The sequence below is a fragment of the Lepisma saccharinum genome, chromosome 16 (assembly GCF_977018435.1).
Source record: "Lepisma saccharinum chromosome 16, izLepSacc3.1, whole genome shotgun sequence".
In the NCBI taxonomy this organism is placed as follows: Eukaryota; Metazoa; Arthropoda; class Insecta; order Zygentoma; family Lepismatidae; genus Lepisma; species Lepisma saccharinum.
Window position 1 is genome coordinate 54,220,611 of NC_139244.1, and position 72,089 is coordinate 54,292,699.

Here is a 72,089-nt window from a genome sequence, read left to right on the forward strand (position 1 = left end):
GATTTTATGATTTCATCCCTCCACTGCATTATTTGTCGGGTGCCTCCTGTTGAAGCAGTTCCACATATATTTTGGCACTGAGGAGTTTTCTAGAAATTAAAACACAAATGAAAGTTCTACATACTGAAAGGGTGAAATGACCTTGGAGAGATTTACAAAGCAGAAGACCATGATGAGTCAATAAGGTTGGCTATTGTTGCTAGTCAAACCAGCTGTCTCTATGAGTCACTGCCTTCTTTAACTTTGAAAGCAGGTTTTTCAGTTCCATGTGTTCGCAATTAGAACATGGAATTATTTCTTACTTTTATGTGTTCGCAATTAAGACGATTTAGGCATTGTTCGCATTTAAGAATGTTCGCAATTGGGACACAACCGAAGCATTTGGACCAACCTCTGCAAAAACCTCCTTCACGCCCGGACATTTATGCGTGCGCAGACTAATTTATTCGGGGGTGAATTCATTGGAAGTCTCGTATGATATAAAGTGGATTTTACTCTGGATTATTCGCTAAGCGGGGTGGCGGTGATTGTCATAACCAGTGCACGGATTTATATGTAGTGAAAATGTGCTAAGTATGTAAATACATATTTAGTAATTTTTTTTACCAAAATATGAAGTTAAATATGGACTTAAATTGTAAAAAAATACCTTCTTAATAATATAAGACACTACACGAGCTACATAAAATACAGTATCGGCATTGTAGCTATTGCCGTGCTGTCTTGAGGAGAAACCGGAAGCAAATCCCGTACGTGTGCCACAAAATTGTTGCTTCTCGCGCTGCTGTCGTGACTGACTGTCTTGAGAGAAACCAGAAGCGAATCCCATACGTGTGCCACAAAATCGTTGCTTCTCGCGCTGCTGTCGTGACCGTCTTGAGGAGAAACCAGTAGCGAATCCCGTACGTGTGCCACAAAATCGTTGTTTCTCGCGCTGCTGTCGTGACCGTCTTGAAGAGAAACCAGTAATGAATCCCGTACGTGTGCCACAAAATGGTTGCTTCTGGCGCTGCTGTCGTGACCGTCTTGAGGAGAAACCAGTAGCGAATCCCGTACGTGTGCCACAAAATCGTTGCTTCCCGCGCTGCTGTCCTGACCGTCTTGAGGAAAAACCAGTAGCGAATCCCGTACGTGTGCCTTAAAATCGTTGCTTCTAGCGCTGCTGTCGTGACCGTCTTGAGGAGAAACCAGTAGCGAATCCCGTACGTGTGCCACAAAATCGTTGCTTCTGGCGCTGCTGTCGTGACCGTCTTGAGGAGAAACCAGAAGCGAATCCCGTACGTGTGCCACAAAATCGTTGCTTCTCGCGCTGCTGTCGTGACCGTCTTGAGGAGAAACCAGAAGCGAATCCCGTACGTGTGCCACAAAATGGTTGCTTCTCGCGCTGCTGTCCTGACCGTCTTGAGAGAAACTAGAAGCGAATCCCGTATGTGGGCTTAAAAGTCGTTGCTTCCGGCGCTGCTGTCGTGACCTTCTTGAGAAGAAACCAGAAGCGAATCCTGTACATGTGCCACAAAATCGTTGCTTCTGGCGCTGCTGTCGTGACCGTCTTCAGGAGAAACCAGAAGCGAATCCCGTACGAGTGACACAAAATCGTTGCTTCGCGCCGCTGCTGTTCTGACCATCTTCAGAAAAACCAGAGGCGAATCCCGTACGTGTTCTTAAAAATCGTTGCTTCTGGCGCTGCTGCCGTGACCGACTTGAGGAGAAACCAGTAGCGAATCCCGTACGTGTGCCACAAAATCGTTGCTTCTCGCGCTGCTGTCGTGACTGTCTTGAGGAGAAACCAGTAGCGAATCCCGTACGTGTGCCACAAAATGGTTGCTTCTGGCGCTGCTGTCGTGACTGTCTTGAGGAGAAACCAGTAGCGAATCCCGTACGTGTGCCACAAAATCGTTGCTTCTCGCGCTGTTGTCGTGACCGTCTTGAGGAGAAACCAGTAGCGAATCCCGTACGTGTACCACAGAATCGTTGCTTCTCGCGCTGCTGTGGTGACCGTCTTGAGGAGAAACCAGAAGCGAATCCCGTACGTGTGCCACAAAATCGTTGCTTCTGGCGCTGCTGTCGTGACCGTCTTGAGGATAAACCAGAAGCGAATCCCGTACGTGTGCCTAAAAATCGTTGGTTCTTGCGCTGCTGTCGTGACCGTCCTGAGGAAAAACCAGAAGCGAATCCCGTACGTGTGCCACAAAATGGTTGCTTCTCGCGCTGCTGTCCTGACCGTCTTGAGAGAAACCAGAAGCGAATCCCGTATGTGTGCATAAAAATCGTTGCTTCTGGCGCTGCTGTCGTGACCGTCTTGAGGAGAAACCAGAAGCTATTCCCGTACGTGTGCCACAAAATCGTTGCTTCTGGCGCTGCTGTCGTGACTGTCTTGAGAGAAGCCAGAAGCGAATCCCGTACGTGTGACACAAAATCGTTGCTTCTCGCGCTGCTGTCCTGACCATCTTGAGAAAAACCAGAGGCCAATCCCGTACGTGTGCTACAAAATCGTTGCTTCTCGCGCTGCTGTGGTGACCGTCTTGAGGAGAAACCAGAAGCGAATCCCGTACGTGTGCCTAAAAATCGTTGCTTCTGGCGCTGCTGTCGTGACCGTCTTGAGGAGAAACCAGTAGCGAATCCCGTACGTGTGCCACAAAATCGTTGTTTCTCGCGCTGCTGTCGTGACCGTCTTGAAGAGAAACCAGTAATGAATCCCGTACGTGTGCCACAAAATGGTTGCTTCTGGCGCTGCTGTCGTGACCGTCTTGAGGAGAAACCAGTAGCGAATCCCGTACGTGTGCCACAAAATCGTTGCTTCTCGCGCTGCTGTCCTGACCGTCTTGAGGAAAAACCAGTAGCGAATCCCGTACGTGTGCCTTAAAATCGTTGCTTCTAGCGCTGCTGTCGTGACCGTCTTGAGGAGAAACCAGTAGCGAATCCCGTACGTGTGCCACAAAATCGTTGCTTCTGGCGCTTCTGTCGTGACCGTCTTGAGGAGAAACCAGAAGCGAATCCCGTACGTGTGCCACAAAATCGTTGCTTCTCGCGCTGCTGTCGTGACCGTCTTGAGGAGAAACCAGAAGCGAATCCCGTACGTGTGCCACAAAATGGTTGCTTCTCGCGCTGCTGTCCTGACCGTCTTGAGAGAAACTAGAAGCGAATCCCGTATGTGGGCTTAAAAGTCGTTGCTTCCGGCGCTGCTGTCGTGACCTTCTTGAGAAGAAACCAGAAGCGAATCCTGTACATGTGCCACAAAATCGTTGCTTCTGGCGCTGCTGTCGTGACCGTCTTCAGGAGAAACCAGAAGCGAATCCCGTACGAGTGACACAAAATCGTTGCTTCGCGCCGCTGCTGTTCTGACCATCTTCAGAAAAACCAGAGGCGAATCCCGTACGTGTTCTTAAAAATCGTTGCTTCTGGCGCTGCTGCCGTGACCGACTTGAGGAGAAACCAGTAGCGAATCCCGTACGTGTGCCACAAAATCGTTGCTTCTCGCGCTGCTGTCGTGACTGTCTTGAGGAGAAACCAGTAGCGAATCCCGTACGTGTGCCACAAAATCGTTGGTTCTGGCGCTGCTGTCGTGACTGTCTTGAGGAGAAACCAGTAGCGAATCCCGTACGTGTGCCACAAAATCGTTGCTTCTCGCGCTGTTGTCGTGACCGTCTTGAGGAGAAACCAGTAGCGAATCCCGTACGTGTACCACAGAATCGTTGCTTCTCGCGCTGCTGTGGTGACCGTCTTGAGGAGAAACCAGAAGCGAATCCCGTACGTGTGCCACAAAATCGTTGCTTCTGGCGCTGCTGTCGTGACCGTCTTGAGGAGAAACCAGAAGCGAATCCCGTACGTGTGCCTAAAAATCGTTGGTTCTTGCGCTGCTGTCGTGACCGTCCTGAGGAAAAACCAGAAGCGAATCCCGTACGTGTGCCACAAAATGGTTGCTTCTCGCGCTGCTGTCCTGACCGTCTTGAGAGAAACCAGAAGCGAATCCCGTATGTGTGCATAAAAATCGTTGCTTCTGGCGCTGCTGTCGTGACCGTCTTGAGGAGAAACCAGAAGCGAATCCCGTACGTGTGCCACAAAATCGTTGCTTCTGGCGCTGCTGTCGTGACTGTCTTGAGAGAAGCCAGAAGCGAATCCCGTACGTGTGACACAAAATCGTTGATTCTCGCGCTGCTGTCCTGACCATCTTGAGAAAAACCAGAGGCCAATCCCGTACGTGTGCTTAAAAATCGTTGCTTCTCGCGCTGCTGTCGTGACCGTCTTGAGAGAAACCAATATCGAATCCCGTACGTGTGCCACAAAATCGTTGCTCCTGGCGCTGCTGTCGTGTCTGACTTGAGAGAAACCAGAAGCGAATGCCGTACGTGTGCCTAAAAATCGTTGCTCTTGGCGCTGCTGTCGTGACTGTCTTGAGAGAAACCAGAAGCGAATCCCGTACGTGTGCCACAAAATCGCTGCTTCTGGCGCTGCTGTCGTGACCGTCTTGAGGGAAACCAATAGCGAATCCCGTACGTGTGCCACAAAATCGTTGCTCCTGGCGCTGCTATCGTGTCTGTCTTGAGAGAAACCAGAAGCGAATCCCGTACGTGTGCCTAAAAATCGTTGCTCTTGGCGCTGCTGTCGTGACTGTCTTGAGAGAAACCAGAAGCGAATCCCGTACGTGTGCCACAAAACCGTTGCTTCTGGCGCTGCTGTCGTGACTGTTTTGAGAGAAACCAGAAGCGAATCCCGTACGTGTGCCACAAAACCGTTGCTCCTGGCGCTGCTGTCGTGAATGTCTTGAGAGAAACCAGAAGCGAATCCCGTACGTGTGCCACAAAATCGTTGCTTCTTTCGCTGCTGTTGGGGCATGCAACTAGTAGGGAGGGTGGGGTTAGCAATGGGCTTCTCGACTTGGGACTATCTTCCAAATAACGTTTTCAACAACCAGGAGTCGAAGCTTGAGCCCTCATTCTCTATTGTTGACAACAATATTATATACGAAAAAGTTATTGGACTTTTTGATTGTATTACCATTTACTTGATATTGTATCACTTTTCCACCCCATTTTCTAAGCGATGCACCCTTTTTGTTTTTGCGCACATGAACAAATCGAGAAAAGTTGGGAAAGTGTAATTTATCACGGCATCCTGTGAAAATATTGATGCCAAATTAAATTAAATTAATATTCTTGTAAGTTTGCAAACAATTATGTATGAAAAATTTTTGCTGCTCGCTTCGCTATCCGTGTTTGACGTCTTGATAAGATGATTGTGAAGGAATATACTGTAGCTGAATTACGATTTGATTTGATTTGATTTGTTTTGTTATTTAGCGTCGCTTTTCTTCGACTGTGGGCTCATCACGACAATGACAATGAGGGCTGATGTGATGAAGGGACACGTACAAAAAACACTCATGTCCAGTTCGGAATTCGAACTCTTGATACCTGACGTCATAGTACCCTGTGCTAACCACTCAGCTACGAAGGTAGGCTTCTGCATTATCAGGCACGATCAATATTCTTGGTGTTCATAAATAACATGTTTTAAAAATATAGTCCTTATTGTTTGCATATTACTATACGAGGGTTGTTAGAATATTTCAGTAAATTTTAAGGAGATGCTGCCGCGGTTCGTTAGGTGAATAGATCATTTACCAACAGCCCAAGAAGTATTTCTTCAACAGGAAATCGGGCCGTCCCACAAATCGAGCTCCGCAATAGTTAATTTGCACGAATTTTTCTTCGAACTGATTCCCCATCGAGCCTATTCCCGTCCCGTGCGATTTCTTCCTGCAGGTGCAGCATTTTAATGATGTCCATGTTGTTCTATTAGAAATACTACTGTGTTGTCTATTCCCTATTCTGTAATAATTATACTAAATATACTTCACACCAACGCATTGTAAATAGCCCGATACAAAAGAAAAATAAATATTAAAAGTTGTGCATTTCTAACTTGTCGCAAGAAGAGAATTTTGCACTTGAGATACAATCCAGAAAATTTTGACTATGAAATACTCTAAGCATAGGAGGAGAATTTGTTGCAGGAGGCACCAAATTCTATATTCACTGTCTACGGCTCTGTGCATGAAACAATAATTGAATCAACAAACCAGCTGCAGTATCAATATTTGGTGTGTCCTACTGGTGTACGCAGGTTTTCGCGGAGGGGAGAGCTAATGATGTTGCAGCTCCTAAAATTTTTAGAAAATAAAATTTTATAATGAAAACAGTAAAGATCTTGCGAAAAGGCAAAATGAACCTCAATGACCATTTTTGTCCGAACAACTTTTAAAACGAAGTATTTTATACTGTATCTCATCTCCCCCCCCCCCTCAGAAAGCAGCTATGTAACTACCTTCACAATTCCAGCCCTCTCCAAAAAGGAAATTCCTGCGTATGCCAGTGGTGTGCCCAATTAGATTTTTCTATCTGATCATTAAGTTGTGGGCTTTTTAACATTTATTTGCCATACAAAAACACTGTTTATACATAATTTATTTTCTGTCATTTCAAATTATCCAACGAAGCAATGTGCTTACTAGCTTTCTGCCTGTGGAAAATTTACATTTTAAGATATAACTGTCGACCACTTGACAGGCTATTGCACTTAAATAAAAATCAGTTATTATTGATTTGTCAAAATATTTGGGGGGTTATGATGAATGAATTTGGGGGGGCTGTATCCATCGTCTTGAGGGGATGGGCACTCCTCCAGAATAGGAACAGATGGAAAGCTTGCGTTGATTCAGCCATTAACCTTCTGGTTTAACAAGGCTAGAGAGTTAATTAGTTAATTGAAATTTATTTTGGTATACCAAATATAACATACTGTTTCCCACGTGTTGCATATGATCACTATTTATTTCAATTACACTGGTCAACAAGGATTTTGTTAAATGAATAATTTTCACTGTCTCATGTTTTTTGGTATGTTGATTCTGAATATGGAGTCAGAATTTTTCAATCGAGCTCCATTTCTTTGTAACGGGTTTACAATTTTATTCTCCTTGTAGCCTATTTTTATCCTTAGGCTCTATTATATAAAGAAAAGTATAAACATTATGAGTTCCAAAACATTGGTGAAAGTGACTTGTTTTGCTCAAAAGTTTCTGCAGAAGGCAATTATTGTTGTCATGAATAAGGAAAAGTTGATAACAAAAATAAAATAATGGTTTGTCTCTATCAGAACAAATGCTAGCATTTATTTTAAATCAGGTTCTCGTACGTTTGAAACATAAATAAGTTTCTTGCAACGAATTTGTGCATATTTTGTTTTTACATGCATATCGTTTGTGCATATACATGCTAGAAATGCCTACTGAGTCTGCTATCCACCCAAACAATTTTTATTATAATATAAAGGTTTTCTCTGGATATGAGCCAGGTGATTACCGGATAGACTTTCGTGTTTTTGAGAGCTAACGTCACTCTCATCTTCAGGGATTGAAGGAGAAAATCTCTTCATCATTCGTCGCCAGGAAAGCTTCAAGATTTTTTTATGCATATATCTTGGTGAGTTAACTTAGAAATATCAAAAACCTTAACTCGATTGATTTGGAAATCATATGAACTTTTTTTCTGGCTGCAAAATAGGTGACTATGATAAATCTATGGCTCTTCTGCCGTGCTTCATGTGTGACTCTGTTAAGTGAGTGGCTGAAAGTTTTTGTCACCTTCCGTTCGGAGTGCCCATAGAGAGAACAGATGAACCACGCAAGGGATTGATTGCTAGTATTGTATTTCAAAAATCTCCTAAGTAACTGCGAAGACTAGGCACAACATTAAATATTATGATATTTCTTCACTTCCAATGTTTGAACAAGGTTGAGGCCGCAGCATGGAGAACCTGCCAGAAAGTTTTAAAGAATTTCCTTTCCTGGGAAATCATAAGGCAGATAATTACAAAGAACTTCTTAGTGAGGTTCTTGATAACTACAGAAATGTGGATGTAATATGTTCCTAAAAATCCATATCTTGATCTCACGTTTCGACTTCCCCCACCAACAATGGCCGTGTAAGTTAAGAACAAGAGAACGCTCCCATCAGGAAATATACACCATAACAAACCGTTGTCAAGGTAAATGTTAGCCGACTACTGCTGGACTCTGAATAGATATGTTCCTCAAGACAAATATGGCAGAAAATCATGAAGAAGTACAGTCATGTTCAAAAAATCTGACGCATGGATTTTTTCTAAGTCCAACGTCTTACGAAATTATGTTGGTAGCTCTGAAACAAGGAAGTGTTGTGAAATATACGATCCTCCAATCAGAGTGAAGTTCGATTCTGAGGAGCAGGAGGCGTGACTCACGGTCTTGTCCACAGGAAGTTCAACCAATGCAGCATTTCCAAATATGAGATAACGTCCCCATTGGTTAAATATTGTTTCAATAATGCGAATCGGCAGAAAGATTGCGCAAAAGTTTACTTTGTCGTTTTAATGCTTTTAATCGTTTCAAATTAGTATTAAATTATCCCAATTATAGTTCAAGAGCTTAATATAATGTATTCATGTATGTGTTTGACAATCATGTATATCACTCATTAGAACAATTTTCACATTGTTTTCACTACGTGAGATGACATTTTATTTACATTTACGATAAAATAGTGGTTTGGGTGTAATAACAGTTTTCATTTATTAATTTAGAGATGCATTTTTATTTGCATTATTATGCGACCTGACTGGAACTCGGAAAAGGACACACCGATTACAAGACGTCGATACATTACCACTTGGTCTGGCGAACGCCAATAATAATGAGGGGTTGTGGGAGTGGGAGAGGGGTGACGGAAAGTAGAAAATAAATAGTATTTTGGGGGGTATTTAATGTTATATTTATACACATACAAACCTAAGAAAATATTTATTTTGATACATGTGTGTGGGGGGTGGGGAAGGGGGAAAAGAGAGGGACAGAAAGATATTGGGAGAGATGGGACGAAGAGGTGATTGTGGAAAATGTTTTATTTGACGTTCAGTAATAAAAACAATCGAATCAATGATGATTATCTTATAAATACCATATTTAATGTAAATTTGTTTTAAAAATGGGGGCGGAGAGCTGTTTGTTTTACGTTCAGTGCAGGATAACAAGTGGAGACACATAGTGGTTCGTATCTCACTTTAAACCAGGGTTTCGGAGCGGAGCGGATCAACGCTCCGACTGTTGTCAACGCTCCGGAGCGAGGAGCGAGATTCTAAGAAATGGTTCGCTCCGCTCCGAAGCGGAGCGATGTCTTATCCCGCTCCGCTCCGGAGCGGAGCGCTACCTTGACACGCTCCGCTCCGGATCGGAGCAGAGGAAGTTGGAAAATTTCTCGCTCCGCTCCGGAGCGAGGAGCGAAATTTTAGGAAACGGTTCACTCCGCTCCGGAGCGGAGCGATACCTTGTGGCGCTCCCCTCCGGAGCGAGGAGCGATATTCTAAGAACTTGCCCACTCCGCTCCGGAGCGACTCCGGAGCGCTCCGACGTTGGATAATACGAGTGTATACAGAAAACTAACGATCAAAGGTTCCGAGTACATTAGTAATTTTGTTTGTGAAATTTGTACGGCATTTGAAAATCGCCCGTTATTGTTGTTATAAAACTGATTATTACTAAAGCTAACGCCACGGAAACAGTCCAGAAAAGATTACGTCACTCACCTACAGTGTTGCCAATAAGCAAGGAATAATCCTTACACAATACACCAGGGAAGGCACAATCAACCGCATACGTACTGTCCGTGACTGTACAACGCGCAATGTGTCAACTGTGAAGCGTAGAAGAAGTGTGGCAAACCTGGAGGGCCAGGGGTGTGGAGGAGGCAAGGGGAAGCTTCGATCTTCACTGGACTGTTTTCGTGAAGAGAGCGATATTATTATTATTATTATTATTACATTTTCATTATCACTTTTACTACTCTACTACTACTTCTGGGGACAATATATTTCAATAGCAGGTGTGCCACCTGTGGTTTTATAAGTTGAGAGAATGGAACCACTCTCATTTCCTGCCACCAGGGATCGCGACTGAAACTCATTTCGGTTCAACTTCTGGTTCGGGCTAAGCACTTCGGCATATCGGCCCGACGTTACAGTCCACGCCGCGGGAGAAGTGAGTTATTCCGGAATATTGGTTCGAGTAACACTGGCGAAATTACTGCAGAGAATCCATTCGACCTTCGAAAAGGCCAGAGGAAAGGCTAAGCAACTTGTACGAAGGAAGATAAAGGCAGACAGGTGTTCATGCAAAACACTCGCTGGTGCATGATTGTCATATCTAACTTTCTTTTACGCTGGTTATGTATGATACTTTGAATGTAGCGAAAGGGAAAAGTTTAAAGTAATTGGAAATTCAGGTTGCTAATTTTAACTTTTCGATTTTTGAATGTATGAAGTTGAAAATCGGAATCATGCTTATTAATGTTACCGTCGGCCAATAAGGAAACGTTTTAATTTGAAATACAGAGTTTTCATATCTAACTTTTTAAAAATTCTGACACTAGAAAGTTGAAAACCGGCTTAACCAAAAATGTAAGTTACCACAATTGGTTTACTTTTATGAAGGTATAAAGTCGAAAATCGGAATGCTGTTTGTATACAGCCGAACAGGGGAATTTAAATAGTATGAAATACAGGGTTGCCATATCGATTATTTTCCCCAATTTTAAAGGCAGGAAGTTGAAATAGGTATTTAATGGTTACATACGTATACTACTGCAAAAATTACAAAATGTCTGGTTGCCATATCTAACATTTCAAGTTTGTAAGCAGAAACCTGGAAATAGGCATGGTGGTTATAAGAAAATTGAAAAAATTTTGGAAAGACGACGAATGGAATGTTGCTATATTTAACTTTCTGAGTCTAGAAAGCCAGAAAACGTATACGTATAAAATTAATATTTTTTGTATTGAGTACGTTGTACACAGCAAACTGAAAGCAAGTTTTCAGTAATGAACAATGTGTAGTCAGCAGATAAGTCGAAACAAGATGTATAAACCTTAATAACCGTGATAAACACAAAATGTAATATTATCTACTTGGATAGGGTCATGTCCTGAATTTTATGGTTTCATTTTGAAAAACAGGGCTGCGAGCAATACGTGCCTTCCTCACTGATGGCATTTGATTTGATTTTTGTAACTTAGCTTTGAATTTTAGCTAATCGCGACGATGATAATGAGAGAATTGATAAATGTGTACTGAAAAAAAAGTAGCGCCCTGTACCCCGATAACATAGTGGTAACAACGTCTCCTTGTAATGAAGGGGCACTGGGATCGATACCCGGTGGAGGGACATAGTGGCTCGAATCCCACTTTAGGTAGGATTTAAACTGTAGGTCTATTCTCGATAGCGTATTGTTGAGTCTTAAATCCACCAAAAGTTCATAACAAAAGGCATTGTTTCAACGTATGTTGAATGTATAATTGCAATGTATATTGTGATAAATTAATCCTTAAGCAAATATACATTTGTAATTCTGTTTAACAATAAGAGATGTCACTTTCCTTTAAATCTATTCACAAAATCATAAAAATACAACTCGGAAATTCATTTCCAAATGAACAACCTCTAATGCATATCTTTTACGTATGTGTGTGTGTGCCCGACCCTGTGGCCGAGTGGTTAGCACATCGCGCTGCGACGCCAAGGGTCCCGGGTTCGTATCCCGGTCGGGTATGGTTGTTTGTGAATGTCCATTTTCATCCATTTCATCATTTCATCACTCATCCCCATCTTCGCAAATTAGCCAAGAGGCACAAAACGCGAAGTAAAATAAACTAAATCAATCAATCAATCAATGTGTGTGTGTTTGTGTGTGTGTGTGTGTGTGTGTGTTTTTTCTGAAATCTGGCAAAGTTCTAATAATGTATTCACTTCATAAATGTCTATTACATAACAGAAAGCATCATTGGGTATTCAATATCAGACGAATAATGAATTCCATGGGAATATTTCAGCGAGTTCGTGGATTTGAGTTCAGCTCTCAACGACAAATGGTGTTGGTTTGACCCGCGTTAATGTCATTGGTGTGTTTCCTTTGTGTTTGTTTCTCTATCACAGTATAATTCTTTTCCATAGTTTCGGGGTCCTATTTTTTTACCGACTTATCGAGGATTTGTTTAAAATTACGGATCATGAGAAATGTACGATTAAAGGCAAGGTAAAGTCCGGAAAAAACAAATGGAAACTTATACTTAGTTGAAAGAACAATTGGTTATTGTTGATTACAATTATAGAAATAACTTGATCGAAATACTTGGTTTTCTTTTACATACATATTTGTAATTCATTTTGTGCACCATTCCATTCCTACTTGAATATGTAGACTATAAATAAAAACTCGGCATGGTTTCCTTCAATTCATTATTACAATATAGATCTTCCATGATTCTCTTGGCTTATGATGCATAGAATTAACAATTACGGATTTTTTTCGTTCTTTTTTGTTCTTTTATATTGATTTAACAAATCTAGTCACCTTATTATTCTATTAAACGATACTGGTTGGAATGATTTCTCCATTCGCATGGACGTCCGGAAATGGAGGGGGCCACGCCACCCGGAAATTAAAGGTAATCAAGAAATACATATTTCACGCATATAATTTCATTTCAGTCACAGTAATATATGTTAATTATTGCAAGGGCGTTGCAGGAACATGATAACTTCAAACTGTAGAATATTTTTAATGGGAGTAATACTATTTTGGGGAAATTCTGCCTCATTCTGCCCCCCTCCCTTGGACAAATATCTTGCTTGTCCCTTCCTGGAAAAAAATCCTGAAGACGTCCATGTATCAGCGGCGTTAAAAATTTCATTAAATGTCCATACATCACCGTTGACAAGCACACATAATATGCATGTAATGATACAAGAGAACACAGCTTTTAAAGGCTTCTTTTTATGACAGTGAAGAGAAGAATAACACGTGCAAGTAATACTTTTAAAAGAGAACAATCTAGCCAGAATTGTTGTAGCATAATTCTAATACAACTGGCAACACTGGATCTGTCTGGCAAAGGCGATGTCTCTACCATGTACGGATAAGTCGAACGCAACGTACAGCGCAGCGAACGAAGTTCTCAACCCCGAAAGCACACACAAACAAGCTATGTGCCAGTTTCACTCTCCTTCCCTCTTGAAACGGGCACACGACCTATGCGCTAGCCGATTGCACTGAGTCACCTGCAAGGAATACGGAATACGGCACAAAACGAAGCTGTCTGTTGTATGGGGGAGGTGGGTCGGAAAAATCCGTAAAGCAGAAAAAATTGATTGCTCGAAATTATTTGTAACCCATTCAACACATAACATTCAAACTCTTATATCTAAGAGTCACAATACAAAATTTGAAATACCCCACGGATCCCTGACGTCATAGGGTGCTGTGCTGTAGAGCGACCACAAACAAAAAAGCTTCGGTCAAAAGTCCCCGCGCACCTCCTCCTTCACCCGTTCAACTAGGGCCATAAGGAAGCATGATTCACTCTGTCCCTCCCCTCCAAGCGGGGGCGATCATACAGACAAACAACTAGAGCAGGCCTCCCGCACTGGTGCAAAAATCCGAATAAGGTTAATTTCGGAATTCATTTGTTCGTGCATGAATTAACCAGCTACCAGTTGGCACCACCATCGATGCTAAATCCTAATTTTCTCATTAAAAATTTAGTTTATGTATCTATTAATCAATGATGATCACTTGTACGTGATTTTGTATTTTATTAAATGCCTTTCCCTTCTTAAACATGTATAAGAAAAATCGTATTTTTAAAGTCACTAGTTCTACATGACGTAATCTGTGACGTAACATCGTTCCATATGATCTGTGGTGATGGATGTACGCTAAGTCGCTAACTATATTAAGACGGATGTAGAAAAACAAAAACAATGGCTTATTGTGCAGCCTTTTATTGTAACAACTGTCACAAGAGGAATCCAGAGCTGTCTTTTTTTCGTGTTCCATCAAATCCTGAAAGGTTAGTTATTTATGAATTCTGCTCGCTCTTTCTGTAAAAATCATTTCCATAAAGTTAGTTTCCACGGAGAATAATTCCTAGCATGTCTTCGTATTCTGTATTTTGCTTCATTTAAGTAAAAGGCCATGTGTTAAGAAAAACGTCTAAATGGGTAAAGGTTCGATTTTGTAACTTAATGCTATTTATAAGTCACACAGGAGGATAGGAAGCCAACGAGAATAGTGGGAATGAGTTGAAGTTCAGAAAAACTCATTTGTGCATGTTGTAAAAGTTGCAAGTTATCGCGCTCCTATTCGCTACTGCATGAAGTTTATTTCTTCTAGCATATAAAACTCTGTCAACATGTACAGGAGATGAAAAAATGTGTGTAAATATTAAAGCGATGAAACCAAAGGTAACGGTTCCTATCGTTCTATGATTTTTAAAAAAAATCTCTTAGCAGGAATACTAATTATCGTAGAATTTTAGCAATCATTGTCACACGAAATTTGAACCTTCCTTTAAGTAATTAGCACTCTTTCGATTTTTAAAAAATAATTTATTTATGTTCAAAAAAACAACTTAAAAATTACCTTAGGCAGGCTTGCGTGCATGTATTTTCCTTTGACAAGCGACTGTAAGTATCGTAGACTAGTGGGAATTAATGTAGAAGTAAATCGGATCCTTTGTAGAAAGAATTTAGGGAATTTATTTATAATACTAAGAGAACCAAACCTGGCCTGCCTAACCTAACTACGAAAGCATACATTGAACCAAATCATAAGTAATCGCTAAAGCTCCGCAGTATGTGTTAACAGAAGTAATTCGAAATCGAACCATGTTAAATTTGCATTCGTATCATGATGAAATTACAATAAAACAAAAAAAACGTGGGCCAAACTTGGCATACTTAAAACGTACAGATTGGTACATCCCTAAGCACATAGAAACATCAAACCACTGAAACTTACTCACATAAGGATGAAGTGTGATGTAAATAAAGTTCTGCAAAGAAAACAAAGTAACTATTCGGAAAACTTCAATATGTATTATAGAGATGAGAATACAATTAATGTACAAAATTCATGTGTGGCATGAAATATTGGAATTGCACAATCAGTACCTTGTTCCCTGATTGAGGTATGAAGTAGCCATGAATGTAAATGCACACCAGATGATATTGTTTCCCTTTGTACATTAATTTCAATTAAGTGTCTTTACACACACATTCAAATTTGAAATAGACATGCAATTCATATTTACAAGTCAAAAGTAATCACTAATTTTGGAAACTAAATGAATCTAACCAACCTACATGTGCAGTATATGAGAGTTTCCCTCTATTTTACCAACATTTACATATGTGTTACTGTAAAGAACAATCCTTTCTCACTGGTGCCACAGGAGGAAGATTTTGTGTTTGAAATCTCATTTTAATCTATGTGCTTTAGTCACTTGAATTAGTGTAATAATTATGGATGTTACTCGTATTATTAATAATAATATATTTTGTTGATTGGATCATCTAATTATTCCTGTAGTTAATATTAGTGCTGTAATAGCTCCTGTTGCTGGTCATGGGCTTTGATCTACTAGATGGTATTGGTGATTTTCATTTGTTGACATATTTTCTGGCCTGGTATATTATTCAGAAATATGTTGAGTCATAACATTTTTCTTGAAAGCACTCCCGGGAGTAGATTCCATGATCCATTCAATGACAAAATTGCATTGTTAGCCAGTTGTAGGTTAGGCAGCAAGCCTCAGTGAATCTTTCTAAAAAATAATGTGGTAAAACTTTGCTTCATATGTTAGCAAGTTTAGTTCAATATCTATAATATTTTTTTTATTTGCATTGCCACACACTGTATGGTACCATAAGAATTAGTTACGATGAGAAATAATGTGAATAGTGATTAAAAATAAATCAATTGAATGTTGACAAGCACATAAGATTTTCCGCAATAGTTGAAGGAGCTATCACAGAATGGACCCTTATACATTTGACACCACTCTTGTACTTTATTCAACAGATACAGATAGTGATCTAATGCATATTCATTTAAGCAACTTTTCTTTGTGATGACAAGCTTTGACCTTAGCTCACAAACAACTCTAGCACCATGGAATTTATCTTTTTTGAGTGACATAAAATGCAGAGTGCTTTGTCTTGCATAGTTATGTGTTTCTAAAATAATTTCTCATCTTTTATTTTTATCGTAGAGCTGAGGTATGGTTGGAAAAAATATGGAGAAAGGACTTGAGGCACAAAGTATACCAGAATTACAGAGTTTGTGGAGAACATTTTTCGGACAAGATGTTTATGAATTGTAATATAAATAAGTTAGTGCATGAAGCATACCCAGATGTAGAACCAAGTAAGTATATTGCATTTCGTATGGAATAACATTGTCATCAGTTATGGCTCATGCATAAGAAATGGTATTTTCTATTTTCTGCATTAAAAAAAATATGTATGCTTTAGAGATGAATTTTGCTTAAAGTACATAACACCTAACAACACAATACATTTCTTGAGGATGTTAGAAACAAATGTATTTAATGTTTCACTAAATATTCCAAGCAGGGTGGATAAAAAAAATGATAAATCAGATTTTATTTTTGGTAAAAAAACACACTTAGAATTGATTGTATAGTTTTTGCATCATATATATATAGAGATTTTTTGTTATCGAAAAGTTTTTCAGCTGAACAGTCCTGTAAAATATTTGAACAGTTTGGTTAAAGGAAATAAAATGCACACATTTTTCTGTTTGAGACTGTACATATGTGAACCTACTATGGAAATGTTTGTTGAGGGTGTTAATGATAAAAAAAATTGCTATTTTTGCCTATAAAAATTACTGTATTTTAAATCAAGAGAAATGTAAGTGTGATTACAGTTTACATATTACATTTCCTATCGTATGAGCTTCACACCATCAACACAATTAAATTGTTACAAAGTTAATGTACTTTCACCAAAAGTGATTTAAATGAGTGATTTGTTTCTAAAAAAGTCACCTGATTTAAATTGAGATTCAAATCAGTCCACATTGATTCCAAGTATTCCCATCAACTAATGAGGTACATCACAATTGAAGGGATACAATTGATTGAACAGAATTGATATTATTTTGAAGTGACAGTGGCTTTGTTCCTTTTAGTTTACAGTAAATGTTGTTGTTGTCAGGAACTTTATTTCTTATGCCCTTCATGTTACTTAACTCTACTTCCTTTTCCTTAAATGAGGGTTACATTTGTTTCATTATTATAGGAAATAATCACAAATGGGATATTTTATTATGTTTCACAGTAGCGTAATTTTCAAATAACACTGACGTCATGAAAGAAAGTGAGGTTATATTCTGGACAGAGTTTACTCACTTCTGAATTAGTATGGACATTCCAAAAGTATTTATATAACTACAGCTTAACTCTCTCATGCCTCAATACTATTTCATGTAAGATTCATGTGTACAAAAGAGCTTGTCTAAGGAACAATTGAAGGCATATCACATGTTCAGTTTTGGAAGTGGCATGCACATGGAATCATGTTGGTATTGTTACAGAATATATATAAGTTTTGTATTTTTCATCAGTAAGTAAACAGCTGACACTTTCCATTGACAAAATATGAATCATTGTCATAATAGATGTGTATATTTTTATATAAATTACCCAATTACAGGCAAGGAAAAACTACCATCAACATTGCTTCTGCACTTCAGACCAGAGGTTGGTGAACCAAGTGGCAGTAACAGGGAAACCAACACACAGCTCATGGGGTCAGAATTGAAGGAAACTGAAGCAACAGTTGATAGTGAAAAGAGTTCAAGTGATTGTCCAGTTGCAAGTGAGGAAATGGATATAGCAGCTTCACCCTGTGCAATGGAAATAACTGCAGTTGACCCATGTTCGACTCCTAAAAGGCCAACTGCAGTTGACCCATGTTCGACTCCTAAAAGGCCAACTGCAGTTGACCCATGTTCGACTCCTAAAAGGCCAACTACTTCTGGCAGGAGTAAGCCTACTCCTCGTACACAAGCAAGACTAAACAACATGAGAAGTACCATGTCAAAGCTGCGTTCCCAGTTGTTTAGAGCAAGAAAGAAAGTTAGGAAGGTATCGGAACATCTTGTCCGAATTGAATATGAAAGGACTGTTGAAGGTATGTTGAAGAAATGTGCTGCACATCTTCCATATCACATCTTGAAATTTTTTGAGATCCAGGTGAAGCAAACGCAGAGGAAGAAAGGTGGACGTAGGTGGCCATCATGGATGAAAGAATTTGCCACAAATTTATATTTTTCAGGACCTCGTTCCTATAGACTTATTCAAAAGTACTTCTGCCTACCATCTGAAGCAACACTTAGAAGATGGATGAAGTCTATTCCAATAGGACCAGGAATAAATGTTACATAACATCTTCTGTGTATGTATTATCCATACTCAGCATCTTTTAGAAAATTATAGTACATTTTTATGAACAATCACATTTTATTTGATGATTTATGATTTGTTTTTTTAAATACATAATATATAAGAAATTTAAAACATGAAATACTCAGATGTTATATGGGTACTACTTTCATTTACTGTATTTTATTCGCTATTTTAGCTTGTTATTGTCTTACTTTTGGAATATATTTCAATACTTTTTTTACATGTAAAAACTTTTCAAATTTTGAAGAAAATTAATATTTGCAGCTGTAAGTTACTTTCAGATTATTTAAAATTTACTTTTATACTTTTACTTGCCTATTAAGCTCTTCTAATTTAAGTCTGTAGGACCTTGAAGAGATTAACATACCTTATGCAAAATATATTAATTACTAGTGATTCAATAAATATATATATACCTGAATAACAATGTGTTTGTTTATTTTCCCTTACATTTGTTATTAGCAATAGAATATAATGTTTTACATTTCCACAGTATAAGTACTAAATCATTAGGAGTAATGTACTGACTCTGAAACTGTTCTCTTCTTCTGGAGTATTTCAACATGTAAATTCATTCTTGAAGTATAACATGTCACCATAGTGAGTGTCCGACCAAGAAACCTATCAGTATGACTATCAATGGTTTGCCTAATGGAATTTCATTAACAATATTATGATAATATTCAATACAGTGGAAATTAATTGATGTAGGATTTTAAGGATTCCTTATAGTCTTTTACTCTATATTCCATATGTTTAATGCTAACAATATAATTTATATATATAATTGGAAGTAAGATGCTTGAAATAAATTTTGGGACTTGTAGGCATAATGACTATATTGGGCCATTCAATGTATGTGAGGAAGAATCCTCTTATCTAATATCCTTACTTGAGTTTGAACTGTTCTTTTAGGTCTACTTTATGCACAGAAAGGCTAATTGGGTTGAACCTACCGTTTAAAGTGGGATCCGAAACACTATGGGTCTCCACCGGGTATCGAACCCATACCTGAGTTAAAAAATGGGTGTGAAGAGCCCCTTGAGAAAGGTTGAAAGTGAAATGTTATAAAGACTTGCAAAGGACATACACAAAACTACGAACTTCCTCAGAGACAGTATAAGAGCCCCGCTCTTCTCAAAAAGGTAATGACATTTATTAAAGTGCTGTCATTATCTCCCAATCTGGTCAATAATTGGTAAGATCAAAAGTTTGAGGAAAGTATAATCTACTCATTAGGTAGGAATAAGCCAATCACTTAACATTTAGACATGACACACTGGATGGTCTAGCCCTTGCAGCAAATCATCATGAGTGAGACACCTATGTTCGATACGAAGCCAAGTTAAATTTACTTCTTGATGGAAGGGATGGTATGAGAAACATCATGCACCAATGATCGACCTGATAGTGTGAAGCTTGAAAGAATGATTATTTATTAATTCTTTATGTTCACTTTCTTTTAGACTGACTAGAAACATGTGTGACATTATTTAGAAGCTGATAATGAGTAGCAGGGATTTTGTCAATATGGCATCCACAATGGGTGAAACGTTGCTGTTCATTGGTTTATTTCCAAGTGACATATGTCACATGTCACTTTGGTGTGAAATCTCTCTAAATTGCAAAAAATACTGTTGGTTTCTTTGTCATCAGCTGGAAATTTGCACATTTGTTTTGTTTTTTAATTAACTTTAAAATTCATGTGGAATATTTATTCTGAATGCATGGATTGTATCATCTTCAGTACTGTATTAAGTATATGAATATATAAAAATACATATCTGTGCAGGATAAGATCTTTCAGTGGTGTATTTATAATTCCATTGTGTGTGTTTTTAGGAGTGGGGGCTGGGAGTGTGCTTATCTAGCTTGGTCGTACATACTCCATGACTGCTTTGTTTTGTATTCTAAGACATTCATATTTCGAGTCCAGATTTTTGTGTAACTATAAAATATGTAATGCCATATGATGAAATTGTAGTCAATATGTAGAGTGGTTCCAGTAAGTAACTTTGAACAAAACTCGCTTGTATGACATATTCCTACTCCCATTCTAGATTAAAAATTAGGGATGTTTGACAAATACTAAAATGAATAAGCATGCAGTGATTAGTTAATAATATATCTTACAAACATCCACACGTTTTTAGAAATGGGTTGAAATTACTCTCATGCAAACCAGAAAAGTGAAATTTCATACAACTTCGATTGATTGATTGATTTGGTGTTTTAAGTCAACTTTATTCACAGTAAGGCCAATCGGGACTGGACCTACAGTTTAAAGTGGGATCCGAACTGCTATGCGTCTCCATATAGGTACAACTTCGAGATGAGGTGGTTGCTATAGAGGCATTCGAGGTTAACTTGTGTAAGGTGTGACCTTTTCTTACTCTATTTTCCCATAACTATTCATTATCATCATCATAGTAGTTTTTACAGAGAAATAGGCTGATAGAATTAAAACAATTACAATTTTATTCCAGAACTTATTCTCTTTGATAACTTCCCCAATGAGCTGTGTCACTCATAGCTATTATTTTATTCTATTCTCTCATGGCAGATGGCACTGAACTAGTTTCTATGTTGTATTTTCCAAAATATTATTTCATTATTTCATCTACAGAACACTGAATCAGTTGTGATAGAAATTAACTGTAATGTAAAATATTTACTTTCATCTACAGCATAACATAACCCATGGTTCTACAGAATAGTTTCTCAACCTATAGGGTGCGACCCACTCCTGGGTCCTGAGGGGAAATTTGGTGGGTCGGGAAGTTGGGCTCGAAACTTCGTTAACTGGATCTTAAAATCCTATTACATTAAATTACTTAGAGATATTGTTTTAACAATTTAAATTCAGGCCGTGTTGTTGTAAAAGAGCAAATATATGAATATAAACTGGGTGCACACCCCTACAAAGTAATTCCGCGGGTGCCCATCTTATGGGTCCCATGAAGTGTAATATCCCTCAAGGTGGGTCGCCGACTGAAAAAGGTTGAGATCCACTGCTCTACAGCCCTGGAAGGGCCTTGGCCTATTTCCTGACTGCCAGTCTGCCTCCCACAACCCTACCTAGAGGTGTGGAGATCTTCAACCAGTAATGGGGTGACGTGGGTTCAGCACATCAAACCCTCAGCTGTTATAAGAGATTTCCCAGACTGGGTTACACTACTAACTTGTAGGTACCCAATTTTCTTAGGATGGTGGTTAAGTTTGGAACACAAGTACTGACTATATGTATATATCTTTTTTTCCAGTATATTTCATACCTACAAGCCGCCAGCCGATTTGTAATGGTTTCATTAGATGAATAGCGCTAATGTTCCATCAGTAGTTTTTAATATACGTTTTATGATTTATTCTTATTTCCTGCGACAAAACCTTCGAATCCTGTCTTTTGTTTCCCTGGCATTTTCAGCATCAAATCTCCCCCCTCTCAGGGTACTCCACTGATATCAATTGTAGAGAAATTGGATGCATTTGTCTTTCGTTTTATGAGGCCATAGACAGATGAATGGAATTTTCTACGTTGGTAAATCAGAAGTGTCTACATCTTGCGATTGAATATGGTAGTCCTACACAAGGGAGAAAATTACAGTGACGGCACCAGAAACAGTTGCTGATATTAAGTGTTCTGTATCCTGCAGATTGCCACCCACGTTAAACTGTGCAGCAATTGTTATGAAGAGAAAGATACAATTTGGGAAATGTTGCAGCATGGCTCGAGCGCCCTTTAGAACACTTTGGGTAGCGCAATGATCCGCTCACCCCACCCTTCCATTCCTGCTTTTATTTTCTGCTAATAATTCGGACATATCTCGTAAGGTCGTAGTATTCATTTTATTTAAGTGCATAAAAATGTTCTACAAGGATAAATACCATTGTTCAGTTAATGCAGGGGTCCTGGGTTCGAATCCCTGTTAGAGCTTTCTTTGTGTCATCAATTTTTCATAGCATCATCGCGATTAGCCTAAAATTGAAAAAATGCGACGCTAAATAAACAACAACGAGGGAGGGGTAAAACGCATTGATCTACGAACAAAGTAATCGCCGTAGAATTTACACAAGATAAAAACGCGATTTGCCCAAAATGTCAGAAAAGCAACGCATAATAGGGAGAATACGAAATAAAAATACTTATTACCACAGATAATACACGGACCATTTTTCATGCACAACGGAATGATTTATGTGCTGGAATTTCAGGAACTTGAAATTATTTTCCTATGTTGTGCTTCTGGGCTACTAATTCTGTATATCTCGTAACTTAGATGTAGAAATCATTCAAACGTAACATGCATTAACTGAACAATGGTATTTATCCTTGTAGAACATTTTTATGCACTTAAATAAAATAATTAATTCGACCTTACGAGATATGTCCCGAATTATTAGCAGAAAATAAAAGCAGGAATGGAAGGGTGGGGTGAGCGCATCATTGCGCTGAGACGCATTCAACTGTCACTGCCAAGAGTAAGATATGATTGGCGGAGAGGTTGCTATGACAACGCTTTACGTTTCGAAACAGCCGTAGGGTGGCTCCACATGCCCGATTTGGTATACGCACAGATTACAAAGGAGAGATAGGAAGTAAGCGATCTTATTAATCTGTGACTAGAGTACGTGGAAACAGGACTGCAGGCTCTTTTCCATGTGGTCCCATTATAACCACTCCGTCACGGAAGTCGGCTTTAACGCGCCCATTCCATTATTCATAGTTGCATTACAGCATTCGTGTAAAAAAAAACTCCTAAACGGATCGGAGCGTGCTGTCAAAAGCACCACGCTCCGGAGCGGAGTGCTGTTGCCTCACGCTCCGCTCCGGATCGGAGCGTGCGTCTAAAAAATCTGCTCCACTCCGCTCCGGAGCGGAGTACTGCTGTATCACGCTCCGCTCCGGATCGGAGCGTACGTCTCAAAAAGCTGAACCACTCCGCTCCGGAGCGGAGCGTGTCTCTCAAAAAGCTGAACCACTCCGCTCCGGAGCGGAGTGCTGTTGTATCACGCTCCGCTCCGGATCGGAGCGTGCGATTCAAAAAGTCGAACCACTCCGCTCCGGAGCGGAGCGTGTCTCTCGAGAAGTCGAACCACTCCGCTCCGGATCGGAGTGCTGTCGTACCACGCTCCGCTCCGGAGCGAGGAGCGGAGTAGAAATGACGCTTCGAAGTCGCTCCGGAGCGCTCCTTTAGTACGCTCCGCACTCCGCTCCGAAACCCTGCTTTAAACTGTAGGTCCAGGCCCCATTAGCCTATCTGTGTATAACGTGGATTTAGAATTCAGTAGAAAATAACGTCGATCTAGTATTTTGGATTTTAGATGCGTTGAGACCACTAAAATTTCCAATTCTTATAAGAAGAAACATGTACTCATATTACCATTTTGAAAGAGATAGAGTTAATTGTATAATCTTTCGTTGTTAGTTTCAAAGAAGACTAATTCAAATAGTAACAATGGGAACGAATAAAGCTTACGAAAAGTTTTTGCCACCGTGCGGATTTGAACCTACGACCATTAGAGTAACAACCCAGTGCGATAACCACTACCCCACGAGTTCGTTCCTTCTTACGGCATGATTATGAGTTAAGACCAATTCGTTCAATATGCATTAGAAATATAATCCCCACCCGCCTCTTCATAAACAACACACCCAAACGCTCCTTTGTAGCAAATGAAATAAAGGTGGTATGAATGTCACAAAACATTTAAGCAAAATCTACTATATTTACGACGCAATCGTTTTACATGGAGAGGCTACAGCTTCGAGAATTGAAGTTGTGACGTGGCTTATTGTAGTGGTAGGGTAGATATTCGTATGGCAAGGTTCCAGCGTGCACTAGCCAGTTATTTCCGAGAAAAAAACTTCAATTTATTTTATGATGGTAAAGTGGTTCGGTGATAGGCTATCAGTATTACACGCCGAAGATTATAAGTTTGACTTCTGTTCGATTACCCCTATTATTATTATATATAGCAACTAAGTATTGTATTTAATTAATAATTGAAAGAAATAAAAATGTTATATATATTTTTTTAAAAAATAACACTCCTTTCTAATGATTTTTCAATGTTATTTTTTAAAATAATTTTTCAGAATATGTTTTTGAATTTCTCATCATTTTACTAGGATTTGCATAAAAATGATCCATGTGTCATATTCGAAGAAATGTCATGTACAGCGAAAGTTATTCATTTTTATTTTAGGGAAAATTATCAAGAAACAAAACAAATAAATACTATTGACATCCTTTTGTGAATAGTATTTATATTACATTATTTTTTGTTCACCATGCATAGTTGTATTCTTGTAAAAAGCATGAAAAACAATATATTCTCTACATTTCGCAAAGCAAATAATATACGAATTTTCGTAATAAGTGAAATGCAATAAATAATTTTTCGGTTTAATAAGAAATAAAAATCGCAGAGTTAACCGAACGGTGAATCGAACACAGAATTTTACAACCCATAAAATGCCTTGTAGCCTTTGCAATGAAGTGATGTAGATTCAAGTAATAAAATTTCATGCAAAATCATACGTTATAAGATTGTTCAAATATATTAAGTCAATGTGTCCATAAGTTATTATACTGTCAGCCATTTGGCACATCTCGTTACAAAATCTCAGCACATCATCATTCACTATTTAATCGAATTGAATATTGATTCACTTCACAGTTCAAATTGCAACAATAGTTTCGACTCATATCACGTGAGATGTAAACTCAGTTCAATTCTCTCATTGTATGTAACTTGTATGTTGAGCTCATGTAGAAATATCAATTATGAGCTCTAAGCTAAATTTGATGCTACAATCGCTTGATCAACTCTTGCGTCTCGCTGCCAGACATTCTACGTTCCTGTTTGCTCCAGGTCGCTTCTGCATTTCATTATCATTGTTTTTACCTCTGCTTCATTCTCATCGTCGTTATAAACCTACGTAATTTCTACTGTTTACAGTAGACAGAATCTACTGTTATCAATTGTAGTACTCTACTGTGTCTCTAGGAAATCTACTCAAAATCAATGATTTCCTACTGAACACTTTCAGTAGGCCTAATGTGTAATTACAGTTGAGGAACTACAAGTGAAATATTCTCTTCAGTACCACATGTAATATTGCATGTAGTGTGTTTGAATTTGAATTTGAATTCAAAATTTTGGGTGCGTCAGCACTTAGGCTATTTTGCACCTATCACTTTATACGGGGTCCTGCCCCTTACCAGAACTAAAATAACATAACTGTAACGTCGTGTTGTAACTAAAATATTAAAATATTCTGAATTCGGTTAAAAGCTGAGGCTGTAAAGAGGCACTCAGCACCCACAAGGACCAAACACAGGACAACACAGAAAATTATACTGGCCATGGGACAGTCGCCAGAACCTCGTTCGTCTGCAAACTGAAGTCCAGGGTGTACTACGTGGAAGCAACAATTGGGTGTACATACTTCGTGGAAGGTCATCCCTTACACCCTTGTAGTGTGTTTAGCTCAGCATGTTAGCTGTAAATATAACTTTTTATTCCTCCTCACTAACAATTTGTTTTTATATCTATTTAAAATTTAAACCAACCTCACTTCCATGTAGTATGTACACCCTGAACTGCATTTTGCAGACTAACGAGGCTCTGGTGACTGGACCTACTGTTAGTATAATCTTTGTAGGACTGCGTGTGTGTTGTCCTTGTTTGTGCTGACTGTCTGTCGCTTTACAGGCTCAGCTTTTAACCCAGGTAAGGATATTTTAGTTTTCAGACACGCTTTTATTTTTGTCATGATAAGGGGCTAGACCCCGTATAGCGTGACGGGTGTAAAATACCCTAAGTTTTCAGGCACACAAATTGTAATTCAAATTTAAAAAATCTTAACATAGATGTTTCAAAACACCTATTGATCTACTGAAAATGAAAACAGTAGACAAAAGTTTCATTGGAGTAAGTAGAAAAGAGTCATGAAATAATACCCAAAGAAGTCAACCATTATGAATTAATGTTACATACTTTTTTTATTTCACTTTCCAAAACCTAGGAGCTCAAAATAATACATGGCATGCGATTTACTAGACAGTCTCCTTTTCTGTGATTAATTCGTCGTGCCCAGTCGGGGATAACTTCCGTTCAAGGTAAAAGGGGGAGGGGAAGAAATCCACCACGGTACCATGACGTATGAAGTAACATGTTCACAGGCATCCAATGCAACTGATAAGGGTTCACCTGACCTTGGAAGTGTGGGAAACACGTTTCACGCTGGTTTCCAGAATGCTGTGGCTAATCTGGAACTAACGGTGGAATAAGAAATAGTTTCTAACATTTAACAATGACATTTCGCATTTACAAAATATGAGATATGTAGACTTTGATTTATTTGTTATAGTAGACGGTAGAGAATTACTTACCACGAAAGTCAAGTTCTAAATTGCAGACATCAAAATCTACTCCAGGTTGTAAAATACATTTGTGATAGACAGCAGATAAGGTTAATAAGGTTTACAAGATTGCTAACGACTCTTAAGACAAACGTTCAACGAAGGTTATTGAGTGAGAAAATGGGAAATTGTTAAAAATAGCGGCCTAGTTGAGTGAAGGTCGAAGGTTCGAATCTCTTATAGAACCGGGTATTTTTTACACTAATTTTTGGTGCGTAATATATTTAATGTATTGTCGACATTTATAAGAAACAAAATATGAAAACTCTCCTCCTCTGTAACGGTGCGGTCTAAGACTCTGTGCTTTGGATTCCGACTGCAGCGGGACGGCATGGATTCGAGTCGTCCTGGGTTCTCGGCCTGTTATCTGTATAGGACCGGTGGAAACCCACCATCCTGAGGAAATTGGGGAACTACGAATGACTGGCGTAACCTGGTTTCAGATATCTTCTATAACGGCTGAAAACTTTTCCTTCCGTAAATCTAATTTCTCGTCATTGTCACGTGAGATTTCTTTTCAGTATGACTCCTGCAATACTAATTAGTTCCTAAGTAGGATAATGAGATGGACAGAGAGATATTAAATTATGAGTTCACTGTTTAAAAAATTTGCATTAACACATTTTTATATTCACATACCTCTTTACAAATTCCTGAGCACGTCTCTACAAATGAACCAATCTAGTGCACACTAGAGCCTTGGCTTATCGATATGGGGTATCCTACAATTACAGTCAAAACACAACCTCAATTCTCGAAGCTGTAGCCTCTCCATGTAAAACGATTGCGTCGTAAATATAGTAGATTTTGCTTAAATGTTTTGTGACATTCATACCACCTTTATTTCATTTGCTACAAAGGAGCGTTTGGGTGTGTTGTTTATGAAGAGGCGGGTGGGGATTATATTTCTAATGCATATTGAACGAATTGGTCTTAACTCATAATCATGCCGTAAGAAGGAACGAACTCGTGGGGTAGTGGTTATCGCACTGGGTTGTTACTCTAATGGTCGTAGGTTCAAATCCGCACGGTGGCAAAAACTTTTCGTAAGCTTTATTCGTTCCCATTGTTACTATTTGAATTAGTCTTCTTTGAAACTAACAACGAAAGATTATACAATTAACTCTATCTCTTTCAAAATGGTAATATGAGTACATGTTTCTTCTTATAAGAATTGGAAATTTTAGTGGTCTCAACGCATCTAAAATCCAAAATACTAGATCGACGTTATTTTCTACTGAATTCTAAATCCACGTTATACACAGATAGGCTAATGGGGCCTGGACCTACAGTTTAAAGTGAGATACGAACCACTATGTGTCTCCACTTGTTATCCTGCACTGAACGTAAAACAAACAGCTCTCCGCCCCCATTTTTAAAACAAATTTACATTAAATATGGTATTTATAAGATAATCATCATTGATTCGATTGTTTTTATTACTGAACGTCAAATAAAACATTTTCCACAATCACCTCTTCGTCCCATCTCTCCCAATATCTTTCTGTCCCTCTCTTTTCCCCCTTCCCCACCCCCCACACGCATGTATCAAAATAAATATTTTCTTAGGTTTGTATGTGTATAAATATAACATTAAATACCCCCCAAAATACTATTTATTTTCTACTTTCCGTCACCCCTCTCCCACTCCCACAACCCCTCATTATTATTGGCGTTCGCCAGACCAAGTGGTAATGTATCGACGTCTTGTAATCGGTGTGTCCTTTTCCGAGTTCCAGTCAGGTCGCATAATGTTTCAGATTCCAATTTAAATGTATCCCGAATCGTGATTAGCCTATGTGTGCAAAAAGTGATGTTAAAACGAACTTTCTTTCAGTTGTGGTTCCCTCTTTTTGCGAGAAATAACGAATTATCCTAATCATTAACTCAACAAATAAAAATGCATCTCTAAATTAATTAATGAAAACTGTTATTACACCCAAACCACTATTTTATCGTAAATGTAAATAAAATGTCATCTCACGTAGTGAAAACAATGTGAAAATTGTTCGAATGAGTGATATATGATTGTCAAACACATACATGAATACATTATATTAAGCTCATGAACTATAATTGGGATAATTTAATACTAATTTGAAACGATTAAAAGCATTAAAACGACAAAGTAAACTTTTGCGCAATCTTTCTGCCGATTCGCATTATTGAAACAATATTTAACCAATGGGGACGTTATCTCATATTTGGAAATGCTGCATTGGTTGAACTTCCTGTGGACAAGACCGTGAGTCACGCCTCCTGCTCCTCAGAATCGAACTTCACTCTGATTGGAGGATCGTATATTTCACAACACTTCCTTGTTTCAGAGCTACCAACATAATTTCGTAAGACGTTGGACATAGAAAAAATCCACGCGACAGATTTTTTGAACATGACTGTACATTTTAGGCCATTATATACCTTGTCCCAGCTAACTGTGGAGCAAGGCGTCAGAAAAGCGAAGGAAATCGAGTGGTCTGAGCGAATCAGTACACGCTGCTCGGAAGACTGGTCACTGTAGTCGCTTTCCCCCACTCCACACAATTCCGTTCCTCTTGCGTGTTCATTGGTGGAGCCGTCTCACGTCACTATTTGGGCAGAAACTTGTGTTCGTTTTCCTGCTCCACAGTTAGCTGGGACAGAGTATAGATAATTTGTAACAGAAATTAATTTCAATAAAGCAAAGTTATTTCATTACAATAAAAATTGTGTATTTCAAAATATATATGCCGGATAGAAAGAAACAAAGTAAAAATACTCTCTAGCCTTCTTAAACCTGAACTTTTATGGCTGCAGCAACACAAGTCTTACATCTGTCTCAGTTCTGAGTAAGATCTATCCAATCTTTTCCACCCCTATAGACTTCCTTTAGATCCATCTCAACGTTAACCCTCCATCTTCGTCTTGGCCTTCCTACTGGTCTCTTACCATCACGTTTCCCAACAAGAATCCTCTCCCATTCATGCCACATGGCCTGCTCACTTAAGTCTTCTTGATTTAATCATTTTAATAATATCTGGACATGAACTCAAATTATGTAGTACTAAATTATGTAACCCTCTCCACTCACCTGTCTCCTCATCCCTTTTAGGTCCAAATATTTTTCTAAGGATTTTATTTTCAAATACTCTTACTTTATGTTCATCCATTCTGTAAGAATCACATTTTCTTTTGTATTTAACAGAAAAAGTTAAAATTTGTTGTCCAGTGTTATTAAAATAGTATTGCCTTTTCAATGAATAACCTATTTTATACTGTATGTTTTATTATTAAAAAAATATATATTCTAATTTCCATCTAACAGCTTTTCTCTTAGATTATATCAGGGTACGTAATAATATACCTCCATATGAAATACCTAGCCTTGCTGTGGGTCAAGATATGGCAGACCGCAGTATCCATGGAAAATTTATTTGCATAAAAGCGGTTATAATAAAGCAGTTTTCAAGACGTTAAGTTCAAGAATCAAGCTTTCAATTGCAATTGGTGAATAAAGGTTGAAACAAAAAAAGAAACGATGAAAATGAATGTAACAATTACTCTCCCATATATCGTGTTTGGTATCAAATTATAGGTTTTCCTGATCAAAGGATTAAAATATAACAATATTTTTAGCCAGAAAATTCTTAATTGATACATGTTTCAGTGTAGCAACTCTCAATATTGAAGTGTTCTAAATTTCTTGCGTAATTGAAGAAGTAATAACACATTACATACCTTCAAAACTTTGTCCTTCTGATGTCACAACCTGTCATTTGCACTTGCTGCGATTCAAATATAGCCGCCGGTTATTATGGATTGAGTGTCTTGAGTCTCGGCTGATTTGGGGAATTCCCTTGCCCAGGGTGGATGAAAATCATTATTTTTATGTTTAAAAAATCATTTTTGATATTTTTTTTATTTAAATCTATTTTTTAACTTTTTAGAAAAACACGCTTAAAATTGCTTGTATGATTTTTGGCACCATATAAAATATATATGTTTCTATAGAAAGGCTATTTCTAATACATGGTCATGTAAAATATTTGAACAGTTTGATTGAAGCAAATAAAAAATACATGTAAATATACATTTTTCTGCTTCTGATACTGTATATAAGAACCTACTATGGAAATCTTTGTTGAGTGTGTTTTAATGATAAATTGGATAATATCAGCTGCCATGTTTATTTACAGTTTAATGATAACGATACGATTTACTGTTTAACATGATTAGTATTTTGTGCACTTTTCTACACAAAATGTTTGCTATTTTTGTCTCTATAAAAATTATTGAATTTTAAATCAAGAGAAATATAAGCGTTTTTACAGTTTACATATTGCATATGAGCTTTACCCCAACAGTACATATATTTTGTTGTGTCGCCCCAGTCGAATCTGGTCATACTTCCATTTGAAAATAGGGAGTTCAATATGCATAAATTACACTGGGGAACAGTGAAATTGCGGCACAGTGTTTGAGAGCTAATTTAGGGCAATTTCATGCTGCTGAATAATGATATAATAATATATTTCCTGAATTGGCTCTAATGTATGAAATAAATGCAACTAAATCAAAATGGCGGAAACATAAGACATACATATAAATTAACTTCCAACAACAATTTAATATTTCTTTTTGTGATTACAATCATTATTATAAAAATAAATTTATATCGGCCTATGATCATAATAATTAAGAAAATATGTACACAATGAAGTAACAAACTATGTGAAACGTTTTCTATACGATATCCTGCTGTATTGCTTTTTAGGACAATCCCTCTGTAAGCTCCAACAGTGGTCGGCCATCACGTGGCGATCCCACCGTCCCTGGTACCTTTCTTCCATTATCCTTATATCCTGATGGAACCTTTCTCCCCGTTCTTCACTATAATCACCAAGGTTCTCAGGGAATCTGTCAATGTGGCTATGTAGAAAATGTATCTTCACACTCATATTAGCTCGCAATTTCTCAAAATTTTTCAACATATTTCCAACTATATCGGGGTACTTTTCTGCTCTGTGATTCCCCAAAAAGTTTTTGACGACGGACACAAAGCTCAGCCAGGCCTCAGATTCCATGTAAGCCATGTAAGTTGTAAAATTGGCATCATTTACAAGTTGTATAAGTGTACGAATTTGTGGTGGTCCGTCAAAGATTCCTGCATTCAATTTTACAATACTTAGTCCTGGAAAAGTGTGGCATATATATTTGAAACAATCACCACTTGTATGTAAGGCCTTGACAAACTGTTTTATCAACCCAAGTTTAATATGCAGTGGCAGAAGGATGATTTTGTCCCTATCTATCAGCGGTTCATGAATGATATTAGCTTTTCCCACTAATATTTTCCCTTGGGGGCTAAACTTTTATCGTCCAATGCTTTTCTCTAGCACGACTATCCCACAAACACAGGAAACAGGGATACTTTGTGTACCCACTTTGCTGTCCTAGTAAAAAATTCACCATCTTCAAATCCACACACACGAGCCACTTATGTTCAGCATATTCAATTTTTTTTCTAAAACCATTTTTATGTTTTGGTATTCTTCCTTAAGCTTTGTTGAGTGTCCGATATATTGCCTAGCAATGCTTCATAAGTTGCCTAGCAACAATGTACAAATAAATAAATAAGTTTCTTAATGGGAATTTCAGCCCTTTATCAAATTTTGATATTACAGAGAAAAGCGTAGAGTAATTTTACCTCCTACATTTTCCATGGTGTGTTTATCTTTATAACTGGAGTCAATTCAACTGAACCAATCATACAATTGGCAATCACAGCTGTTTTGTGTGCTGAAACTGTTATTAAATTTTATGCCGCAAAATAAAATCTTTTTTTTGTTCCCCAGTGTTATCTATGACTTGCACAAGATTCGAATGTTCGGGAATTAATCTGCATTTCTTAAGGATATCAAAATTAATAATTATGTTAACGTTTTTGGCATTGGAAAGATATATTTGAAAGGTACGTTATTAACAACTTTGATTATTTTATGTAAATATTTAAAAATCTAAATTGAATGATGTACATTATGTAAATCCATAGATACGTGTAAATCTCGACCAAGTTTTCTTGGTTACCCGTTACAGATTTGCACTCACATCTGCATCAGTTAACCTGAATCAAAGATTGCCAGTGGATAAGTGATGATACTGTGCATAAACGATAATAAACCACACTTTATTGGAAGGAAGTTCCATACCCTTTCATTTCTAACTTAAGAAACGTATAAAATCCGACACCAGTGACCAAGTCAGGGTCTGAAAATTAGTTACCATAATAGCTAACTGAGAAGTCCGCTAAAGGGTAACTTAGCAACCCATCCTTGGCCCTAGAGGACCGGTGTAGGTGCGCGGCATTGTTTCCTTTCTTTTCCTTACTTAGAGCCTAATAAACACCATTAAATGATTACAAGATTAATGTACTTTCACCAAAAGTGATTTTGATATCTACAAAATCCATATCTACATTATTCTATAAATTATTTATTTAAAGTCATTTAAATATATATTTTTTTAAAAAAAATCACCTGATTTAAATCAATCCACCTTGCCCTCACCCCTCCCTTACTGTGCACCGGGGGGGGGGGGTGTCTATAGTCCGTCTCAGTGAACTGTAAACTGCAGGAAGCGAACGGAAACAAGTAATGACTCGAGAAAACTCGACGAATGAACGAGGGAGATGGAAAGTGAGTCCATGTAGGGGAAGACGTGGTTGCAGCTACCAGCCATTTGCAGCAGCCCGCACTACTTTGCTCCGCCCACTCTCTTTCTTTCTATCTTCCCATCTCTACCGTTATGCAGTAGTAGTAGTAGTAGTAGTGACAAAGGTTGAGGACAATATATTTTGTATTCAGAAATCGCAAATATAAATAATACCGTTTGATCATCTTGTTTTGTATACCTTTCCATCTTCCGTTGTGACCTAATATCGTTGTCGCTGTTAACACTAGAACGGCAAAGGATCCATTAACTCCAAGAACAACGGAAAGGGGTCATTTTGACCCCTCATCAGAAACGTATTTAAAATTCAAATTATTTTAGAATGGGAACATATTTTTAATTTATATTATTTTCTGTGCTTTATGTATTATAATAAAAGTGTTTAGCTGGTTAATGATACATTTTGATTACAAATGAAAGCTATAATCATCAACAACCGAACACTCCAGATATGCAACATTTCACCACGAGAAACTGTTACTTGTTGTGACATGTTCGGAGACGTCCTTCACGGTCCGAGAACACTACATACATGACGACATGTAAACTGTGACAAGTGTGAACATGTGACACAGGAACCGCAACCTAACGCTGATATTGCAGCACACATAATTGAAACAAATTGACCCCTCCCGTTGTGCTAGGGGCATAACATAAAATTTCACATAAAGAAATTATATTTTGTAGGTTTCAATATATCATCTTAAAAAAAATATATATGGAAGTCACAAAATTTCGTTGAAAATATAAGAAAACCGGATACTTATTAAGGAAATGGTGAAAGTAGGGATCATTTTGACCCCTCCCGCTGTTCTAGTGTTAAAAAAGTCAGACAATAAAGAAATGTGCTTACATTAGTTAATATGGTTTTCAGTAAGCTCAAAATGCTATCTTAATTCACTTAGATTCACAAAAATATAGAGAAACTGAATTCTTGCTAAATTCAGCATCTATTATACTTCAGATCGCAGTATATAGCTTTTGTCCAGTTTTACGTCGAGCAGCCTACATGCTGGCAAGAGAAGTGGGGAGCGGGGAAGCGACCAATCCAGTGCGAAAAGAAACACAGCAACCTGTAGAACGAGGTGCGCGCAGCACCTCCTCCCGCGACACCGTAACTCTCGGTGCCACCGCTGTTGTCTGGTTGTCGCCTTGGAACCATTTCCCAGTTACTTCTCTTCTTCATTCCTTTGTATTTAACAAACTAATTTCTTTAAGAACTTCACATATCATCCTCCACTTATTTCTCACTTATCACACGTGTATACAACACCTGTCACTCACTTGAACACCTAGCTCCATCAATGGAAAAAAAAACCTCAACCATTGTCACTGCTACTTGAATTTATAATATTTACAATATACTTCAAAGAATAAAAAAAATTGTATTTAAGATGAGAACAAAGTTCGAATATGTATGTTGTATGACGTCATCAAAACTACAAGGCTAAAATATTACAAAAAATAACAATCATATTCTTATTTACAGAAATTAAAATTATTGACAAAAATCATATATTTGGTTCACAATAGAGAAGACAAAGTAGAAGCACATTTATTAATATTTTTTAATAAGTTTAATAATTATATTCAACTCAAATTTCTTCTTCAAACTGCAGTTAAGGGGAAATCTATAACCTAGAAATTATTGTTCTCGTTCTTCTAATACTCACGATCATTTTGACAGAAATGCAAAACCGTACTTAACCTTTAAATACATGATTGATAACAACAAACAAGTTAAAGCCATCCAATACTACAAAATATACGAAATGTTGAAGTAAGTCTGATGGCGATGAATAATGAATAGATTACATTCGAACTCTCACTTGGTCAACAGTTCGAAAGAATCTATTCATCACATGAATTGTTTTTCTCAGGAGTGTTGAAATGGATTTGCTAGTACTCTTCGTTCAATGTCAAGATTATCTTACTTTTATTTTTAACTCATAATATTGGAAAACAGTATCCAAAATAAAGCAAACAGTGCACAAAATATTTTATTATTTTCTCTGTAGCTCACAACGTATTAAAGTTTACAGCTAGTGATCTCAGGGTTAATAGAGCATACATACACTTTGTATACACAAGTACTATGTTTATCAACTGGTTTTGACTCTTCAAAATTATTCAAATCTTGGTTCAAATCACCTGGTGTTCTTACTGTAATACAATCATGAAGATCATACTTCTTTAATATTTTTGAAATATAACCCTTTTGTGACAACTGATAACCTTCTTCAGTTACAATTAACTCCATACCCAAAAATGAACTTAAGCTATTATTTTCTTTAATTACAAAATATTTCTGAATTATTTGCATTATCTTATCTATGCTTTCATTATTTGGACCTACTACCAAAAAATCATCAACATATACTCCTATGTACAAAAGTTCTTGTCCTTTCAGTTTATAGATACATAGGTCATTTTCCAGTCTTTTGAAACCTATTTTGGTGAGAACGTCGTTCAGTTTCTCATTCCAACAAAGACCTGATTGTGGTAACCCATACAAACTTCTTGTAATTTACACACTTTGTTTTTATACCTATCTTCCATGAACTCTTCTGGTTGTTTCATGTATACTTCTTCCCTTACATTACCATATAAATATGCAGTTTTTACATCATAGAGTTTTACCTTCATTTTGTAATGTGCTCCCACATTTAACAATACATGTACTGATTCCATTCTTATTACTGGTGAAAACGAACTCTCATAATCAAGCCCTTCTCTCTGTCAGCAACAAACTGCCACCAACCTTGCTTTTCTTTTGTATATTGTCTCATCCATGTTCTCCTTTGTACTAAATACCCATTTGCTTCTTACAACCTTCATGTTCTCCTCTCTGGGAACTAGTGTCCAAACATTATGTGATTCCAATGCTTTCGTTCATTGCAATCTTCCGATTTGCACTGCATGGTGAGTGAACTCATAGTTTCATCGAAAGTTTGTGGTACGATATCGTGTGCAAAATTTGTTTGTTCTCTTGCTTTTATCCTCTCAGATCTTTTCACACCCAGACTTTTACGTTGATCTTCATTTCTCTTCAAATTTTATTTGTGTGTTGTTTTTAACACTTCGTTTGTTTCTCCTTTCTTCCGTCCACTTCTTTTGGCTCCACTTTTTTCTATGGTTAACTCACCTGTTTGCATTTCTTCTGGTAGATCTTCAGGTGTTAAGTCAAGAAATATGTCCGGTCCTCTTTCTTCTACCTTTGATTCATGCAAATGGACATTGCTGTTGTCATATTGCTTACTTTCCCTGTTTTCATCATGTTTATACATCAAGTTGTTGAATTCTAGTTGCTCTTCCAAATTATCATCAGTAAGCCTCCACAGTTTCTTTCATCGAAAACAACGCATCTAGCTTCATGTATTTGTTTCGTTTTGAGGTTGTACAACCTCTATGCTTTCCTTCTTCTGGAATGCCCAACAAATATTTCCTTTTCTCCCTGAAATTTGCTTCTACACTTCTTCGGAATGTATCTGTATGCCACACATGTACTTTCATATCTTTTACTGTAGGCTTCCTTCCTTTCCATTGCAGTTTTTGTGCCACCATCCTTGGTAGGGATACAATTTTTGATTTAAGCTGCCGTTGCAACAGCTTCAGCCCAAAATTCTATAGGTAACATTGTTCTTCCCATATCTAGTAGTGACCTGTTTGCTCTCTCAGGAATACCATTACTTTGTGGACTGTATGGAACAGTTAACTGGTGATCTATACCTTTTTTGTTAAACAACTCTTGAAATTTACTGTTAACAAACTCAGTACCATTGTCTGATCTTACACTTTTTATACAATTGTTAACTTCCTTTTCATATTGGTTTTAAAATTTTACAAAATAATCAAATGCTTCATCTCTTGTTTTGAGAAAGTATACAAACACCCTTCTACTGTAAGTATCTACAATAACATACATGTATTTAGCAACCCGCAATGACTATTTTTCTATAGGTCCACATAAATCCATGTGTATCAAATCTAGTGGTTTCTCACAAAACATCATTGCTTTGTTTAAAAGTAAGTTGTACAATTTTTCCTTTTGTACATGCATCACACAATTCTAATTTTTCTGGTTTGCTTAAAATCTAAATCTCTTACCATATCACTGTCCTTCATTTTATTTAAATATTTTCCATTCAAGTTACCTAATCTTCTGTGCCACATGTATTTCCTGTGCTTCTGCCACTAACATGCCATTTTTGTCAATTACCCTTGTACTATTTTTTGGAAAACAACACTTCATTATCATGATTCACCTAATCTATAACTGATAATTAATCGCAAATCAGGTACACTTCGCAACATCTTATTTGACCGTCCCGAAATCGTAAACTTAGCAACATTGCACTTCGGCTCCAGGTGAGAGTAGCCAACTTTCAGTAGGTCCTTCCACTAGATGAAAAACGCTGCAGTGAGAGGTTTTCAATTTAACCCTTTCCATGAACTTAGAAATTATAAACCGCTATTATAATACACAATCAAACAGAAATAATAAATTGGAAAAAGAACCTTAAAAGATATTTACGATTCTGCTTGTTCGACTAGAAATTTTGGGGATTTGAAACACTGAATAGTTTTTCTGCACCTGGAGGAAATTGCCATCAAGTTTGTGCAGAAAGAAGCAAATTTGTGAGGAGTTTATGCGACATTTTATTTACAATACCTTGCATAATATCGAACAGTTCTCAAAAACATATATTTTACACGACTTGTCGAGAAAATGTGCTTGAAACACAGGAAGGTGGGAGTCTTCATAAACGTTAACATGTTTTTAAGGATATAACGTCGTGAAGTTAACGTAGAGCAGTTGGTTAGGTACTGCTATTCTTATTTTTAGTCAAGCGTGAAAGGTCGCCGGTTCAAATTCCACCCTCTCCTCTTTCTTTTTTTTCTTTTTTTGTTTGCTGAACAGATACCGTTGATATTAGAATATTTAAAAAATGAATCCGATGCACACTTGAAGGACGTCCCTTCTGCGCATATTTCCCCTTAGAAGTTGGAGATTTCGAGGATTTAAAGTTAAAACATTTCTTTTTAGTTATTGTTCATATGTTGTGTTAACACACACATCATGATTAATTCACAAATCACATATATGTATTCAGGATGCAAAATGTAATGTTATTTAAGTTATGTATTGTTTGTTCTTCACTGACACCTAAAATATTGATTATTTGATTTCGATATTGCAACAGATTTGGTGTGTTATTAACGGTCCGTTCCAGGATTCGGCCAGGGAAGCTAGGGGAATTTATGAGCCAAGAGCTCGACCTAACATTACCTGGTCTTGTTTACCCGTTGCAGTTACCAATGATCAGCTATTAATTTCTACCTCTTGTACATGAGGGAAACAACTATAGATTTTTAACATATTTAATTAATAAAGACATAAACCTAACATACTTACACAAGAAAAAGGATACACTTGTTACACATGATTGGCACTTATCGCCATACACGACTGTATACTTATAGTACAATACTGTCCCGGGTTCGAACTCTTATGCACACACTCTACCGTGAGTTACTGGCGCACTCTCTATTTCAAGTCTCGTCACACACTTTGTCGGGTACTCTGTATTTCAAGTCTCGTCACACCTTGTGGAGGATAATGTTCCTTTTCGAGCCTAGTCGCACACTCCTTTCTTCCAAACTGTTTCCCAAAAACTGAAGCTTTTGGTGGATCACGTGTCCCCCTGGCCCAATGAGATTGTCCGGCGTTGTTTAGACCAAGCCGTGGGAATAGCATCTCCTGGTCATTCTCTGGATACTCCAGTTTCTGCCACATGTTCCCTAAATTAGTTCGGTGGCGATGGACCGTGTCCAGTCGAAGGGATGTAGGGCTTATTTGGCACTTCTCGCATTCCTTCGTCCTGGTCCCTCACTGACTGGGGAGAGAAGAAATGCAGCCCACACAGGAAGAAACATAGTTCCCAACTCTCCGAAGGAAAGTATTCTCAACATGCAGCAACATAGAATTGCTATAATATACTAAAAAAGATATACAGTTATGTTAAGTAGTGATGTAGTGCAGTACTGTAACGAAGGAGAGCGTTTAATGAGTTCAAATTGCTAAGATTGGTAATTTTATGTCCGTTCCTTCGTAATGACTGTTTTCAATCCCCTGACCACCATCTTACCATGCGTCTAAAACTAATAGTAAATCGCTAATTAATATAAGTAAATTGTTATTGCGACGAAGGCCGATTCGATATAATAATAATAATAAGTATTTATATAGTCAGTGACAAACAAAAAATTCAAAACCTCGTAATGATCGTTAATTCCTCACTGCTTTGTATCTAAAATGTTTGTCTTCTTTGAACAGAAAGTACGAGTATCAGATATAACAAACTTTCCGCACTAACTTTGCAACATTCGAAACCACCTTAACAGACTTAGCTCTACGTAACTTGATTCTGCGCATTCCACGTGGCATGTGACTTCCTCCTATTATCGAAATAACTTCCTCTTACTATTTCCTTTCACCTCGTGAAATACAGAGACGACCAATGTTAACTTCTTAGCACGGTGAATAAACTTTACATCCAACGATAAATTCCTGAAAAAATCCTGCCTAGGTGGAGAATCGAACCTACGACCTCCCTCGTGAATATTCAGCACGCTATATATTCCCGTTCCCCCGGGGAAAAATTTCTGAACTTGTGAAGAAATTTTTCATCATTTGTCCTTCACTAGTGGAACACCCTGTATATGATGAGATGATACTGTCTTTCACTCGTGGAACACCCTGTATATAATCACATTAAACTTTGTTCATTCACTTGGTGGACACCCTGTATATCTATCAGATGAACTTTTGTCCATTAAGTTCTGTAACACCATGACATCTTCTTCTTTCTTCATAAGGTTGGGTAAATTTACTTAATAAGGTTGAAGGGTATATTTGTCTTCTCGGTTAACAAGGATTAATAACTGCCGATGTCTTCGCAAGTCGTTGGGATGTTGCAGCGTCACATTTGCAGCTAGTACTTCCTTCATCCGGATAAAACTGTTTTCTTCGGTTTCACCCCATTGCCACCCCTTGCCCTTTTTCAAGAGATCGGTAAGTGGCTTGCATAACTCTGCGAAATACGGAACGAACTTTCTCAGCCAGGAGAACGCTCCGATCACTCGTTGCATCTGTTTAAGGTTTTTTGGCCGTGGGAGCTGCTCAATGGCGCGTACTCTGTCAGGGTGAATATGTATTCCCTGTTGGTCAATCAGGTGGCCTAAATAATTCATCTGCTTTTTACAAAAAAATGTTTTTTTCAGTTTCACTGTCATGTGCGCGTCACGCAATTTATTAAATACAACGCGTAAATTCCGTAAGTGCTCCTGAAAAGTCTCTGTTCTAACACAAAGATCATCCACATAGATGATTACATGTTCTGAAAGGCTGTTACCTAAGCACTTTTGCATGGCTGCATTAAACGCTTGAGTTCCATTGCAGGATCCGAACACAAGTCTCTTATATTGATAAGATTTTCCCTCAAAACTGAACGCAGTATACTGCTTTGAGTCCTCAGTAAGGCCAATCTGATGGAATCCGCAATTAAGATCAACCGTTGTTATATACTTCTTCCCTTGAAATCCCTGTAACGCTTCTTCTATTTGAATATTAGGGGCTTGCATGATCTTTTGGTGAACATTAACACCCCGCATATCGACACATATGCGTAGAGTTTTATCAAATTTTGGAATAACCACAAGCGGATTATGATGTGAAGATTCACTGGCTTCTATTATGTCCCACTGCAACAACTTGTCTAAGTGTTCCCTTACTTGTTGCTTATAATGGTAAGGTATCGGATAAGGTTTGGAAACGATAGGTTGGTCGGTGTCAACTTCAATTTTATGGGTGTATTTAGTACATAGCCCTGGTTTTTCGTCAAACAAGTCCTTAAATTCCAGTAACAATTGAAATACAGTAGAGCGTCGATTATCCGAAGTAATTGGGGGATATGGGTGTTCGGAAAACTGGTTTGTTCGGATAATCGAACTGTACATGTTTATTTGCCAAAAAGAAGTACTGTACAGTAAATTTATTCATAAAAACAGGCATCTCTTTAAGTATGTATTACAAAGTAACGTACAAAGGCAACTTTAGTAGGAATATATAGTATGTGGTACAGTTTATTAAACAAAAATATGTACATATTACATACGCATTTTGCATGAACAATACACACAGTACACAAAATTAACGTTTAAAAAAATCATTTATTTTGGTCTGTCTAAGCAAGCCTACACGCTTACGAGCAGCTAAGTCACGTACTTTTTTCATTACAGATATCTGAAAGTGAGCGAGTACACAGTTCGGTTAAGCGGTCGTTCGGTTGACCGACGTTCGGATAATCGACGCTCTACTGTAACTGCATTTGTTCATCCGAGTTTAAAATTTCAGCTTCCACTACTTTCTCCCACATAGCTTCTCTGCTAGCCACCGTGTCTTCTTGTTGATTCATATTGCAGCCATAAAGATGATCAACGTTCAGCTCACTTTCTTCCCCACCCCCTGTCTTAACAAAAGGTAGCGGTAATAATGGCACTACTTGCCTGCCCTGTTCAGTGTCTATAAGCAGTTCTTTATGTTTTAGGTCAAGCGTGGCGTCCAGGTTAAAAAGCAAGTCTAAGCCTAATAAGATTCCAACTGGCAACTCTTTGACTATTAAAAATTGCACCTGCATGGAATGTTCTGCGATGATAATTTCCATGGTCACTTTTCCTAAAGTTTTTTGTTTGCGTTTTCCACTATAATCTACTAAAATTACGCCCTCCACCGGTCGTAAGATGGGATGTGTCACTTCCGATGTAATCCGCCTCCAGATTGATTCGGCCATAAGACAAATATTACAACCAGTATCTAGAAGTGAACGGTATTTGTTTCCATTTACTTCCACCCAAACGAACGTGCTATGCTTTAACCGCTCCCTGATATTCACAGGTAACGACATATTATTCTGAGTATATTTTTCTTCGTCTTGCATTAAATCGTCATAAAAATCAAAGTCTATTTGACAAACATGGGCTATTTCTGGATAGTTTATGATCGCTTGCTTAATGTGAGTTTCTTCATCAGATTTATGATCATTTGCGTAGCCCCCTTGTTTCAACTGTGTTGGCCCCTCCATTATGACTGAAATGGAAGGGTCCCTTGGTAGTTTAAAGGCCCATTTCCGGTAAAATCCTGGTCAGTCAGTGGCCCACCAGCTGCGGGTTGAGAAAAAGGGGGTCTAGGTGCGTTCCCGGTGCCTTGCCTGTGGCTATAACCACTACCGCGAGCCGCCTCGTTATTTCTCTGAGGGGAAATGGGTCGCCGCTCTCTTGGGAGCCCCTCGTACTGTCCTCTCTGCTGCAAATCGTCATATCGTCTTTGCGAAGTCCATCTATTCTGTCCATCGGTTCCTCTGAAATTCCGATCAGACTGTCTGTCTCCGAAATTCCTACCCCATTGTCTACCATTGTTTTGTTCTCTCCCCTCTCTGCTGACCATGTTATAAGGTGGAAAGCGTGAATTGACCGGAGGGCTTGAAGGACGACTACCTGTCACCGGACCAGCGCCCCTTTGCGGTTTTGACGTCCTTACGTTTATTTACCTGGTTCCATAGACCCGGTCTCCCTTCTCTCTATTGTCCTTGAAATTTCTATCCCTATCGTTTGCTTTGTATCTTCCATCCTCATTATTATGATAAATTGCATCGAATCGCGACACAATTTCTGCCGCCATTTCCAAGCTTATGTACGGATGAACCAATAAAGCCTCTTTCACTTTATTAGGCATTTGATTGGCCACAAGCACAGTTTTCTGCTGGTCAGACATGTCCGGTTGAATGTTTGTTAAGGAGATGAATCTGTGACCAGAAGTAACTCAGCATGGTTTTTCCGCTTTCCTTGTGGTAGCGAGCGCTCATTACGTTGGCCAGGAAAGTCGATTTCCACGAATCGGACTCGTAAGTGGCAAGAAACATTGATTTGAACGTTTTATAGTTCACAATGCTGTGCTTGACCTGAAGGTACCAATTTTTTGCTACCCCCCGCAAAAGTAGTGGTATGTATCTTAAATACTCGGACTCAGGAACACCCAATAACTCGAATGACTCTTCGAGGTCCTGCAGGAACTGAGATGCGAGATAATCTGTGCGCGCCGCGCTGTACTTTGGGAATCGCTGTAGCTCCCCATATTTAATAATCTTATGATTGTGGGAAAGTTGCCCTCCGGAATTCTTACCGCAAGGTGCATCAAGAACAGACTCCTCATCGTCACTGAAAGACACTTGTCCCCTTCTTGACGTGCAAAAGCTGTTTCGTGTTTCCTCGCAGCGAACCCTTTGATTAGTTACCGCACGGGACTGAGGAACATCTACGTTATTAATAGTCTCATATTTACTATCCATGTGACCCCTTCTGCATCCACATGCTGACTTATGAGCAGTGTTGTTATCGAATTGAGTGTTCATTAGCGGAGAATCTTCTGGCTCCTTTGGTTTTTCAATTTGATTTAGTAACTGAAAACATTCGCGGATTCCCCCCTCTATTTGTTCAATTTCACTTGCAAGTTCCAATAAATGTTTACTTTGACTACTATGGCTTTCTTCCAAGATGGTTACTTTTGTTTGAATTTCTTCATTGGTCTCCCCTTGCTTCGTTAATTCTGATTTTAATTCCTTCACCGAATTATCAATAACATCAAGCTTCCCATTTACGCCTGGATTATCGCCCTTTCCCGCAATATTCTCATGCATGTCATTTATGTCACTTTCAATCCCTTTGATATTTTCGTTTTCATTGTCAATTTGCTTTTGCAGCTATTTTCTAATTCCCCAATTTTTTCATTTTGTTGCTTAATTTCTTCACTTTGTTGCTTAATTTCTTCACTTTGTTGCTGAATAATTTCCTTAAGTGGGGAGACGGCTGCTTCGATTTGTTCCCTAATAAAAGTAGCAAGTTCGGCGTCCATGGCGCGAGTTCTGGGCATAACTAATAAATCATTAAAAAATGAGTTTTCCTTTAGAGCAACAGTCAAAAAAAATTCCCTTTTAGTTAAACTTAAAAAGTCACCACATCTCGCGAATTATTAATATTTAGAAATTCCAATTGGGGTTGGGTCACTCCCTACTCTCATTCCTTACTTATCGCCTGTTTTATTCCTCTACATGCTGTGAGGATGACGCGCATGCAACACTCCCGAACAGACGGCAAATTAAGACCTGATCATGTTAATTACATCGGTCGAATTTTGATTAATTTAGGTCCCTGTTCGGGCGCCATATGCAACAGATTTGGTGTGTTATTAACGGTCCGTTCCAGGATTCGGCCAGGGAAGCTAGGGGAATTTATGAGCCAAGAGCTCGACCTAACATTACCTGGTCTTGTTTACCCGTTGCAGTTACCAATGATCAGCTATTAATTTCTACCTCTTGTACATGAGGGAAACAACTATAGATTTTTAACATATTTAATTAATAAAGACATAAACCTAACATACTTACACAAGAAAAAGGATACACTTGTTACACATGATTGGCACTTATCGCCATACACGACTGTATACTTATAGTACAATACTGTCCCGGGTTCGAACTCTTATGCACACACTCTACCGTGAGTTACTGGCGCACTCTCTATTTCAAGTCTCGTCACACACTTTGTCGGGTACTCTGTATTTCAAGTCTCGTCACACCTTGTGGAGGATAATGTTCCTTTTCGAGCCTAGTCGCACACTCCTTTCTTCCAAACTGTTTCCCAAAAACTGAAGCTTTTGGTGGATCACGTGTCCCCCTGGCCCAATGAGATTGTCCGGCGTTGTTTAGACCAAGCCGTGGGAATATCATCTCCTGGTCATTCTCTGGATACTCCAGTTTCTGCCACATGTTCCCTAAATTAGTTCGGTGGCGATGGACCGTGTCCAGTCGAAGGGATGTAGGGCTCATTTGGCACTTCTCGCATTCCTTCGTCCTGGTCCCTCCCTGACTGGGGAGAGAAGAAATGCAGCCCACACAGGAAGAAACATAGTTCCCAACTCTCCGAAGGAAAGTATTCTCAACATGCAGCAACATAGAATTGCTATAATATACTAAAAAAGTTATGTTATGTTATGTTAAGTAGTGATGTAGTGCAGTACTGTAACGAAGGAGAGCGTTTAATGAGTTCAAATTGCTAAGATTGGTAATTTTATGTCCGTTCCTTCGTAATGACTGTTTTCAATCCCCTGACCACCATCTTACCATGCGTCTAAAACTAATAGTAAATCGCTAATTAATATAAGTAAATTGTTATTGCGACGAAGGCCGATTCGATATAATAATAATAATAAGTATTTATATAGTCAGTGACAAACAAAAACTTCAAAACCTCGTAATGATCGTTAATTCCTCACTGCTTTGTATCTAAAATGTTTGTCTTCTTTGAACAGAAAGTACGAGTATCAGATATAACAAACTTTCCGCACTAACTTTGCAACATTCGAAACCACCTTAACAGACTTAGCTCTACGTAACTTGATTCTGCGCATTCCACGTGGCATGTGACTTCCTCCTATTATCGAAATAACTTCCTCTTACTATTTCCTTTCACCTCGTGAAATACAGAGACGACCAATGTTAACTTCTTAGCACGGTGAATAAACTTTACATCCAACGATAAATTCCTGAAAAAATCCTGCCTAGGTGGAGAATCGAACCTACGACCTCCCTCGTGAATATTCAGCACGCTACCTCTTCTCCAGATAGCTCACGTTAAAATTTGCTACCAGTTTGAAGAATCCAATTCACACATAATGTCATATCTATAATTTCCTCATGGCAATTTTCATGAGGAAACTAATTCAGATAAAATCGAGAATCGCTGAAAGGGAAAAATGATGAACATATCTATTGGCGTTTTGTCATATTTTGAAATTGTGTAAAAATTTCGTGTTTTGAACAAGAAATCGTTTAGTTACGAAGTATGCTGTTGTTTTTTTTGTTTAAAGTAGGAACAGGAGAACGAAAAGGAGTAATTTGAATCAGACCCCGTTTAACAAGAAACTACAGCTTTTTTTTTTCAAAGACTGTATGAAAAGAGAGAGGAACGTATGAAATATAAAATATGTTTGAAATTAAAACAATGGGAACATTGAAAGATAATACTAACGAACTTCAAACTATGAAAAACATATTTTCGTGGTGGAAAACTTCAAGTCATTTTCGAAATATGAACTTGATTTCTTTCTGTATTATAAAGTGGAAATATGGGACGATACGATCCCTCAGCAAGAGAATTTTAAGTAAGCTACCTCCAACTTTTCAATGGTCATAGCCTAATTACTAATTAGGGTCCGGAAGTTGATGAAAAATCAACTTTTTTTCTGACTCTTAAAAACAATGCTAAACCTAATATCATGTCCGTTTCCCTTCAGTTAGAGCCGGAAAACACTTTATATTTTACATTTTGTTTTGGCATTTTTCGGCCTTTTTGGGCTTTTAGTTTATTTGTCAATATTTTTAACAGTTTTTGTTGCATTTTTACTTATTTTTGAGGTTTATTTTTCTCCTCCCCTGTTTCATGCATTTCAAATGCATTTACTAGTAAAACTTACATATTTAGATGTCTTCACATGGTCCTTTTAGCAAATTCACCATGAATCGAAAATACTGTCAATGGAAAAGCATAATATTATTCTTAACTGAAATGTTTGGCAATGGAATAAAATACTTTGTGTGAAAATCTACTTTGAGGTTCTTTTTCTGGACCCTATTATCGCTTTAATCTGTAGTTTTAAAGTAAAATTAGTCACAATATTAAATGGAATTATACTCTGGTGTACGCGAAGCTGAACTGTATTTTCGGATGCTGGCCGACTACAGTATCATAGAAGGCCCACTCTGAAAGGAGATGAATTGGTTGATTTGGTTTTTTAAGTCAACTTTATGCATAGTAAAGCTAATCAGGACTGGACCTACAGTTTAAAGTGAGATCCGAACCGAGTGCATAAAATTACGTGAACCGTGTGGTGTAGGGTGATCGTTTGCTTATGGAATGGAAGGTCATGGGTTCAAACTTACTTCTTTGGAAAATCTTTTTCTGGAAGTAAACGGCTTTGGACGAGGATGCTTATCTACGTTTCTGGGATATTTCCGTTGATATTTATGCGATTTATGTCCAGCATTTCCGGATGCAGAAAGTTGACATGTAAGTTCTTAATATGTGTTAACTTATAACAGCTGAATGAAAGGAAAAGTATTTTCTAAAATCCTGCCAATCACTGAAAGATTAAAAATATTAGTAGCAGCATTACTTGAGGCATGCACAGTGGCGACGATTATGGAGTGTGGAGGGGCAGATGACCCCGCACTATGATTAACATTATCTACCAAGGGAAAGATACTGTCCTTGCCCGCCCCTCCCCCACCTTGCTCCATCAGTTTTGAAACCCAATCGCCGCCACTGAGCATGCATCGCATAAATATTTACAGTAATATCATATAATCTTATATTACGTTATTAGAACACTTCGTACTCGGTAAATAAAGATGAAAAAATAATAAAGGAAAGGGTGGGATTTGAACCTACGATGATTCGATCTTGACGAAAACAGTAAAATAAAAACGAAAGTGCTGTCATCTAAAGAACTACTCCAGGAGATTACTAACAGAAACCTCAGTAAAGCACGTTGATCTCAGTTGAAGCAACATTGTGCTGGAGTTTCGAACCATTTTTCGCCAAGAACCAAGGAAAAGACAGACTTTGCAGAATCGTGTGGTGTTGTGCAATGTATCTTTACTAAACATCTCGCATAAAATCATCATACATTTGCCTTCTTGCATGCAAATGCGACCGCAATTCTTTCCAGGTGGATGAGAACCTATTCAGTGTTTCACAATGCACATAAATTTCCCTATTTTCAAATTCAGAACGAAGAATCTTGAAATATTTTCAACATTTGTATTTCCACTTAACAATTTTTGCCTACTCATATATTTTATTACTGCTTTAGGGTATCTTTACTTTATGGAATGCGAAAGAATGAAAAAAAATGACGAGCGTTTTCATTCAGGAAGAAGAAATGTTGCAAAGTTGGCTACTCTTAGTTGGCTCTGAAGCGCTATGCTGCCAAATTTACGAATTCCGGACTTTGAAATTTTTCAGGGCGGTCAAATAAGATGTTGCGAAGTGTACATACAATAGATCATAAATACACACATCGTGAAGTTGGCCATCATTTGTGACTGTTGATACCTTAATGTCACCTTGCATTTTGGCCACCATTGATTTTCCTTCCTCCGCAAGTTGCACTTCACTTTGCACTTCTCTTCTATTTATCAGCCAGTCTTCTTTATTTGTCATGTGAGACGTACAACCAGAATCTATACACCATACCTGCACTTCTCTTCTGTCTTCCTGCATGTTGTGTACACTGTAAGCAGCTTCCATGTTGTCTTTGCATGTGAATCCTGTCTGTTAAGTTTTTCCCTTCGGCGTTTTAGGAGATGTAGATGTAAAGGTACACGTAGAAGGTCTCCTAGCTTGACCTTTCCCACCTTCTTTATTGCGCCAACATTCTTTCGAAAAATGTCCTACTTTTCCACACGTCCATCATCTTCGCACAGATTTTTATTTTTCCAATATTTCTTATCCCGTGCCTTGTATGCCTGTTCGGATTTTTCATTGTAGTCCATTTTATGCAACCTAACCTCTTCTTCTTTTAAGGTACTTGCACTTCATCAACTGTCACACCCCTTTGTGCTCGTAATACTGCTGCGAAGTTTTCATACTTTTGATGAACACCCCGTATAATATGATACACTACTTCTCGTGTCGTAATTGGTTGACCCAATGCAGCACTTTTTGACATTATGTTTCGTGCTCTCAAAACATATTAGTCAACACTTTCCTTCTCACCCATTTTTATATTCTTCATTTCCACACCCTTATCTATTATTTTGTCCTGTGTGTTTCCCGTGTGAATATGTTTAAGTTCATCCCACACTGTTTTTGCACGTGTCTCGTTGATGAACAGTCCAGACTGGTCGGGCGATAAAGTTACAACTATGACACCTAAAGCTTCGTCATTTTTCTTTTCCCAAACGATTGTAGCTTTTTCTTCTGTTGGTTCATCATTCAATATTGCGTCCTTGTACAATCCCTTACTTCGCAGCACTGTACTTACCTTTAGTGCCCAGACATGATAGTTGCCATTGTTCAGTAATTCTATCTCACTCACGTCCGCCATTCTGCTAACCACGAGGCTGCTACCACTGTAGTTCCGTTTCTAGGATCGATAACAGATAGGACGATGCATAAATTAACAATAACAACAACCACAGACAGAAGAGAAATGCACAATGCCTGCCGTTGTGCACTCTACGTCATAAAAAAAATAACTTTTCTTGTTTCTAACATTAGACAATTATCTGATACGAAATTTAAGACCACACTTTTGCATTGAAGCATGCATTTCTACATGTCTTACCTACAAGATGTGAAGGAACAGTGTTGCAATATGCACGTATAAAGAACGAGCACAGATACTCGAAGCAACTGTGAGAAACAGACAAGTAGCAAGGAGTTCATTCACGTACTTAATGTTAATAGAAAGAACTAATATTTTCACCAGACCTGATACATTTTTATAGATTCAGCATGGAATTAACGTTACTGGATTATAAACATGCTGACAAATGGATTTAAGGAGAAGGCAGACGTTCAAAATCGTTTGAAAAACAGTTCCTATTTTGGGTCGGGTGAGAATATATACACACTTTAAAAATATATATTGTGTTCTTCCCCTGTCCAATATGTTACTCAAATCTTTGCAGATGTATATTTTGTAACATATTAAATTTCAATGTATTCTTAGCTCTTGAAGAAGATTATGTACAGTGAGTCACATAATTATTCGGACACAGTAAATTTCTAACGTTTAAGAGCGGGATGGGAGTGAAATCTGTATACAGCGTTGAAGTTGATTTTCGTTTAAAAAATGTCATGTTTAGCACAAAATTGGACGATAAAAAGTTAAAAAACGAACAGCAGCAACAATGTAACGAAGGACGAATCCCTACCGTTGCAAAAATAGTGCCACAAAATTATTCGGACACATAGTAAATGTTAACGTAAGTTTGCGATACAGTGACAATTTCGATTTACGGATTGATTGATACTCTGTTCATATATATTAACTCTGGTTTCCTGTAGGTTTCTATAGCAATTACGATCGCGTTTTGTTTAACAAAGTTGTGATATAAGAACATTTTCTATGTAGAAATGGGGCGAAGAGGAAAGGAAAGTTCATTTGAACAACGTCAGTTAGTGATATGGCACCACGCTAAGGGTAAAACTTACCGTGCAATTGCCTCAATGTTGAAAATGAAAAAAAGTACAGTTGCAGATATTATTAAGCGATTTAAAGATGAAGACAGGATCGAGTCCCACGGTCATACAGGGAGACCAAGAATTTTTCCCCCCAGAGAAGAGACAGTAATTGTGAGGAAAATTTAAAAAAAAAACAAAGATGAGTGCTCCAATGGTATGTGCTGAGGTAGTTGAGGAGTGTCGAAAGCATAGTCATCCTGAAACTATACGAGGAGTGCTCAGAAGAGCAAACTATCATGGCCGTGTAGCTAGGAGAAAGCCATTTGTAAGTAAGCCAAACAGGACAAAAAGACTGGTGTTCGCAAAGGAACAGCTTAGGAAAGGATCAGACATGGTGGAATCGGGTAATTTTCACTGACGAGAGTAAATTCAATATTTGTGAGTCAGATGGGAGGGTAACAGTGTGGCGTAAACCAAATGAGGAGCTCCGAGGGAAAAATTTGCAAGCAACAGTGAAGCACGGGGGTGGTCACGTAATGGTTTGGGGCTGCATGTCGGCCCAAGGCGTTGGTAAATTGGCTTTCATCGAACAGACAATGGACAGGTACCGTTACCTTGACATTCTGAAGTCAAATCTAAAGACTAGTGCTGAAATGATGGGCATTCTTTGTAACTTTATGTTTTATCAAGATAATGACCCGAAGCACACTTCCCGCGTAGTACAAGAATGGTTATTGTACAACTGCCCAAAAGTGCTCCATCCTCCACCGCAGTCTCCAGACTTGAACGTCATTGAGCACCTCTGGTGTAAGTTGGAAAAAGAAGTGAGGAAAACACCTATAACCTGGAAGGCAGACCTCAAGGAGAGACTTCAACATGAATGGGCCAACATATCGCCAGTGTACACCAGAAAATTGGTAGAAAGTATGCCAAATCGTTTATCCGAGGTGTTAAAAATGAAAGGGATGACTACCAGATACTGACATTTCTGTTCGTTGATTTTGAAGCGTGTTTTCCTGTTTCTCCTTCCATGTGTCCGAATAATTTTGTTTAACCCACAAAAAATGTTTGTTTTGTTTAATAAAAATATTCTACTAATATATTATATTAAACATAATTGAAGATAATTAACAGTGTGCTCATATTGTGTTTTGTTTGTTAAATAAATATTAAACATTTATCATCGTATTATATCACGACTACGTCAGCAAATATTCAGAAATCTTATCTGTCCGAATAATTATGTGACTCACCGTACGTACTTGTAATATATTGAAATGTTAGTTAATTAAATAATTTAAGGCTTATACGAAATGAAAATTATTATTTTGGTGTAACATTATTTGTTAATCTGTTACATTTAAGCAGTTGTATATTCAAGAGGTATTCAAAATCATAATTCACAAAACTGAATTTTTATTTATTGATTGATTCATTTTATTCTTTTGTATGACTTGCTCGGATATACTAATATACAGTAATGTGCTTTTAAGACGTTAAACCAAATGGATGTCTTGTATTCGAATGAAAAGTTTCGATGGCTTACATGTGTTATTATTACCTTTGAATCAAGATGTCCTGAATTCGATTCGAAGGTTTATATCCTAATTTAAGCTGTAGGCCGAATACCGATTAAAGTATCGAAGAAATAGGCGAGCTTAAAAGGGGAAGAAGTTGTTATTCAAAAATTACGGAATCAATTGCGAAGTGACTTGGTTCATTTATATGCCTTATTTAAAATGTATTTAATGCACAATGATCTTGTTAATATTTTGCGAATAGACTCATTATACAAAACGCCAAAAAAACCTAATAAAACGACTTTGTTGGCGTCAGTCAATGGTCCAGCTTAGACTTACGTGCTTCTCTAAATTAAATCATCACCAATTCCCCCCCCCCATAACTTAAAGTTATTAAGTTTGTCAAAAGGTGTCCGGAAAACTTATTTGCCAATGGAGAGTTTGTTGAAATTAGAGATGGTGAGGAGATGAGAGAAATATCTGTTTTATCTCAGTCCCGTCTCGAATTTTGAGATAGTTGCGGTGCTCTTTCAGAACTTGAGTCGAAAATGAGACCAAACCTTTCGAGAGTTTTTGAGACGAGATCGAAGAGAGCACCCCCACCCCCTCCCCCTCTCTCTCTCTAAGAAAATCAAAGGACTGATAATTCAAATAATTAATATCAGTAATTCGTAGCTACATGGAGTCAATGCTGCTCGCATTTCCTGTGAACACATGTTTATGAACATAATGGAAGGTGAACAAGTCTTATTTACAGAAGGCGTTTCTTGACTCTGCATTCGATTTTAAAATCATCTTAGACGCTAGGACGTTTAGATTCCGCCACTGATGTGCGCAGAGGGGATCTGATGGGGCTATAGTCCCCTCCAAAATTTTGATTGATTTAGTTTATTTTATTTCGCTTTTCTGCCACTTTTGGCTAATTTAGAAGATGAAGATGAGTCATGATATGATGAAATTGATGAATGGACACTCAGAAACAACCATGCCCAGGAACCCTTGGCGTCGTAGCGCGATGTGCTAACAACTCGTCAAGGTGGTCGGCTCCGAAAGTTTGAGAAAATTCAAGAAAAACAAAGTGACAAATGTAAAGTTCCCTTAAAATGACACCAGACAACCAACCATTCTTGTCTTGGAACAACTTGCTAAACTATACGCATTTTTGCATATTTTATATTGCTAGGTCGTGCGATGTAAGGCGCTACGGTTTGGACTCCAACTGCGGGACGTCAGGGGTTTGAGTCCGCCTGAGTTCAGTCTCCGGCTTCTTCGCCTGTGTATATGACCGGTAGCCTATATATTGGGATCTCTCTCTAGACTAAGAGTCTGAAAATCTGGCTTGTGTTATCAATAGGTAATGTCAGTTGCATCCCGTCAGTTGATAGGTTTTGCTACTTCTAGTGCCCTTTACGTGTTTTAAATGGATTTAAACCATAGCTCCATGTTTAAAAAATGAGTCACTTCCTTAGTAAAATACTGATTACGAATCTAGATATACTGGGTTCAACTACAAATACGTTAAATACTCTAGAAATGTCCCCCCTAAACACGTGTCAGGATGTAAGAGGAAGTTTAGCGAGATAAGTAAGATAGCTCGTAGAAGCTATTCGTTGCAGACAGATTGTAGCATCAGGAGTTATCAAAATTATACTTTCGTTACTCAAATTGCAGTCATTATAATGTGCGAGTCTTCTGCCATGTTCAAGGTCAACCTAATTCAAATCGTTTTAAAAAAAAATGCGATCTCAATCGACTTCCCTTTCCATTCAATGTTACATTTTGATAGATGTAATCTGAATTAGATCATGTGACGAGTTTTGTCGCTTGTGCGGAAAAGGAAAATAGGAGGTCTGTGTACGGTTTCAATTCCTTTATAATCTCATTGAATAGATGTAAATGTTTTCAGGAAATGTTCGACTGTTGTGAAATTTGCTTCAATCGCAATATTATATTATTTTATTTATTTATTTATTTATTTCGCCTTTTTTTCCAAGGAGAAGTAAAGGCTGTGGAGTCAAGGGATCTTTTCTCAGGGCCGCAGAGCAAGATTTCATATCTTGCGCTTCGGTCTCTATTATTGTTGTTCTTGTTGTTGTTGTTGTTGTTGTTGTTGTTGTTGTTGTTGTTGTTGTTACTATTTATAAATCATAAACTTCAAATTGAATTGAAAAGTACTTTGGCGTTGTAGACAAATTCAAATTCGAGCCTATTATTTAGATAGAAACTAGATTCACTTTCCTTCCTTTCCATAAATATCTATCACTTTGTTGATGGAAAGTTCTTTGTCTTTTTGTATTCTTTCACAATGCACGTATATCAAACAGAGACAAATTAACGTAATGTCCTTAATGAAATATCTCATTTATGATTTTACTTGCCGAAGGTTAGTGTAAAAAAAATAAATGACGGAGTGTGAATTATCAAGGTTAGACCTCAACTTCAGGAAATGATTTCTCGACTCTTCGTAATCCCCAAAAGCCGAGAAATTCCAAAGGATCTAATTTAAAATAATTTAATTCTTGACATTTTCTGCACAATAAACTTTGAAATGTCTTGAAACTAACAGTTTTTATTCCAGAAGTGAAAGAGCGAGCACTTAAAGGGAAAATAGTGACTGTACAATTCGAGATTTTCACAACACGGTCCTGAAAATTTCCTGAGATTCTTTTTAATCCGGAACGTCAACATTTATTAACATTTCCTTCCCAATCCCGCACCGACCATAATTTTCAATCACGCACACCCCGAGACAGTCAAGATGATTCTAATGCCTCTTGTGAAAACGTTCTCTCTTTATTTTGTTGGACATGGCAGATAGTTGCTCTAACTAACAGCCTGTAAATCTCAGAAAACAATATTATTTGTAATAAAATATCCCTACAATTTTACTATTCGAATTACATAACATTTTTCCATATACAGTGCGATTCAAAAATCCTCTACTTTCCACCTTCCTCCAATATAAATCATAACCATGTTATATATTTACGGTTTTATTGACAAAAAAATAATAGCCATATTTTAAAAATACTTTAATACTGTTCAAGAACACGTTTTTTGTAGGTATATGTTTATTTAATACCTACAGATCCGGATTTCTATGTTTATAGTGATTTTTTCAGGTTATCGAATGTTGAATTATCTATACCCAATAACATCGCTCTTCTCATGATCGACGGAAAATTCACCGAAGTATTTTCAACTTATCTATAATAATATTTTTTATATTTTTCATGAAATAAAACTCTCCCATAATCTCATTTTCAGTAAAAGATGGCCATAACTATTGTTGCCAATACTAATAGCATCATAATGTAGGCAAAAACGGGTGCGAGTATTTGAGAGGGGTTAAATAACGCTTCTTCTGGACGCGAGTCAGAAGTGCACACCCATAAAGTCAAACCACGAGCCGCCACTGGTCTGGTGTCAAGGCTGTGGGAGTCAGAAAGCACCAAGAATATACTCGAGAGTATAATAGGTTCTTTTGAAGTGATTGCCGGTTGTGTATAATTCGTCGATCAATTTATTTGTGTAGTTTTGTGTAGAAAACTGGTAAGTGATTCCTATGTTTCGGATTGAAAATAAACACAGGCGTTTTGAACTTGTTGAAGACGTTGCGCCTGATCAACTGATAGGTTGGAGTAGTCCTTGCATGAGTGTGATTTTAATGCTTATGGTTGGAGAATGTTTAGACCGGAGAAGGGGGAAAACTCAGCACATCGCGTTGAAGCTCCAAAGAAAACAGCCACAACAAGAATTTTACTGGCTGCTCTTGTGAAGAGTCACACTGCATTCTGACACATAGAAGCTGCCACAATTTGAAATTCGTGGTCTGGCTAATCGAGATAATGACAACAATGTGCTCTGGCATTACGAAAGTGGCCAAACACTTTGTAGTTATAACCATAACTCGATGTGAGACAATTTTTGTCAATTTTAAGCTAAGGCAACAATAAGTAAGTCCCGCACCGTGGCCGATCGGAGTAAGCCGCACGCCATAGGATCTCCCTACTGGACGCGCGCAGGTTCGGATCCCGCGTCCGATGTGTATCAACTTTCCGAGATTTCGGCCTGTGTATGCGATCGGTGACCATCCACCATCGTGAGGAAATTGGGGAGCTAAGAATGAGTAGCGAAAACCCGGTCATGGATACTTTCAGCAAAGGGGGTTCGTCGTGCTGACCACACGTCTCCCTGTAACTGGTCGGATGAGCTCACCTGCGCGTTGCCATGTGCCATTACGCCACATAAGCGGATCCTCACACAGTAACAATCTCGAGTATTGTGAAAGTGATGTGATCAGCTCCACACTCCGGCAGCCTTCATCATCAGGTTTCCCTCCAGGTACTAATTGACTCCAAGTACTACTAATTTCATTAGAGGCTAAGTTAAACCCACAGACGCCTTAGACAGAAACATGTTTGGAAAAATTCCCATCTGGGATCACCTACCTCAAGAATCGCACCTGATACTTTTTATATGTGTACTACACTACGTCGCAGGAGTGTGCTTGTAGCAACGTCGCGCATGGCTGTAGAGAAGGGGAGAAGTAAGTGAGTGGAGCAAAGCAGTGCAAATGTCTGCAAGCTGCAGTCGTTCGCTTGCCTCACTGTCATCTGGGACATTAAGTTGATTTTTAAAAAGTCTAATCGGGACAGGACTTACAGTTTAAAGTGAAATCCGAACCACTATTTGCTTCCAGCGAATATAATTCGGGATATCTTGATTACAAGACCGACGACATTACCACCAAGCCGTCGAGGAGGTCTTAAGGTTATCCAGGATTAGGAGGGAGTGTCAATCTGTGAATTACAAAGTGTTTGCTTACTGAAATAATATTTTGAAAGTTGGAGGATCTGACTATATTTCTGAACTAAATCAAAACTTTGTCATGCAAAGGAAATGACTGACATCCACAGCATTCTTGTTGAAAAAGAATGTTGAGCATTTATGTACAGTCACCGGTAAAAAAAAGTGTGACCAAGATCCTGTAATACTCGCTTCCCCGCAAGAAGTTATGTGTGCTGCCTCACTCTACGGCGGTAGAAGTTACCATTGAAAATTTGCTATTAAAATACACTTATCGGGGAACACACATAAAACCTACAGGGAATCCATTTTTTATTGTTCTTGTTAAAGTGAGTTTTGTTAAACTTTTAAGATGGTATAAATTTATATGTGATCATTTGTAACTTATCTTGTGTCCTTGTCAATGTCCTTCAGCAGATCTTCGTGGCAGAGGGGTTAGTACAACGCGCCAAGACGCCAGGGGTCAAGGGTTCGAATCCAGGATTGGGTATGGGTGTTCTTTATGAGTGTCTCTTCATTCATTTCATCATGTCACTCATCCTTATCTTCGTGATTAGCCAAAAGTGGCAGAAAATCTAAAGAAAATCAATCAATAAATCAATGCCCTACAATTGGCCTATCTAGTGAAAATGGTGTTACACAAAAAGTTTACCGAATTCAATTTACACACGTCTGGAAATTTGAGATCATTCGCATTGATGACTTTTACGTTGCATCCACCTCCTTCTACTTGCATGATCCTGTTCTGGGTTTAAAAAGGTACTACACACGACCAGCTCGTTCAGCAAGAGTTCGTACCTGCTAATCAGTAAAGGCCGATTCACACGGGACTAGATTTCCAAAAGGAATGCCCTAGTTGGCGCTGGACTGGCTACCTGGCCAGAAATGATAGCTGCCTAATTGGCTGCTTTACTGGTTTTGACGATTAGACCGTGTTCTAATTCCAACTGGCTGTCTCTGCTAGATTCAGGCAATCAGAGCTAAGTTTGGTCATATGCAGATAATCTGTTATTTTGAAAGAGAAGGTTTCTTGTCTGTGGCTTCCGAGTGATACTTGTTTTGTTCGCTGCTCGATGAAAGAAAAGAACAGAGATAATGTGCTTTCGGGTTCATTAATATTTAGGAATTTATCCAAAGCGTTGAGATTTCTATACGACAAATGTGATAGCCGATAATGAAATCAAAATCATTATTATTATCAGTGTATTAAAGGTTTTATATATTTAGTTAAACAAAGTTAAAAAAAAAATTATGAATGAATCCTGCGAATTTCATGTGTGAATATATATACCCGAGTTCATTACAAAGCTTGTTGAGTACACGTTGATTACCATACTTTCGTTTGAGCTAATTTCTGGTCCATACAAATATTTTTATTTCAATTATTTTAATTTTATTTTCTAATAACAGCACTAGCTATTCTCCTGCAACGTTCTTCAAATCGTTCGTCCATCTTTTTAGCTTCTCTGCTCTGCGCAATGCCTTGTGGGAACAAAAGCATACCGACAAGTACGGTAACCTATCGCGTGAGACGAAAACTAGCAGATGAGCCAGTACCACACAACTAGTACAAGTCCAACTGAAAAATTCCTAATGGAAATCCGGTTCCGTGTGATTCGGGCTTAAGTCGAAGCCCTTACTCCTGCATCCTGTTGATGTATCGAGAAACTTTCTGTCCCTGATAGGAGGGTAAGGTAAATGGTTTCCCTAGCTTAGGTAAATTTACTTGACCGCTTGACACATCACTGTTCTAAATCCACCGTCTCAGCAACGCTTGACATACACTCATGTATTCGTCGATGACTAATTTGTCAGCCTTAGCTATGTCGGTTCTTGTTCATACACTTTGATTTTGCTAGAGTTTCTTTTGGTTTGGCATTTTGTGACACTCGATAGGTAATTTGGTGATACATGGGTAGGTAAATGTGTGATAGTTAATTTGAAATAAGTGCCCACCGGATTGGATGGCTTACATCATTAAGAACAGCACAGTAAAAATATTTCACAATCCAACAGCATTTTCATGTATTTACACCTATTCCAAAAGACACCATGCTAACTTCACTGTTTTCGAATTTGGCAGAAAATTCCTGAAATTTTGTCCATCGTTAGTTCTACGTCAGTGCTGTTTTCTGCCGTAAAGAGTTTCGTTGGTGCTGCTAAATTTTTGGAACAAGGCCCGTTCAATAATAGGGCGGGTTAACTTCATAATTTTTTAATTTTGCAGAAAACTCGCGAAACATAGCCGCCATAAGGGATTCAAAATGGCAGAATTCATATTTTTGTACTACTTGTTTCCTGACTATTTGTCAACCTATTCAATGTTCTTTTTTTTCAATTTGAATGTTGTAAATAAGATCTTCAATTATTGTTCTCATCATTTTATCGATAAAACTAACAATACTGCTACAAGTTTGAAAAATAAAATTTGTAGTAATATGACCAATTGTATTCTGCAAAATTCGAAAATCGTGAAGTTAGCCAGCCCCATTTTGGAGCGGCCCTTGTTTCAAAAATATAGCAGCACTAACGAAACTCTTTACGGCAGAAAACAGTCCTAACAATGGACAAAGTTATATGAGATTTCTAGACAAGTGGCGGGCTACGTGAAGTAGCAATAAAGTATGGAAAACACATTAAATTTAACCGGAATACCATAAGGTCTGAACTCAAACAACCTCTGATTATTCGATTTTTGGCACCTGCAAAAACAACACAATTCTTTACAAACATAATGGCATCACAAATGCTGAAAACTAACGACCTTTTAAGAGCTTATATTCAATTTATAAAACACGTGCACAGCAATACAATTTTCATCTAAGTTTTCGCAGTACATAGGTACTGATATTTGTACTTGGGAAAGGAAATAGCAGAGAATAAGAGTTGTAAACACAAGGGCCAGCATGACGATGCATTTGAGAAGAACCACGGCACGAGATATTATGGACAAAGGCATAGTTTATGCTGTAGCATACGTTAGAAGAAATATCACCAAAATACCTGATTTTTATTCTACGTCTTTAACCATTTTTAAGAATACATAAACTTTGAAGGGTTCTGGAAACTTATCCGTTATTCTGTTACAGGAAACACTCATCATACCGGTAAAAATATCTCTTCTCTTACATATTAACGAGCGAAATGACATCCTGATTTAATTACATTGGACATTATTGATAGAACAGATTTCATTCTGACCTGATACGAGCATTACTCATCAGGTATTATACACTTTCTTGCACACAATTTTGATGCGAACTTCACAAATCAAAAATAGAAATCGTAGTCACGTTCAGAGTCAGGTGAAGGTGATCTATCTCCTTCGTCATCTACAGGGAGCGCATTTTTGTCACCACTTTCGACCTGAACTACTTTTTTTCTCTCTTCTATAGCATCACCAACCACTTCAACCCCGTTCGGTGTGTTTTTTGTATCATCTCCTTTCCTACCAACTGACTGCTTGCACAAGGAACATGTTAAAGCTCCACAACGGCAAATTATTAATCGGTGTCTGTTCAAGTCGATGTTCTCTTTGCAATCCCAACATACCCTCTTTCGACTTTCGTATTCATTGTCCTTGTACTTTTGGTGACCTACTGAATCCTCATGGGGATTTATTCTCCCAATTTTGAGATTGCATACATTGCAGATTTCCGCAGTGCCGTTCTCAGCCACTGAATTCATATTCTGCTCTTTTTGTGGCCTACACTTTCTACCTTCCTCTAGAAATTCCTGATTGACATCCAACAAGAACTTGGCAGGCTGGAGGGCAGCTTCCAGTTCATCCTGCTTGAATTTTGAAGTGCAATTGACCGCTATACACTGAAATAAATCCTCTTCCCTCACATATCTATCATTACTCATTGCCCAGACGCAGGGTTTACAGAACACATGTCCGCTTGTACAGGAGATTGTTTCTTCTTGAAGGCACTCATCATCGACACAACAATTGCACTCCAGTAAGCGATTTTCAACCTTTGCAGCTTCAAATGTTTTCTCTCTCGCTTTCGTCTTATCCTTCAAGTATTTAGTTATCTCTTCCTCCTTCTCTATGAACTCCACCTCATGCAGAAAGAGTTTACCCGCATTTTCTGGTACTATCCAGTCAGAGTTTTGATTCAGTGGTATATTACTTGCCATTAGGTGCTTAAAAGTCGGGAAAAGTAGTGAATTCTGGCTCAGTAATTCGTTTCTGATTTCTCCCTCGGATGTGAAATTGAATTTATGTAGCAAGTATGAAACCGCATGCTCCTTATATGATGTGGTTACAATTTTCCTTGTGTCAGAGAAATACTCCAAAGGTTCAGGTATTGATTGAAGAAAATTATCGATGGTTGCGAACTCCAGGAAATTTTCAGACTCATTAACTGCATCTTGCTGGCTAGTCTTCTTGTACTCCAGTTCATTTCTGTTATGTCGTATATTAACCGTCGCCTCATCAACGTCCTCTCTGTACGGTCTGCAAAATGTGTTTTCAATCATACGTTGATCTTGCTCACCTTTACTTCCTGTGCCATTTCTGTCCTTGTTGTCTCCCTTTTCACTGCGCTTCTCAGGAAAATTGGGTTCTCCCTCACATTCGTTTTCAATTATATTCGGAACTACAATCATCGGGCTTGTGCCGTCTCCCAATTCTTTTTCCATCTTTTCTAGGAACCGTATTGACTCTTCGGGGAGAATATCCTTTAATTCTTCCTCCATTGCTGACATTTCGACATTGTTTCCAAAGTCTGCATTCATATCCTGGTCCGAATGCATCTCGTTTATGTCCATTTCCTCGTCATATTCCACACTTTCCAGAAGAGCATTCAAAACCTTTTCGAACCTGTTCTTGTCGTCCATGTTCGCTTCCAAGTACGCATAAAGCTCTTCAATTGTTTTTTGAGGAAGCAGCTCCTGTAGTTTCCTCGCATCTTTTAGTAATCGTTCCTGACTATCATACGGAAGTTTGTCAATATCCGTCATGATCTGTTCGGTGTTAAAACAAAGACATATGTAATCTACTAGACAGCAAGCAAGAGCCCAAGGACGTGGTCTCCCAATCAGCCATGTCCTTCCTTTTCACCCGACTTTATTCACTGCACATTTAGTTTGGTTTTCTTGGAAGCATCGTGAGCGATTGTTGCCTAACAATCAACTGGAAACAGATCATTTTATTTATTTATTCATACTGAGTTTGCAAGTTCTGCTAAATTCTCCCTTCAATTACCACAGACAAAACAAACAAAGAAAACATTCATTTAATCATGGATTAAGAAATGCAAGATTACTCGAGTTGCATTGGTTATGCATTAAAGTCATATGTTCAAAATGTTTTTTTTTTTTTTTTGATTGTACACTAACTAAAGATGCTAGACAATTTGACGATCACAAGCTTTAGTATGACTTTTGTTGTCCTGGCGCCATGTGAGGCTTTTGTGGACACGATGAAGCTGCATTCCATACCAGTGCTCAAGCAAACCTACACAATGTACAGTCAAAGGCAAAGATAATGGTAGGCAAATTGTCCACCGCTATTTTCACTACTTTTTTATTCTACATCCTGTGTTGTTTTAAGGAATTAAACTATGTTGGTTCGAAGCAGGCATTGTTCTCTGTTTATTGATGTCTTTATTTCAATTCATTGGCAACACATTGTGTATTTCAGACGGAATGAAATTGGTGGTGGAGAATTCGCCTACTGTTTCTTTCGCCATTGGGTGTACCAGGGACGTACCCAGATTGATCAATTTGGGGGGGGCAAAACGTAAGATTTTTTCTATCAAACAATTAAAAAGTAACTAATTATTAATATACCATGTAGGACTACATATGTATGTGGGTGTGCTCTTATATATATATATATATATATATATATATATATATATATATATAATACACTCCGTGGCACAACAACCCTCGAAGGGCCTACCAGGGTGGCTTTTCCATTGGATGATGCATGGTCAGCGCATCGGGTCCCATCGCCGCTACTTCTTCTTTTCAAGTAACTTCACAACTGTCCTCACGACGCTGGGTCAACGTCGATATTTTGGGTGTTTCCAATGTGAATCATACCCGGGACCGCTAACACCAAAGGCGAGAGCGCTTACCCTTTAGTGTAAGGCGACCGCCTTATCCACTGTTCTATGGGACACGCTCGAGTCTTTTGTGGAATCGTATTGTACATATTGGAAAATGATGAAGATATATAAGAAAATTTATGCACACATCTAATTTCTTAAAATTAAAATTATTTGTGTGTATGATGGCAACGGATATGACAAACGCCCTAACATGATTACGCTCTTGTCCTTGTTACAGGTTCAAGGTTCGATCCCTGGTAGGAATCCCGAAATTTCTGTGCTGGCCCAACATCGTAAGGACAATTAGGGAGTTAGTTGACATCAAAACTAGATGGGACTCGATGTGATGACCCCGTGTCACCGATGGAAAATCACTTGACAGGCCCTGTTCCTATATTTAATTTTTCTGACTAATTGCAAGTTTTTTTCAGGATATGAACATGGCGTTTTATGCACCGTACAATGCTGCTTCCTTTCACCCTACTTTTACATATTTTTTTTCAAAGAATTTCACTGCCGACGCTTGATCATAACGCGCTACGAAACTAGAGGTCCCAGGTTTACACCTTGGACATGTATGGTTGCATCATGTCGGTCCGATCGCCATTCCTTCAGGTCATCATTCAATCTCATCGTCGCATTTAACCCAAGAGGTAGAAATGCGGGTAAAAATAACCATTTAGAAATGATTGATTGATTTGGTTTATTTTACATCACTTTTGTGGCATTTTTTTTGGTTAATCGTGAAGATGAGGATGAATTATGATAATGTTAAATTGATTATACGACCATCACAAAGAAGATATATGCCCAGGCCGGGATTCGAACCCGGAACACCTGGCGTCGTAGCGAAACCTGCTAACCACTCCACCACGGAGGTGTCGGCTCAAATAGAAATGAAAATTAGAATATGCCGCCTTGAATTCGGAGGAACCGAGTTCACCACTCATGGGTAGAAGATTTTCGCTCCCACTAGAATAGACAAATAACAGAAAATGCTTGATAAATAATTTACTTCTCCATATCTCTTGATATTATTATGTAAGCAACTATTATTCACTTTGTAACTTTGGATTAATTATATGTGTATGTCTGGTCTACTTTGTCACCTAAGCAGCAGTTGGTCGTGGCTAAATGATAAAAGATCACAGAAAGTCAGAAAGATATACAGAATTTTGAAACGTAATATTTCTAGAGCAAACAGACTAATGTAAAAATTTTACTACATACCTCGTTTTCTTCCTTAAATGAAATCTGACTTCTTCTTCTACATGTGAGATCAACCCTAGGAGTCAAACCCGGGTTCCTGTGTTGTAGTCAGACGATCTTTTAGAACGTCATTTTTCTTTATTTTTCTTCTATTAGGAAGATAACTTGGCAGCTTCACACTCGAAATTTCACTCGCAATGTATGAAAACAAGTAAAGATCATAAATGCTTCGTGATCCTACCTTCTAGCGTTTACAGAAGCTACAGGTATTTTCTACTGTTATGGCGGTCGACCCTAATGCTGGAAAGGGAAGTGGGGTACGGGGAAGTGACCAATCCAGCACGATAAGAAACGCAGCAGCCAGTAGAACGAGGTTTACGTAGTACTTCTTCCTGCCGCGTCGTAACTCTCGGCGCCACCGCTGTTGTCTGGTTGTTCTGCGGCGTAATGCCCGCTCCCCACTTTCCTTACCAGAACTAGGACCGGCCGCCTTATGAGTAGAAAAGAACTATATGTAACCATGAAACCACCGCTTGGACCAAACTCTACATGAATCTGACAGTCATCAATTGTCCACTAAATCCACAGAGTAGGATAAAGAAAGTGGCAGAAGGTTCTTGAAAATAAGTGGAAAGTTACCAAGGAACGATGTAAAGTCGGTACCTTACAAAGACTTATTAATAGCCTTTTCCTCCATTGCAGGTTATCAGAAGAAGGGTTTTGTGTGTGTGTGTGTGTGTGTGTGTGTGTGTGTGTGTGTGTGTGTGTGTGTGTGTGTGTGTGTGTGTGTGTGAACCTGAAGGGATCGCCCGGCGGAATCTTTGTAATTGATCCCTGCGTCAGAAAAGAGACAAACAGTAGAATTTTGTCTCTTGCAATTTGAAAAGCATGGGAATGTGCTTCCTGAACCATAAAATAATTAACCCAGAAAGTCCTAGCCACCTGCAACTATATCTTCCTGTTTGTGTCGTTTCGGCACGGCAGACATGGTGCCAGTCGCAGATGAAGAGTAGGAGCAGAAAGATGTTTGTGATGATGGTCCTGGTGTGCAGGAAGGGAAATGTGTTTTCAAAACGTCTCCGCCTTCCCTGAAAGGGGCGGGCCATAAAATCATTAACGGCATTCAAACATTGAACTGAACATAAAGTATGTATGTTGTAAGACTAAATTAACTTTTGCGTAATGTGTGTTAAAATAATTTATTTGCATGCTCTTTCATGCATTTCATACATTTTATACAATGAAATTAGGCAGAACAAAGAGTTCTACATATTTGGCAATAATTACATAATATGCATATAAAATTCGATAATTAAAAGTAAATATTAAAAGGAAACTGATTGCCTAGACTTCTAAAGTTGTTATACTTAAATACACTTCTCTCCGGGTTACCCACAAGATATGGTGACATGTTCAGTCTACTCAGAAATGTAATGGAGATTGCCTTAGCAGACATCTCCCTTTCATGACAATTTTGTAATTTCTTTAGCTGACAAACAAAGAGGGTTCAGTGAGTTTCGGATCCCGTTTCAAATACACGGTAGGACTCACATAAGCTGGGCATAAAACGAACATATAAACAGATGATACAAACAGTGCTTCTCAGAGTGGTATTTGAAAAGTAGATGCGAGGAATTCCCCTTCTGGTTTCTACACCCTATCTGACTGCTACATTTGAGTCTTGTGTAGAGGTTGGAGAAACTCATTCTCTCTCTCTGTCTGTCTGTCTGTCTCTCTCTGTGTGTGTGTGTGTGTGTGTGTGTGTGTGTGTGTGTCTATATATATATATATATATATATATAATTATGCTTGATCTTTCTATCTCTCTCTCTCTCCCCCCTCTCCTCCCCCTCTGTGTGTGTGCGTGTGTGTGTGTGCACGTATGTCTGCTTGCTCAAGAACAGTGTGACTGGATTTCCCACCCACTGTAATATTTTCACACTGCTGCTGCTTACTTGATACATAAACGAAAAAGAGAACACATCGTAATGATTTACGTATGTAAGTTATATCAAAGAAAAATAGGAAATTAAAAAATGCAGGAAATATTTCCACAGCATTTGGTGATTAAGAGATGTCATCTTTCTTCTTGGATATGCAGCAGAGCCACCTGATGCAGAAGTGGTAAAACACCTCAGCCAGTGACATCATACTGAAGCCCATAAACAGTGATAGCAGGGAACCCAGAGCAACTAGAAAGAAGAAAACAGAAAAATTATATGTTGTCAAGTTCGACTTTGCAAATAATGTTCTCCTTCAAGTTGAAAGAGCCATATACGGATAAATAAAGTGTATTCCAAAGTCTTATTATGGTCATTAATTGACAATAATACTGAAGGGTCAATCCATATGAAGTCACACAACATGGTTGCTTGACCATTTTTAAAAAAATATATATTTTTTGTGTGGTGTGAGCCTCATATGTTGACAGTTCAGAACCACTGTTATTTTATTTTTACTATCACCGATTTGAAGATGGCGGGCATTCTTTTGTCATGGTGCGCGTCATTTTCTCCATTTGTAAGCATCAACAGCAACTTTTTTATCTCAGCTCTGGTAAGTCCTACAACAATGAGACAAAATCTGTGATGTTAAGCACATTATAGGCTACAATTATATTTGTGTGTAATTTTCTAAATATTATTCCTTCATAATAAATTTTAAGCTCAAAATTGTGTATTTTAATGGCGTAAAATTTGGACATTTGTTGTAGGGGGAAGGCAGTTTGTTTGACACTTGAATTTTTTTGTGCAAATACCTGTGTACTAATAGTGTGTGTTAAAATTATTTGAAGCTTGAGACTTTAATCCTTTTTTGCTACAGGGTCATAAACGTGTACTTTTTGTTAAAAAAAATCCAAGTTCAGGGTTAAATATCTCTGGTGGGCAGTTGTTTAAATATCTTAAATTTGTACACAATACAGTACTCCATGATAAGTAACTTCAGTAAAAATTTTGATTTTGAGATTCAATTGGTTTAAGAGATACAAAACTCGTGAAAAATTCAATATTTTGCATTAAATATGGTATGCCTAATTTCATTTCTTGTTAACATTTTGTGTTAAAATTCTATAAACTGTAATTTGGAATGTCAATCAACAACATTACAATCCTGAAATGGCTCTGCAACAAAGTATATATACGAGGGCGTGCTTAAAAGTAGAGATTCCTTTGTTTTTATTTTTTTGTAACCTTGTAAACGCATTTTGGATTTTGAGTAACCGTACATTGCACTTATAAGACTTTCTTGCTTCTCCATTGAAGGTTTCAAACTTCTATCGCCAGGGGGTGCTGAACTATAGTGAGGAAAATGGCAGGATGTAACCATGCAATGTTGGTGAAGCGCCTGAAGTAGCGTGCCGTGATCGAGTTTCCAAACGCAGAAAATGTGCTACAAATTGACATTCATCTGAGACTGAGGGCATTTTATGGGGATGAATGCGTGTACATCACTACTGTGCGATCTTGGGCTTTTCATGATCGTAAAGAATATCCCAGCCATCCGCAAACCATATTGCCGTTGAACCTGTGCGTTTTACTTTTTGAATGTGTGTGTGCAACTTCTTAGCATCTTTCGTGTATTTTCGTGTAAGTCGCCGGGAACGCAGCTTCCTCCTGTCCGCTCCTCTTACAATGTTGCTTCCTACGGGTTCCATACGTGCATAATCAAGCAGAGCGCTCTTTCACAAATGAAGCTAGTTGCCAGGACCTGGCTCAAATTGTTCCTCTAGATAAACTCTCAGAACTAGGTGAAGATTTGAATTTTTTAAAAAATAAAAACATTAACCGAAACCTCTAAAGTTACTTTCATGAACGAAAATAACAATCTTCCGCATGTTTTCGTCCTTTTTCCGGTTCTTTCGCTAATTGCAGCATTTTCTTCTTTCTTGCAACACTGATGCACAACTTTCTCTGGCCATCATCCCCCATAACAGCTGACTCTTCCTGGGCCGTGAATTCACTGTTCCCGAATGTTCGAAATTCTTATACTGGTCGCATTTCCAGCTGGCGGCTGGGAAACAACAAATCATCGACCAGTTGAATTCTCTTCGACTGGCATTGGGCATTTCCGTGTCACAAGGTACCGAAAGATCCTGGCGAGACGATACAAGCCAGCTTCGGATGCCAGGATGTTGCCAAACGTACTGTAAAACGGGGGACAGAGAAAGTTGATCAACGCCGTTACTGGATAAAAATTAGTCACTCCTCTTTGGTTTTTCTTAAGTTTACGAGGATTTGGTAATGTATGGTGGGGTGCGTGGCACGTTCTTCCTGTAAATTTTTTATAATTAGTTTGGGGTTCTAGTTTCTTCATTTTCCCTTTCTTTACGCGAACATAGGTTGCATTCTCTCACTTGCATTGCTGAATCCAAAATGTGTTCCCTTTCCGATTATTTAGAAGCGATTAAGTCAAGTATAATGATGTCTTTGTTAGAAATTGAGTTTTGTTAAAATTGATTTGAGAAACTTGGGCCATTTATGTTAAGAGAGTTTTTTACTTTATTTTGAAGTTCATTTAAAATGTACCCTTAAGGTACTATGTAAGGTAAACTCTCCATTGATTAGAAAATATATTTTATTTCTTAACAAATAAATAAAACGTATATAAAGAAAAAGTATAAAAGCTTTAATAGTCTCACTTTCACGTGTTAGTTTCCACTGCAATTAAATAGTTATTTTTGTTGTTTGTAAAATCTCTCAAATTTAGTATTTATTTAACTTAAACTCTTCCACAAATACAAGACGCAAAACAGTCAAACACGATACAAACAAGCTTATAAAAAAGTGCTAAAAATATAGATGTTCGCTTGGCAACGTTGCAACGAGAGAGCGATGTTACCCCTACAGCCTTTACCTCGCGTCTGAGGTTGTTGAAACTCGTCGGGTCACACTCCCCTGAAGACGATCGGGGAACAGATTAAGCTATGTATGTATGTAGATCAGCCAGCAGTTGAGCCTGAGACCAGTATAATCTCTGGTCCTTCCACTGCAGGTTATCGGAGCACTTATGATCACAACAGGACTCGAACCTAGGATCATCGATGTAGAGATCCGTACTCAACTACTTCGACCACCGAGGTGACCCTGAAGATGGTATTTATTATCTCTCCTTATTTTTTCTTTCATAAAACTTTAGCCGGCCCCCGTGGCGGAGGGGTTAGCACATCGCGCCACGATGCTAGCGGTCCCGGGTCCGAATCCCGACCTGGGTATGGATGTTTCTAAGTGTCCATTCATCAATTTCATCATGTCATCACTCATCCTCCTCTTCGCAAAAGTGGCACAAAAAGCGAAGTAAAATAAACTAAATCAATCAATCATAAAACTTTATTATGTTACCCGTGGCACACCAGCAAATTATTTTACTATTGTTCAATTTCCCTGAAACATCAATAAAAGCAAGCTGCCATAGCTCGGAGTATTTTTTCCCCACGTGTCACGTACTTCAGTCAGGAGGTAGCGCAACAACTCGTAACATCTGTACCGACCTCACAGGTGGTATGCTCAGCACAGCGCACCATGACCCCAGTGGCCCCTGGTTCGAATCCTCGCCTGGGCATGGGTGTTCTTTGTTAGTGTTCCTTCGTCAGTTGACTCATATCGTCACTCATTCTAATCTTCGCGATTAGCCAAAAATGGCAGAAAAGTGAAGTAAAATAAAACAAATCAATGAATCAATCAACCTTAATAGCTATTATAAACACGATGTTGTTCTTACTCATCCAGCATCGTAGTGAACCAGTAGGAAAGAGACTACTTAACAAGGAAAAGAAGGCATTCACTATGCATATACTTTACCACCTTTTACATGACTTATATGCAAGTTGTCACTTTCGAAATGTCATGAAGATATGAAGAAAATGTACTCTGTTCGAATATAAATGTGAGTTATTGTGTGTTTATGTAATATAATATGTATATATACAGAGTGATTCAAAAAGGACTTTACAACTTTGAAAGCTGCAACGATCCCGCTAGATCGTTACAAAGTTACGCATTTGTTCTTTTTATTGTTGAATATCATTGTGTAATCTTATCTGCTTTGTTATCGCTTCTGCATAGGATTTCACTGCTATGCTTGGTAGACAACGAAGTTCTACCATGTCTCATTAGGGAGCGTCTTTTGTTCTAATAGTTCTTTCTTAACCTCTATAGATTACACAAAATGTAATGTGTTTTTCTTTGCAATGGCACCTCAACCGATTCTGTAAGTTATTTGAATACATTTCTATATCAGAAGTCCCTTACCACCCCTTTTAAAATCCGCAGTGACGTGTTTTCATGGAATTTGATATGGGAGATACATAATAGACCTAGGGGGACACCTTGTGGAGTATGTCACGCGGACGGCCGCCATCTTGAATTCAACTTTTTTATTTAAATGATAGGTGGGTTATGTGATACATGACCATAGACTAGAATTTCGTCAGGATGTCAAATCTGAAATCAGATTTCATGTAACTTCATTTTGTAAAAAGTTATTGGCAACTGAAAGTGATGTTTACCTGTCTGTTGCAGGTGCTGAACCATGCCGTTAACAACTGAGGAACCCATCCAGATCGTCAAACTGTGGAGTGGGAGAAGTGCCCGTGCAGTGGCTGCAGAATTCAACCTGCGTCATCCAGAACGTCACCCTGTGTCACATGTTGCAGTGGCACAGTTATTAACCAAATTGGAGGAGACGGGCACAGTCTTGGACAGACCACGTAGTGGACGACCGCGAACAGTCGCGGATGAAGCCCAAGCTACGGCAGTGTTGGCCTCCTTCTCGACGTCACCGCACCGAAGGACACTCATGCGATGTGCTATGAGTCAAAGTTCAGTGTACCGGGTGCTACAGAGGTACAAGTGGCATCCGTATAAGGTGCAAATGCAGCAACACCTCTGCGAGGACGATCCAGATCGCCGCGTGCAGTTTTGCGAGTGGGCTATCGCGCAAGTATGGCTAAATCCAAACGTCGCTGTGCTGATACTCCATTCCGATGAACCGAACCTCTACGTAAATGGGGAGGTGAATAGGCAAAACATGCGCTATTGGTCGCCTGACAACCCCGCATGGACAGATCCCTCCAAAATGACGGCTGCAGGGAAGATTATGGTGTGAGCAGTCATACGGGGAACACGAATAACCAGTCCTCTTTTCATTCAAGGAATTTTAAATGCGGAACGATACCTGGAGATGCTACAGGAACAGATACTGCCAGCTCTGATGTCGGAAGATGGTAAATTTCCCAGGTTTTTTCAACAAACAATTATGGCGTCCAGGTGCGTCAGTACCCGGATGAAAAATTTCCTAGGGCATGGATTGGATGACGTGGGCCCGTTGAATGGCCTGCCCGATCACCAGACCTAACGCCAATGGACTTCTACCTTTAGGGACACGTTAAGCCTATAGTGTATGGTGTGAAAATTCGTGATCTTCGTCATCTGGAACAACGTATCGTGGCTGTCTTTGAGCAAATTTCACCAGATACTTTGCTTGGTGTCCACAGAAGCGTCTGCACACGTGCATTGCCCAACACGGACAACATGTGGAGCACATTCTGTAACAGGTAAACGTCACTTTCAGTTGTCAATAACTTTTCACCAAATGAAGTTAATTTTGTCATCCATTTATTTGCATACTTTCAAGAATATTAAGTTAATGGTGTGTCAATACTTTCTTAGCATCCCCAGAAAGGAAC